General features: G+C 36.6%; 1 protein-coding gene across 1 annotated transcript; it reads left to right on the top strand.

Moving 5' to 3' along the window:
- The first annotated feature begins 13,620 nt into the window (after positions 1-13,620).
- On the top strand, positions 13,621-27,893 carry LOC107774560 (oxysterol-binding protein-related protein 3C). The gene is made up of 10 exons (XM_016594129.2): positions 13,621-14,066; positions 16,261-16,354; positions 17,049-17,165; positions 17,275-17,347; positions 17,436-17,554; positions 17,774-17,895; positions 24,786-24,962; positions 25,503-25,647; positions 26,752-26,930; positions 27,252-27,893. The coding sequence occupies exons 1-10, from the start codon at positions 13,969-13,971 to the stop codon at positions 27,496-27,498; spliced, it is 1,371 nt and encodes a 456-aa protein (XP_016449615.2). The 5' UTR covers positions 13,621-13,968; the 3' UTR covers positions 27,499-27,893.
- The last annotated feature ends 33,055 nt before the right edge of the window (positions 27,894-60,948 follow it).

Genomic DNA, 60,948 nt, shown 5'->3' with positions numbered 1-60,948 from the left:
GGCAGGTTAAACTATATCAGTCGATTCATTGCCCAGCTAACTAGCACGTGTGAGCCCATATTTAAGCTATTAAGGAAGGATGCAGTGATCAAATGGACGGCTGAATGTCAACAAGCTTTTGACAAGATCAAAGAATATCTTTTAAATCCCCCAGTTTTGGTCCCACAAGAGCGAGAGAGACCCCTGTTCTTGTATCTGACAGTCTTGGAAAATTCTTTCGGTTGCGTCCTCGGGCAACATGACATAACCGGAAAGAAGGAACAGGCGATCTACTACTTGAGCAAGAAATTTACCGGCTACGAGGCCAAGTACACTCTGCTGGAAAGAACGTGTTGTGCTTTAACGTGGGTTGCCCAAAAATTGAGACATTATCTTCAAACTCACACTACTTACCTCATAAGCAGGTTGGATCCTTTGAAATATATATTTCAGAAACCAATGCCTACTGGAAGACTGGCCAAGTGGCAAATCTTGCTTACTGAATTTGACATAGTCTATGTCACCCGTACGGCAATGAAAGCCCAGGCATTAGCAGATCATTTGGCCGAAAATCCGGTTGATGAGGAATACCAGCCATTGAGTACTTATTTTCCAGATGAAGAAATAAATACCATAGAAGTGGTCTCGGAAAATGCTCACGTTTGGAAGATGTTTTTTTATGGGGCCGTAAATGCCAAAGGTGTAGGAATAGGGGCAATCTTGATCTCACCTGCTGGTCAACATTATCCGGCTACAGCTAGGCTTCGTTTCTTTTACACGAACAATACAGCTGAATATGAAGCTTGCATCATGGGCATGAATATGGCGATTGATCAAGATGTTGGGGATTTGTTGATTATGGGGGATTCTGATTTGATTATCCGGCAAGCCCAGGGTGAATGGGAAACTCGAGATGTCAAGCTTATTCCTTACCGGCAGCACGTAGAGGATCTCAGCAAGTGGTTCAGATCAGTAGAGTTCAGGTATATCCCGCGATGTCACAATGAATTAGCCGATGCACTTGCCACTTTAGCTTCAATATTACCTTATCCAGGCAACGCCCACATCGATCCCTTGGAAATCCAAATCAGGGAAAGACATGGTTACTACAACGCCATCGAGGCAGGACCAAGTATCCAGCCATGATACCAGGATGTTAAGAGGTTCTTGAAAACACAAGAATACTCTGAACATGCTACTGGAGATCAGAAGAGAACTATTAGGCGGCATGCTAGTGGATTCTTTTTGAGCGGTGAGATATTGTATAAAAGAACCCCTGATCTCAACTTATTAAGATGTGTTGACGCCGAAGAAGCAGGCAGGATCATGCATGAAGTACACGCAGGGGTGTGTGGACCTCATATGAACGGGTACGTTTTGGCAAAGAAAATCTTGCGGGCCGGATATTACTGGATGACCATGGAAAAGGACTGTTTCAGCTTCGTTCGAAAGTGTCATCAGTGTCAGGTGCATGGAGATCTGATTCACGCACCTCCCACAGAACTGCATCCCATGTCTGCACCTTGGCCATTTGTTGCCTGGGGTATGGATGTCATTGGTCCGATTGAGCCCAAAGCTTCAAATGGACACAGATTCATATTGGTCGCTATCGACTACTTCACAAAATGGGTCGAGGCTGTCACTCTCAAATCAGTCACTAAGAAAGCCGTGGTGGATTTCATACATTCAAATCTTATCTGCCGTTTCGGTATTCCTGCAACTATAATCACAGATAATGCAGCAAACCTGAATAGTCATTTGATGGAGGATGTGTGTGAACAATTCAAAATAACGCATAGGAATTCCACTCCGTATCGGCCCAAAGCCAACAGCGCTGTTGAAGCAGCGAACAAAAACATCAAAAAGATTTTGAGGAAGACAACCCAGAGTTCCAGACAATGGCATGAGCAGTTACCTTTTGCCCTGCTGGGATATCACACTACAGTACGCACCTCAGTAGGGGCAACCCCATACTTGTTGGTTTACGGGACCGAGGCTGTAATACCGGCAGAGGTAGAAATCCCTTCTCTCCGGATCATTATTGAAGCTGAAATTGAAGACAATGAGTGGGTCAAAACCCGTTTGGAACAGTTAACGCTGATCGATGAAAAGCGAATGGCTGCGGTTTGTCACGGGCAATTGTACCAACAAAGAATGGCTCATGCTTACAACAAGAAAGTGCGACCCAGGAATTTTGAAGTAGGTCAACTGGTGTTAAGGCGCATTCTTCCACATCACCAGGAAGCGAAAGGAAAATTTGCTCCTAATTGGAAAGGTCCATACATCATCAGGAAGATATTGCCCAGGGGAGCATTATATCTAGGTGATATTGAAGGAAAAGATCCCGACACAACCGTGAATGTAGATGCAGTAAAAAGATACTATGTTTGAACTTGCTCTGACGATGTTTTTGCACATTTGAGAGGACGAAGGCTTTCATTCCCGCTATCCAAACATTCAAATCCTTTGCTAACCCTTTGAACCATTTACCTTTCTTTCATTACCCTCTTTGGAACCCGGAAGTGAAGTTCTAAAAAAAATAAATCTAAAAAAAAAACCAAAATTTCTTGAACTACGTTTGACTTGATTCCGAAAGGATACGTAGGCAACCTCTCTATGGGGTTCAGTCACACCAAAACCAAAATATAATTCTCCCCAAAAAAGTTAAACTGGGGCAGACATTATAATAATTCGGCGATAATCCCGCCTGGACGGTTCCAAAGTTGTAATTCGATCCAAGTTCTTTTGACCCCAAACATGTTACAAGTCCTTCTGATCAATCGGCAAAAGTTTCTTCAAAATCAAAAAGGCGCAGTTGCTCAGATCCGACACAGTCAGGATGAGAGAATCAAAATGAGAGAGTCTTATTGGTGAAAACCTATGGGCACCATAAGGCGATGACGAGCAGAGAAATCAAAATGAGAGAGTCTTGTTAGTGAAAACTCATGACGAGCACTATAAGGCGACGGTGAGAAAAGAAATGAGAGAGGTCGGCTAGCGAAAACTCGCAAAGAGCGCTGTCGGCCGAAAGAGGATTTCACCACAGAAGGTTCTGGCAAGGTTCCCTGGTTTGGAAACATAGATCCGTTTGGTTCGTGAGAAAATGTAGGTTCGTGAGAGTCGGGCATCCAGTCCAAAAAGCAGGTTATGTCAATTTAAAGCCAGCATGTGCCAAGATAAGTCTTTCTTTTCCCAAAAAAGACGCTTTTCTTTTTAAATTCATTTTTTTCTCGTTCTTTGTTTACTTTTCTTTGGATTCCTTTTCGGTTTAACCCTAAGCCCCAAAACATGCTAGAAAGAAAAAGTGGCAGGACCGGTTTCACAGGGCTCTGTTTGGCAAGAGGTGGAGAACATACCCGGCCTCAGTGATGCGTCAGTCCAATCCCGACTGATCATGGCGTTTGATTACCTCAAAATCCCCAAGCAGAGTGAGACAGAAGAAACAGAGCCGTACACGCACAAATCAACGTGAAATCCTGAAATATTGAGTCTTATCAGTTTGAAAGGAGGTTGCCTTGGAAGCCAATCAATGGCAAATTTTCTCAAACAGAAATGAAGCTTGGGACCAAGAAAAACAATGAAGGCCACAAAACCGACCACAATTTCAAACTGACAATTTTTCTTTGTTTAGGAAAATTGAGACAGGTGCGATCCAAAGCAACCGTGCAAAAAGCAGGTGTAGCCCAAAAAAGAAATGAAGTGCACGAGCGTTGAAACAGCTTTGCAGCAAGAAAACGACCAAAAGGAAGTTTACCCAGAATTCTTTCATACATTTTGATAAATAAAAGGGCATAACCCGTGGACCTCCCTAGCATAACCCAGGGACCTCTTTCCCTTTTTCGGCATAACCCGATGATTTCCTTGGCATAACCCAGGAACCTCTTTGAATTTCCCGGCATAACCCGTGGACCTCCCTAGCATAACCCAGGGACCTCTTTCCTTTTTTCGGTATAAGCCGATGATTTCCCTGGCATAACCCGAGGACTCCGTCCCTTTCCCGGCATAACCCGTGGACCTCCCTGGCATAACCCAGGGATCTCTTTCCCTTTTTCGGCATAACCCGATGATTTCCCTGGCATAACCCGAGGACTCTGTCCCTTTCCCGGTATAACCCGTGGACCTCCCTGACATAACCCAGGGACCTCTTTCTTTTTTTCGGCATAACCCGATGATTTCCCTGGCATAACCCAGGAACCTCTTTGAATTTCCCGGCATAACCCGTGGACCTCCCTGGCATAACCCAGGGACCTCTTTCCCTTTTTCGGTATAACCCGATAATTTCCCCGGCATAACCCGAGGACTTTCTCCCTTTTCCGGCATAACCCGATGACTTCCCCGGCATAACCCGAGGACTCTGTCCCTTTCCCGGCATAACCCGTGGACCTCCCTGGCATAACCCAGGGACCTCTTTCCCTTTTTCGGCATAACCCGATGATTTCCCTGGCATAACCCAGGAACCTCTTTGAATTTCCCGGCATAACCCGTGGACCTCCCTGGCATAACCCAGGGACCTCTTTCCCTTTTTCGGTATAACCCGATAATTTCCCCGGCATAACCCGAGGACTTTCTCCCTTTTCCGGCATAACCCGATGACTTCCCCGGCATAACCCGTGGACCTCCCTGGCATAACCTAGGGACCTCTTTCCCTTTTTCGGCATAACCCGATGATTTCCCCGGCATAACCCGATGACTCTTTTCCTTTCCCGGCATAACCCGATGACTTCCTCGGCATAACCCGAGGACTCTCTCCCTTTTCCGGCATAACCCGATAACTTCCCCGGCATAACCCGAGGACTCTTTTCCTTTCCCGGCATAACCCGATGACTTCCCCGGAAAAACCCGTGGACCTCCCTGGCATAACCCAGGAACCTCTTTTCCTTTTCCGGTATAACCCGATGACTTCCCCGGCATAACCCGAGTACTCTTTTCCTTTCCCGGCATAACCCGATGACTTCCTCGGCATAACCCGTGGACCTCCCTAGCATAACCTAGGGACCTCTTTGAATTTTCCGGCATAACCCGTGGACCTCCCTGGCATAACCCAGGGACCACTTTTCCGGCATAACCCGATGACTTCCCCGGCAAAACCAGTGGACCTCCCTGGCATAACCCAGGAACCTCTTTTCCTTTTCCGGTATAATCCGATGACTTCCCCGGCATAACCCGAGTACTCTTTTCCTTTCCCGGCATAACCCGATGACTTCCCCAGCATAACCCGTGGACCTTCCTGGCATAAACTAGGGACCTCTTTGAATTTTCCGGCATAACCCGTGGACCTCCCTGGCATAACCCAGGGACCACTTTTCCGGCATAACCCGATGAATCTTCCCGGCATAACCCGTGGACCCTTTCCAGCATAACCTGGCAATTCTCCCAATTTAGGGCTCCGATCCTTAAGTTGAACAGGTTTCCTATTTAGTCAGCATTAGGGCTCTAATTCCTGAACTGAGCATTTTTTTTTCCTATTAGCCGACATTAGGGCTCCAATCCCTGAGTTGAGCAACCTTCCTTTAGCCAACATTAGGGATCCAATCCCTGAGTTGTGCACTTTTACCTTTTGCGACATTAGGGCTCCAATCCTTGAGTTGCGCTTTGTAGACTAGGGTTTTTTCCAATCCCCTCATCAGTGCTGTAAATTTTCATGACAATTAACTCACGAAATTTTCCTAGTGAAACTGGGGCAGAAATTTTGTTCGTTTGTTTTGTTGTCTCAGCAGGTCTGACCCTGAGGTGCATGGATCGAGACGACCTACAAGGTGAGTCTCAGTCCAGAATAAAGAAAAGAATAAAAGAACAAAAGAAAAAAAAAGAAGATGTTCCCACAAATTGGAACAAACAAAGGGCAGGTCGCTCAAAAATTAGATCAAATTCCCGAGCTCCGCCAATCCCGTTTCATTCAATACTGCAGAATTAAACAAACGCCTACAACTTGCGAGCATCAAGATTCGGATCGAAGTCTACAAACAGAATTAGCTGAGACCCAAGATCAAGTTGCAAAATAATTATAGATAGGAATCTTGTAACTAGCGGTTGACAGGCATAAGTAGTTAGTTCAGTTTCAATTTCCTTTGGTTGTAATAAGGAGGTCAGTAAAGCAGTAGTGGCAACAGCAACAGCAGTAACAGCAAGCATTGCAATCCCATGGTAGTCCCAGCTACCAAAATTTCCCGAACTACATTGACATGATTCCTGTTTAGCCCAGGATATGTAGGAAACCTTTGAAGCAAAGGTTCGGTCAAATATTTTTCAAAAAAAAAAAAGCTTCACACGGGTACTCGGATGGACAAAAATCGCTCGCTTTATCTTTGCACGAAAAACCTTCGTGTCTCCGGACAAAGAGGGGCAGCTGTAAGCACGTGATTTTTGCCCTATATGAGAATTACTCCCAAAAATAAAAAATAAAAAATAAAATGATTTTTTCTTTGGTGTGCAATTTTGTGATATTTTGAATAATTATTTGTATTTGTCTGTGCGTGTTTATTTGCTAAATTAATAAAAATACAAAAATATGTCGCATTTTGCATATAGGATTTAATTCCACAATTGTTAATAATTAGATGTGTTTTACAAAAATTTAAAAAAATTACAAAAATAGGCATCGTTTGCATTTTTAGCATTTAATGTCCAAATATACAATTTTATGCTTAATTATTATTTAATTGTGCGTTAATTGATATTGGGAGTTAATTTGCACTTTTATGACTTAATTTAGTTCTTAATGATAGTTTAAGTATTTTTATAATTTAGTTTTAGAAAATAAAAGAAGAAAAGAGAGCGAAAATATAAAGAAAGTAGGAATTGGGCCTCTTCTTCGATTTCAAGCCACAGGCCCAAAAAATGGTCCAACCTTCCCTATGACCCAGTCCATTTCGAACTGGGTCGACCCAGTCCATAACCCAATACCCCTATTATTGTACGAACAAAATAAAACAAAAAAAAGAGAGTAAGAAAACCCTAAAAATGCCTAAAGCATCCGCCCCCCTATTCTCCTTCTTCTTCCTCAAAACTCCAAAGCACAACCATGGCTGCCCTTGACCCCACTCCCTCTCGTCCAAACACCATCAACAAACAGTTCGTCATGACCAAACGACCCCAAGAACCATAGCTACTGCTGTTCGCGTAGCTGTCTCTGCGTCGTCACTTCATCTTCTTCGTCCTTCGTCAAGCTCGAGCTTGAGCTCGACATCCATGGCTGCCCAGCTCCACCAAGCAGTCCGCCATTGCCTTCGTCGATCGCTCGCTTCCATGGCAGCTGATTCCGCGTCAACTTCTGCTGCTTCATCGTCCAAACCCCACCGGCGCAGCTGCTGCTTCATCGTTCAAACCCCACCGGCGCCGCTGCTTCTCCTGCCTCGTCGTGGCAGCTAGGTATGTCTCCTCCATCGTGTTGCTGCTACCGTTGCTGGTTCGCCGGAGCTGGGTCGTCGTTGTTGCTGCCGGTGCTGCTGCTTCACGTTCCATGCTTCGGCTCTTGCTTCGTCTTCTTCGTTATGTCAAAGTTTCGTTGGTTTCATTTAGAGTTCATTCGATGTTCGTCGTTGGTCATTTACGGTTAGTTGTTCTAAGTTTTATTTTTGTCCATATTTTTATTTGATATTTTCCGAATCCAAACTCGTTAAATGATTCAATTCTTGTCTTGTTCGTTGTTCATTGTTGAAATAATTTTCTAGTGTGTTCATGTGTTTGATTGAATTAATTTTCAGATTTCAAAATAGAAGTTTAATTAGTTGTTTTCATGTTTATTTCATGTTTGTATTATTGTTTAAGTGAATATTTGTTAGTTTAATATTAGTTAGATACAAATTGAAGTTTAATTAATTGTTTCTTCAATTTGTTTAATGTATTTTATGTATTTTCCGGAAATTGTTAATATTGTTAAGTTCAAGTTTAAATTCATAATTGTTTCTTCTTAGGTTTTATTTTGTCATTTGCCTAAAAGAATTTAGTTGTAATAAGGGAAGTATGTTGGTTTTAATCATTTGAATCCGTCATTTTTATTTTTAGATTTAATTCATGTTCATATTATGTTTGTTGATCTTGAATCCGAAATTTGTATAGTTTGATTTTTTTTTTGTTTATCATTTATGATTATCTCTTGAATTTGTCTCATAATCTTGTTTAAGTTTGATATAAGAATTGTTGGTTGTAATGTTGTTATGGTTGATTTTGAGTTCAATATTATTGAATTTAGAAATCTAAATATACTTGTTTGATTGTTGTTGTTGTTTAAATCCGAAAATAGGTTTGTTGTTGCTAAAAATATTGTTCAATCAAATTTTAGTTGTTCTTTGTTGTTCAATTTGTGTTCATGTGATTTGTTGTTGAAATGTTGTTGAAATCATGTTCATGTGGTTTGTTGTTAAAATGTTGAAGAAATCATGTTCATGAAATTTGTTGTTTGAACATTGTTAGAAATTAATCATATTGTCTATATTTTGGTTAAGTTTGATTAATTGATGTGTTATAGCTGATGGGGTAGTTTGGTAATTTGTAGTACGTTCGGGGGTAAAATAGTAATTTGTAATAAGGTCGGAGGGGTAGTTTAGGAATTGTACATTTTATAATTGTTTATTTGAAGCATGGGGAACAAAATGAAATGGGATGGGTTGTGATATGGTTATTTAATATAAAGGGGGGACAAGACAAAAATTAGTGGGGAGAATCTTGTATTTATTTATGTTAGGCATGGGGGACAAAATATAATGGGGTGGTGTGATATATTTATTTAATGTAATGGGGATGAGTGGGAAGATAATGGGTTTGGTAGAGAAAATGGGTTGATTTTAATTGATTAAAAGATTTATGGGTTGGGGGATATATAGAGAGGTCTTGAATCAGATTTAAGAAGAAAAAAAAAATTTAAGAGAGAAAATTCCGAAAAAAAATACTAAGACTTTAGAAAAACAAAAAGAAAAACATTCTGGAAATTCAAAAGAAGAAGAATATACACCTGATATATAGTCCAAATATTCTGAGATACGGATTGAGAAATTAAGGGTTAAACACTAACTAGTCTTTCAAAAATCTGAAAAGTTTCCCTTTGCTTCTGTCCGTTGGTTGTTGTTGTTTCCGGATTTTGTCTTGATTTTAAAATATGTCACTAAGTTTCTCGTCGCTGGTTGTTACTAGTTGCTGGGATTGCTGTTGTTGTATGCTACTGAATTTCTGCTGATCTCTCACTTTTCTTTTGCTTCCAATATCAGGTACACAACTGACACGCTGATTGTTGTAAACTGAAACAGGAAGCATGAATACGAAAAATGAAGAATTGAAGTTCTAAATTTATTTTGAATTATATTCTTAATTTTATTTGTATATATAAATTATTTAGCTTACAAAAATCGGAATCATGTAGCTATTTAATGTATATATAGTGGAACATCCAAAGATAGCTTAACGGATGAACTATCTATATATTGCTTAAAAATAATTAAATGGTGTAGTAACTCCGTCTAAGTTAAAAATCAAACGAATAGACCATTTCGGAACTTGTAAGAAAATTGTTTAGTTAAATAATATTGGTTAATTCCAGCATATAATTGTTTTAGATTAAAATTAGATTGCCAAGTAAATAAATAAATGGTGTAGTAAGTCCGTCTAAGTTAAAAATCAAACGAATAGACCGTTTCGGAACTTGTAAGAAAATTGTTTAGTTAAATAATATTGGTTAATTCCAGCATGTAATTGTTTTAGGATTAAAATTAGATTGCCAAGTTTTTTTTAATTTGACAAACTGAGAACATGACTAGTATAATATAATTAGGTAGTAATACGTGAGCCTGTGCCCGTACTGGCAACGGACTGCCTTGCTTGTATCATTTTTTCAGAATTTACGAATCATATTCGAAACTCAACTATAATAACTCAAGCATGTAAATAAATTAAGACCTTTTCTCTTTCATTTTTGTAGAGACAATTTTAATAGAAAATGTAGGCACTTTAGGATTATCCTAATAAAAATAAATGAGATGAGCCTCGCCAAATAAAACACACAAATTGCGGGGCCCTCGATAAATGTTTAATTAAAATTACTTAGACTTCAGGATGAGCCGTTTAGCAAAATTCCACGGCCTTACCCAGAAATAATAATACGATAATTGCTTCAGGCGTGCATTTTAATAATCTTACCTTCTTAAATTCGGGTGCGCATTTATGTGACCCAAATCCAAATCTCAACGGAGTCGGAATGTATTAACAACCATGGGCGCATTGATTGTGACGTGGTTCGAAATGCATTTTTACAATGTTGCAATTCCATAAAAAATAAATAATAATAAAAGCGGTTTTAAACTTAATGAAAGCGCATAAGTAATAACATGTAATAAATCAGATATCTAGCCATTATAACAATTTAAGCGACCGTGCTAGAACCACGGGATTCGAGGGTGCCTAACACCTTCCCTCGGGTCAACAAAATTCCTTACTTAGAATTTCTAGTTCGTAGACTTCATTTGGAAAGTCGAATGTTTTCCTCGATTTGGGATTCAAGATAAACCGGTGACTTGGGACACCAAAAGCCAAACCTTTCCCAAGTGGCGACTCTGAATTAAATAAATAATCCCATTTCGAATATTGTCACTTAAATTGGAAAAACTCCCTCGCGCATTCAACCCTTCGGGGCGGGCGCGCAAAAAGGAGGTGTGACACCCATATTATCAATTTTGCTTTTCTTATAAATTTAGCATTATTTTTCTGCTTTGATATATTTATGATGGTTATTTCAGTTGTTTGAAGAGGTATATCAAATCTTTTTGTTATTATTGCTAGCAATATCATGCCTCTTGATTTGACATTTTCAAGTAATGCATGACATAAAAATGTTATTTTGATTCTGCCGGAGGCATCTACAAAGGATAATCCCACTATAAGAGCCGGCTCTTTATAATATAGTCTTAAAAGTTTGTTCTTGTTCAAAATTTAGCTTTGATTGTGCTTAAACATACACTTGTACGGTCGTTTGATTCTTAATACTATAATAATATTTTTTACCTTGTGTTTAAATTTTTTTAATCTCTAACACTCTTTTTATGGAATAAATTTATATACCCTAAGATTTTTCTTAACTTGAAAAATAATTTTACCCATATGATAATTTTTTTTAAAAAAAAAGTTGAATTGGAATCTCTTGCTAAATAATTATTTGAAGATTTAATTATTTGGTCTTTAGACAAAAATAATTTATTTTATGTTGATTCAGATTTTTAATATTAGTTCATCTCTTATTTAGAAGATTTAATCTTAATTATTATTTTATCCACCAAACTTCTTTTTTCAAAGAGTAAACTGATATGACATTCCACTTTATGTGTATAGAATCATTAGTGGTATTGACTCTTACCAACCATTTTTCTTTCTATTTCTCACACATTTATATTTTTAAATATTTTCTCAGTTGTTGTTTAATAATTGAGTATATTTTTCAATATTACCCGAAAAATTGATTAAAAGATATATTATTTGAGTAGGAAAATAGTCCAAATATAATATGAGGATATTTTTTCTCAATTTCAATGCTTTATGTAGTCCATTTAATATTACTTTTATTTTCTCTTAGTATTAGATATTATGGAGTGATAATGTACTGTCAATATGGAGGATTCTTATAAAATTAATTTTGTTCAGCCTTCCTACATATTGTATAAAAATTTAATAGACAAAATATATTATTTTTAAAATATTAAATATTAAAAATTCAACATAGCAGGTCTTGTAGTCCAAAAAAATAAGTTATTTTAATTTTTTTTCTATAATTTCTTCTATTTAATATTTTAGGACTATTTTGGTCTATCAATATTGTATTCGTGCCTTTATAATAGTATATGCTCTCCTTTTTTTAAATGAATTTGGACAATATAATACATTCTCAAATGAAATTAGTAATATCACATCATAATATGTTTTCAAATTAAATTAGTAATAGAATTTTTTAAGAAGTATACCCTAAAAGTAATAGAATTACATGACTAAAAATATGTCTTTTATCTCGAAAGTAATCATTCTTATAGGAAAGCTAACCTGTTCATAAAGGTGTTAAATTAACATGCTAAACATGTACTAACATGTTCCAAATAAAGAATGAAGATAACGGAACACCACCATATGCTCATCCAAAAAACTTGTAGGCTCCCATTTCCGTATCTAGCTTGGAATAGGAATTCGTTTTGCTTTTTTCAATAAATAATTTAGTTGAAATATACCCAGTCCTTCTCATCTCGAGTTCCATGACAACATGCATGGACGTTGTCGAAGCCCAAGGGCGAGAAACCTGAGCAAATGTTGTAGAGAAAAAGATTTATATTGTAGACTACAAAGAAGATAGAGAAACTCACACAAAATCTTTTTCTTCTTCGCTATAACACTCATAATTAAAATTATAGTTCAGTTTCGTTTCCTATGAAGCTTGTTTCTTTGTTTACCATTTTGAAAACCAATAGTAACATATTTGAGATTTTGTTAGTGAATCTGATTTTCAAATTTGAAGTAAAAAAAATATGTATTGTGAGCTTTTCATTACTTTATGTCGGGTTCAATAATTTTTTTTCATTGTCTTGAATGAGAAAAATGGTTTAGATGTTTAGATAAAAAGAAGATGCAATCAAGGCCATTAAATTTTCATAGGGAAACATGGCTGCCATCTAGATATGTATTGAAAATTACTGGAGCTTTAGTTATTGGAGCAAATCCGTACCCTAGTATTATATTTCTATACTCTAAATTAATTATACTAATAAGATTCCTAATGATAATCATGTAGGATTCCTAACTTATAGTATTATATCCTAAAGCTAATAGGATTACAAATATCTAGAGTTCTGATTATGTCCTTTTATCGTGGGTTATTATGCTTAATATTATAAGGTTATTTTTGTAAACCGACATTATATTCATGCTTTTATAATAATATAGATATATAAATATAGATAGATGAGTAATCTGATAGGTGATCTACAATGTGTGTTACAAGTAAACTGAGTAAATTATTTATATGCCTCGCGAATTCTTCCGGTTATTCTTGTTTCAGATTCGAATGGGCAACCCCGATCGTGATCCTTTGATTCTTCTAACTTTGGCTTCCATGTTTTGACGTACCGAACTGTCTTTGCTTCATGTCACTGCATTGAGGAGCTTTAAGATCAAATTTTACTAATACACATACGCGATATATATGAAAGGATACTGATTATATTTTAATTGTCATCAATTATATATAATTGTTTATAACGTATAGATTTTGAAATGATTTTGAATCATACGATTGGGGCTTATCATATGGGATTGGTTCATTAAGTGCGGATAGTATCGGTGTCAGACACGTTTTAGAGCATGACACAATCGTTAGATGATTGAAACAGTTGACACGAGCTTGAAAGATATATTGTATGTTAATGAACCTTTAGTATGTAATGAGCCTCGGTGATGATCATCACTCACCATTTATTGGTTTATTTATTTTTATAAATATTATAATGATTATAAGGAATAATTTATAATTCTTGAAACCATAAATTATGAAAAGGGTTATTGAAGAAGCGGTCTTATCTTGTAGTTGTTGGAGTTGCTTACAATCGATTGCGGTGGTGGCAACAGTTGGTGGAGTTGAGGTTGATTTTTTGGTAGCAGTAATGACTCTAGTATCAATAACAGGATAAACAGACTCAAAATAGTAACTGAAACAAACTACACGTTTCACGACGGTGACTTCCACGCACAACTTCCTCAGGCAACAATAGAGAGCGTACAATACACATAAGTTATAGCGCGTTGACAAATACTTATAATAGAAAGTTCAAGAAAAAGAAAGAACATATAACAATACTTGAAAGTTGAAAATTATACAGGCACAAAATCAGCATTCATCGATCAATTTAGGGTTTATAAAAAAATAATTTTTTTAAATAAAATTTTTATACTCATCTAAATTGGAATTTGATTTTGTGAAATTGAATTTGATAATTAATTGAGAGGAATTGAATTTAGGGTTTAGCAGAAATGGGGAGTCCAAAGAAGAATCATAACAAGGGATTTTTTGCAACGATGAGCTCTGGATTGTCCACGTTTGGTAACGCTCTTCACAGATCTGTTAACGGGTATGCTTGTGTAGCACTCCTTTTACGTTCATAAATATTAATGTTTGGTCTTAATAACAATTTTTGTTTAGTTAACAGCTTGTCGTAATTGTATGTTTTTTTTTTTTTTTTGAGAAAATTTTCACATTGTGCGTAATGGCTACAACATGTTAGTTTTTGGGAACTCAAAGAATTGTTCTCATATGGCTTGTTAGAGTTTGTATATTTGTGTAGCCAAGGTGTAACCTAGTAGTCAATGAAGTAGGAGAATAACCATGAAGTTCAAAGCAAACCAAAATTAGGTGAATTCTTCCTATCTGCCTAAGCCTTGAAGGGCAATGTTACCTAATACATGTGCCATGTGTTGGTGGGAGGTAGCAGGTACTCACTGTCATAAAAAGAAGAGTTTATAGATTTTTTTTTTATTTGTCATTTTGTCTATTCTTTGATCTCCCGAGGTTTTTGATGATAGGTTCTCAGCTACACGACAACGTTCTTTGCTTTCTTCTAGTCAGTTGGGAATAACTTTTTTAATTTTAGTTATAATTCCACTTTATTAAATGTATGATGCAACAGTATGCCTTGTGCTTGTTAAGCATCCTATGTTATAGTTGTAGTTGCATATTAGATAGAGAAATTTGAGGATATAATATATTACAGCTCTTCTCCAACCGAGGGTCTTTCGGAAATAGCTTCTCCGTCCTTCTAGGGTAGGGGTAAGGCTGCGTATATCTCACCCTCCCCAGACCCCACCTGTGGAAAAATGCTAGGCTTGTTGTTGTTGTATTATATTACAGCTCTTAGGGGTTGATTAGTTCACAAGCTAGTTATGTAATTATAATGCTGGAATTGTACCGGTATAGCTAATACACGTATAACTTATTCCATGCTGTATCCTGTATAAAGTAATTCATAGATTAAGGTATGAGTTATGCTGGAAATGAAAATGCCCACCAAGCACAAGATAGATAATACCAAATTGTGTACTGGAATTATTGTTCCTATTCTCTCCAACCGAGTGACCCCTTAATGTTTTGTTGCTTTTGCATGCATTATTCTTATCATATATAAACCACTACCTAAGCACGATAACTGTTCTTGAATGGGTTAATAACCTAGTGATTAACTGAGTTCCCACAATCTCTGGGTCGCTCGAGGTTCTTTTTCTCTTTGCCTCTTGAGATCCGTTATCTCTATGATTTGATCCTTCACATATCGGCTCCATACTTCTTTGATCTCCCTTTCTTTCGATGTAAGAAAGTGACACAAGCTTCGCCAGCTTTTTTTGAACTTGATAGTCAAGTTCCCTGCTACTTCCGTAAATACGCCTTGGATAAGCCTAACAACCGTGTACCTAGAAGCACTTGAAACACATTTTTTGCCTAACAGCCGTGTACCTAGAAGCACTTGAAACACATTTTTTTGTTAACACAGATTGCTAGAGTATCTAGCAGATGGGATTGAAAATAACAATAAGCTTGATGTACTAATTGTCATAGCTGCCTTAAAGTTGGGCACTAGTGCCACAGTTCGTCTCAGGAGTTCCGACCTGCACTTCGCTTGGACAGTTTTCCTTTGCTCATCTATTTGTTTAACTGGTTTACAGTATTTTTTAGTATTAGTTTAGTGTTACATGAAGAATTTAGTTTAGATAATGACTCCAGATCGCTTTCAGCATTTGGTATAATTTGTTACTTTCCTTTTCTCACTTATTTAACTATCTAGTGGGCGGTGGTAGCACAGCTTCTTAGGGAAGGATTAGGATGAGACTGCTCCACTTCTGTTTTAAGTGTCCCTGAAATCTCTTTATGATGGGTGATAACATTTTCTTATTCCTATCTTCTACTCCCTCTTTTTCAATTTAGATGACACACTTTCCTTATTAGTCCGTTCCAAAAAGAATGACACATTTCTATAGTTGGATATAATTCAAACTTTATACTCTTCATTTTATCCATTTTACCCTTAATGAGAAGCTTTTATAACCACACAAGTGTCCTGGCCCCACAAAGCTTTTACCCCTTAAACTTTTTAGACCACACGTTTCAAAAGTCTTCTCTTTTTTCTTAAACTCCGTGCCGAGTCAAACTACCGCATCTAATTTGAAACGGAGGGAGTACTATTTTCAAATTTTCCCTATAATTCTGTGGTGAATGATTTTATCTTAACAGGAACCAAACTTGTTTGCTCCATTCACTGCCTTTCCTTCTTCCAGATTGCTTGGATATGAAGGCCTAGAAGTTATAAATCCAGAAGGAGGTAAAGAAGATGGAGAAGAGGAAGCACAAAAAGGTAGATGGAAACAGGAGGTGAGTTATCTCGATGTCTCCTTTTTTCTTTCACATGAATGTGGATTTCTTCCTGATGAAATTTTTTTCTTTTTGCATTTTCCAAATTTTGGATGGGGGTAGTTATAATTCATGAGCTCTCTATCCATCAATATCTCTCCCTCACTGCACAATCACACTCAGAGAGAGAAATTTTAATCTTGCATATTGAGCTGTTTTCTGCCACTTTTTTGGATGGAGCTGGTCATGATGGTATTCTTTTTTTGAGAAAGGCAACAAAAAATTTGAACGGTATTTTATGAAGATGTTTACTTCGATGAACCAAGTTAGTAAACCAAGTTGCAAAGAGACGATCATACCTCATACTATGTGCAAGTATTGCAGTATGAAGTTCTTAAACTTTTCTTTGCAAGTAGTGCACATCAGGTGCTCTTTTAAAAAGATGCCCACATCCTCTTAAAGTATTACATACTCCAATTTTAGCTAGTCATGCAGCAAAGTATAGTCTATAAAATTAAGAAATAAGCGCAGCACCTTTATGTGAGTCAAGAACTCAAAATGCTTGTGTCTTTCAATTTCATACATTTAATGTGGAGGGGCCTTACCCTTTATTATATGTTCACCAAGAAATGATTTAGTAATTTTTTCTGTTTGAGAAGGTAATTGGTATATCTTTAATTTCTCAAGTTGAGTGTGATCCTTTGCTTTCTCAAAGGAACGAGACAGTTACTGGAAGATGATGCAGAAGTATATTGGTTGTGATGTCACATCAATGGTAACACTCCCTGTTCTTATATTTGAGCCCATGACGATGCTTCAAAAAATGGCAGAGGTTTGTGGAAGCTGATTTACATGCTTTTAGTTAATATTACATCGTATACAATGTATTAGGGAAAAATGTACAAACATTTTATCATTCTAGTTTGGAACTGTTGTGGCAGTTAATGGAATATTCCCACCTTTTAGACAAAGCCGATGAATGCGAGGATCCTTACATGCGATTGGTATATGCAAGTTAGTGGAACTGTTTAATTCAATGGATGATTAAATTCTGCATACTCCTTTTCTACTTTTCAATATTAATTGTTGAAATTTAGTGCAGCATCTTGGGCAATATCAGTCTACTATGCTTACCAACGTACATGGAAACCGTTTAACCCAATTCTTGGGGAGACTTATGAAATGGTCAACCATGGTGGCATCACATTTATTTCCGAACAGGTATATGAAGGGTACTTATGCTGTCTTCTTTAGCTCTGTCACGTGTTTGGTTTGTCCTACATCTTACAATAGATATTGCATCGGTTGGCATTTTTTATTAAACAATTGCAAATTAAGCTAAACTAATATGCTAGATCTTATTAAAGCCTAGTATGGATATGCTCAAACTGGTTCATTTGTGTCATTGTTTGATGGAATCTAATGCTTCACGACCTACAGGTCAGCCATCATCCTCCAATGAGTGCTGGGCATGCTGAAAATGAGCATTTCACATATGATGTGACTTCCAAGTTGAAAACCAAATTCTTGGGTAACTCCGTTGATGTATATCCTGTTGGAAGGTTAGTTCATGTGTACCTTTCCTACTTCCTAGATTGCAAAGATTGTAGTATGCTCTTGTTGTTGATCAGCGTCAATGCATGGAGATCTTTGTAATAATTGATGTATGCTTTCTTTGCTTCCATTCTTCCTGGTTTTACTTATCCAAAAATTTTGTTTTATTTTCATTGAGTCCAAATGGTGACGTTTTAACTGCAATTCTTATCAAATCATAATTTTAGGTTTTTGTTTTCTCCTTGCTGCTTTCCTTGCTTTGTACCTGATAGTTGTTAAGAATAAGTTTCTACAATGTCAATGACAAATGTATAAGTTTTGAAGTATTGATGTATACCTGAAATATGGATGTGATGTAGTTATTAGCTAAGTTGCTCGAACTCTTCACTTTTGGTGCCGCACCCGTGTCGACACGACATGGATTGGGGGGGGGGGGTGGTCCGTACTGGATCTGGTCAACCGATTTTGGGCACGTTGACCAAAACCGACGGAGAAATTTGGGGCAGATATAACCATTTCTGAAATAAAAACGAAAGCTAGGGTGAAATTGGAGAAAATGGAATACCTAGTATATAAAAATTTCTATGTCAGTTCTTTTCCTTGTATTTCCTTCTCGGATTCGCCTTTTGATCAATATTTTCTCCTTCTCGAAACACCCTGTAAGTTCTTTACATATAATCTCTCATAATTTAGACATATTTTTATAACTCTATTTTTAGATATCTGAATTATTTTTAGCCGAATCTCCACACCTGTATCCATACTTGGATCCGTATTCCCGAATCTTAAAATTCAGATCATGAAGGATCGAACCTCTAGATCCGCACCCGTCTTGAATACTTGCACCCGAGTCCGAGCAACTTAGGTTTTTAGAATAGGAAGTCCATCTGAATCCCGTATTCTGAGTCGAGGAGAAGTGGATTACTCTGTTTTCTTTACAATCATATGCTCGATCACGAGGGTCCAAATTAGGGTCTTCATCTCGCTGACTAGATATACCAATTTGGAGAAAATCTGCTTCGCTTTGGTTTGTGTAAGGCGGAAATTGAGGCATTACATGTTGTCTGAATTTTTGAGGAAATGACTATTCATCTATTGTAGTTTCATCCAGGCAAGAAAAAGTCTTCGAAACAAAGGCGACCATATCCATTAAGTGAGTGTAACTGCCACAGTTTACAATTTATAGTTCTTTTTATCTGCAGTTATCTTCTAAGTTGTTCGAACTTGGGTGTAGATATCCGATATGGGTACGGATCTGAGCGTTGGATTCGAAAAAATCTAATTTTAAGATTTGGGGGGTGCAGATCCAGGTATGGATACGGGTGCGGGAATTCAGCTAAGAAAATTCAAAATTATAAAAAATAGAGCTATAAAGATATTATTAATTTTGAGGGATATTCTATGAAAAACTTACATGTATATTATAGAATTCAATCTTTCATTCTTCAAGATGGCATTGTTCTTCCATTGTTCTTCCATTCTCCTACGAACACAACAACATAGCAACTAATTATTAAAAGTATATTACAATAGAATAATATAATTAAAAGAATCAAATATAAAGTGGAAGAAAAGAACTAACCTTTTATTCAAGAACAAGAATGACACAACTCTTGAAATAAAGAATGTAACTTGTGTTGTAAATGTAAAAATAAGATCTTAAACAAAGTGAAAGTGTGAAATTAGAAATCTAAAATTTAAGACGTAAAAAAAGACATTTATTTCGACCACAATTTAGCTATTAATAATTAAATTAATAGTTCAATACACCAAGTAGAAGTTCACCCTTTTACCAAAAATAATAGAACATTTGAACTTGACTAACAAAAACCAACAAAGCATAGTCAAGTTATTCAAGTTAACTACTTTAAGCCCTAGCTTTCCTCTGCAACATCTTCAACTCCATCTAAATCTTCCAATTCTTCTCCAAAGATCACTCCTTCCAATTGAGGTTCATCCATTAATAGCTCGATTAAACCATCAATTATCTTATCAATATCAAATTGATCTCCACCTAAAGTAACATTAAATTAAAAAGAATAGATATATTAGAAAGTTTTCATGAAAAGAAAAAAGAGTTATGCAAAATAAATAATCGAGAAAATTATCAAATAAAAAAAAGTATACATATACCCAAATCCCAATACTTGCTCGGTCCACTTGTATATTTTTCCTTCTTGCGAGAGAGCAACCGTAGGTTATAGTGTACAAAAACCAAATCTTCGGCTCTTGAAGTTGCAAATTTGTTTCTCTTGATGTTGTGAATCGAAGAATAAGAGCTCCAATTTCTTTCACAATAAGAGGAAGAAGCTGATTGAGTAAACAACTTGTAAGCTAAGTTTTGCAAGAGGGGCCGAGACACGGTGATTCGCCCACCAAGAAAGAATATCCTCATACATCATAGCCTCAATCATATGAGGCTCACTAAAATAAACCACCCCACTACAAAATGCTCCATACTTCAATGAGACTTGCTTCATTTCATTATCTTTAAAGTATCTCTGAAAGCATTTGACCTTATTCATTGAGATTTCTTGATCTTCAAAGTAGCTTGCCTTCGAATTCTATTTTCACCTTGAAGCCATGATTTGTGATAGTATTTTGGAACCAAAGCGTGTGCCAAACATTGTAAATGAGTGTTACTTTTGTTCCACCTAGCTACAAGAATCTCATGAATTGTTTCAAAAAAGTTTGATTGGCCGGAAATGAGATCCTTCCCCTCGTGCTCACAGATAATTTTCTTAACTTTCTCTATCATTGTATCCCACATATCATAAATGAGTTGCAATTTCGGATTATCAAGATCGGCACTTCTAAGCATATCTACAATAGGTTCCATAACCTTCAAAAAGTAATCAATGCTATCCCATCATTCATCATCCATTATAAGGGATTTTATTTCATATGCTTTAGCTTCAAGTCCCTTATCGTCCCTATGATGCTGTCATTCATCATCCATCACCATCTTCTCTAATGACTGTTTTACTGTTTAAACATGAGTGGTCATAATAATGTGTGAGACAAATCTTGTTTCGGCAACTTTCAGTAAGCACAAATTCAAATGCTTTTGAAAAATTGCAAGTGCCATTTCATGATTCACAACAAAGTTCTTCAAATTACTTACTTGACCAAGTAATTTTAATATCCATTTGCAATTTGTAAAGTGAGTTGATCCTTACGAAGGTTGTCACATACTTTTCAACGATCGATTTAAACAATGAACAACACAGGGAGTCCAAAATATACGAGGAAATGTTTGCTCCATGGTAGAATCGACAAATTTCATGTTACTTGCGTTATTTGTAATAACTTCAACAAAAATATCCGGACCTATATTTTCTATTGTTTCAATAAATAATTTAGCAATATATTCCCCATCCTTTACGACCCCACTAGAATTTATTGAATTTAAAACTATTGGCAGGGAGTCCAAAATATATGAGGAAATGTTTGCTCCATGGTAGAATCGACAAATTTCATGTTACTTGCGTTATTCGTAATAACTTCAACAAAAATATCCGGACCTGCATTTTCTATTGTTTCAATAAATAATTTAGCAATATATTCCCCATCCTTTACGACCCCACTAGAATTTATTGAATTTAAAAATATTGGTCCCCGACTAGATGATGTCATTATATTTATTAAAGGTCGTCTCTTAATGTCGGACCATCCATCCAAACAAATCGACATCCCTTTTTTTCCATGTATCTTTAATTGGTTGCAACTTTCTAGCAATGTTAGTCTTCCCTTGAGCCAAAAGATTTGTTCTCAACCTATTATGGGGGGGGGGGGGTTGGATTTCCATCTAGAAATTATGAATATTTTTTGAAATAGGTAGATCTTGCAAGATTAAACGATAGACCTGATGCGTAAAACATTTGAGCGGCTAATTTATGTATTTCTTTCATAGATACCGAAGGATTTCTCTATAGCTCCACCCTCTGGACCCTTTCTTTTTCTCCGTTGTAGTAAATTAGTCCCCTCCAGAAGAAATACATAACCAACTTTCTTTCTTGCATCGACTTGAAAGAATCCATTCAAGTTGATGCAAGAAAGAAAACTGATTATGTATCTCTTCCGAAGGGGACTGATTTACTACAACGGAGAAAAAGAAAGGGTCCGAGGGTGGAGCTATAGAAAATCCTTCAGCATCTATAAAAGAAATACTAGTGGCTTGAATGTTTTACGCATCAAGTCTATCATTTAATCTTGCCAGATCTCCCTATTTCAAAAATATTCACAATTTCTAGCTGAAAATTCTATTCCCGGTGATATTCCCCCATATAATAAGTTAAGAACAACTCTTTTAGCTCCGGGAAAGACTAACATTGCTAGAAAGTTGCAACCAATTAAAGATACAAGGAAAAAGAAAAGGTTGTCGATTTGTTCTGATGGATGGTCCGACATTAAGAGATGACCTTTAATAAATATAATGGCATCATCTAGTGGGGGGCCAATATTTTTAAGGGGAATATATTGCTAAATTGTTTATTAAAGCAATAGAAAATGTAGGTTCGGATAATGTTGTTCAAGTTATTACGGATAACGCACGTAACATGAAATTTTCTGGTAGAATCTACCGTGGAGCAAACATTTCCTCATGTATTTTGGACTTATTGTGCTGTCCATTATTTAAATCTAGCGTTGAAAAGTATGTGTCAACCTTCGAAAAGATCAACTCAGTTTGCAAATTGCAAATGGATATTAAAGTTACTTGGTCAAAATGAGTAATTTGAAGAACTTTGTTGTGAATCATGACATATCACTTGCAATTTTTCAAAAGCATTTCAATTTGTGTTAATTGAAAATTGCCGAAACAAGATCTGTTTCACACATTATTATGACCATTCGTGTTCAGACAGGGAAATTGTCATTAAAGAAGATGGTGATGGATGATGAATGGAAGCATTATAGGGGGGATGCAGGACTTGAAGCTAAAACACGTAAAATAAAATCCCTTATAATAGATGGTGGAATAACATTGGTTACTTTATGAAGTTTACAAAACCTATAGTAGATATGCTTAGAAGTGCCGATCTTGATAATCCGAAATTGCATCTCATTTATCATATGTGGGATACAATGATTGAAAAAGTTAAGAAAATTATCTTTGAGCACAAGGGGAATGATCTCATTTCCGGCCAATCAAGTTTTTTGATGTAATTCATGAGATTCTTGTAGCTAGGTGAAACAAAAGTAATACCCCTTTGCATTGTTTGGCACTGTCTTTGGTTCCAAAATACTATGACGAATCATGGCATAGGTGAAAATGGAATTCGAAGGCAAGCTAAGATCAAGAAATCTCAATGAATAGAGTCAAATGCTTTCGAAAATACTTTAAGGACAATGAAATGAAGCAATTCTCATTGGAGTATGGAGCATTTTGTAGTGGGGTGATTATTTTAGTGAGTCTCATGTGATTGAGGTTATGATGTATGAAGATCCTCTTTTTCCGTAGGCAAATTATGGTGTCTCGGCTCCACTCTTGCAAAGCTTAGCTTACAAGTTGCTTACTCAACCGGCTTCTTCCTATTGTTGTGAAAGAAATTGGAGCACTTATTCTTTGATTCACAACATTAAGAGAAACAAATATGCAACTGCCAGAGCTGAAGATTTGGTTTTTGTACCCTATAATCTATGGTTGCTCTCTCGCAAGAAAGAAAAATATACAAGTGGACCATGCAAGTATTGGGATTTGGTATGTATACATTTTTTTATTTGATATTTTTCTCAATTATTTATTTTGCATAACTCTTTTTCCTTTTCATGAAAACTTTCTAATATATCTATTCTTTTTAATTTAATGTTACTTTAGGTGGAAATCAATTTGATATTGATAAGACAATTGATGGTTTTAATCGAGCTATCAATGGATGAACCTCAATTGGAAAGAGTGGTCTTTCAAAGAAGTTGTGGAGGAAAGCTAGGGCCTAAGAGTAGTTAACTTGACTATGCTTTGTCGGGTTTTAGTTAGATAAGTTTAAATGTTCTATTGTTTTTGGTTAAAGGGTGATTTCTACTTGATGTATTGAACTATTGATTAGTCATGTAATTCACTAATTATTAATAGCTAAATTGTGGATGAAATGAATGTCTTTTGTTTATTTCTTAAATTTTAGAATTCTAATTTCACACTTTCACTTTGTTTAAGATCTTATTTTTACAATACAAGTTACATTCCTTTTTTCAAGAGTTGTGCCATTCTTGTTCTCGGATAAAAGGTTAATTCTTTCTTTCACTTTATATTTGATTTTTTTAATTATATTTATTCTATTTTTTTTGAAAAAGTTAATTATATTTATTCTATTGTAATATACTTTTAAAATTTAGTTGCTATTTTATTTTATTCGTAGGAGAATGGAAGAACAATGTGCATCTTGAAGAATGAAAGATAGAATTCCACAATATACATGTAAGTTTTTCACATAATATCTCTCAAAATTTATAATATCCATATAGCTCTATTTTTTATAATTTTGAATTTTCTTAGCTGAATCGCCGTACCCGTATCCATACTTGGATCTGCACCCACAAATCTTAAAATTTAGATTTTGCTGAATCCCTCAATCGGATCCGTGCCCGTATCGGATACCCGCACCCTAGTTCGAGCAACTTAGATGGCTACAATGTTTGTATAGAGCTAGAGAATATATCTTTGAATATAATTGAGCTTTGTTCCGTTCATGTAGTTTCTTCATTGATATCTGACCTAGAAAGATTTCTTTTCTGTTCTTTTATATCGATTTGTTGAATTTCAATAGGCTCCAAAGTAGATGTTGATTAAGAATATATTAACTCTGTATTGGAGCTTTTTATTCTCTATTACTGCAATTAACTTATCTACATCTCAATAAATTTGTAACACTAGAAATTCTTGTTCTTTATTCGTATTCAGGACACGTGTGACCCTTAAGAGAGATGGTGTTGTCTTGGATTTGGTTCCCCCTCCCACAAAGGTTAATAATTTAATATTTGGACGAACCTGGGTTGATTCGCCTGGGGAAATGATCATGACAAATCAGACAACCGGGGACAAAGCGGTGCTCTATTTCCAAGCTTGTGGTTGGTTTGGGTATGTTGGCGTCTCCTCTTAACTATATTACCAAATTTTCTTGCGCTTCTTTTTCATATTTATTTCTGTTGGGCCTTTTCTTTTGTTATCACATATATGATGTGATAACAAAAAGACCAGAAAGTTCTACTTTTACTGCTTGATTACATGGTTATGGTATATAAGCCTATCTTAATACCTCATCTGAACTTTGGTTCTTTTCCGTTGCTTAAAACAAGGAAAGTTACCCCTTTTCTTTTTGCCGTCCAGCGACTCTCAAGCCCATATGGTTTTTACTGCTACAAACCTTTGGCTTGAACTTCTATATATTATTTTCTTCTCTGATTTTCATGATTCTTACGGTGCTTCTATATGAACTGGACATAATTTTTGCTATCTTTTCATTTGAAGGCATCACATCTTCCTCGTTAATTTTTGTCACGACTAATAACTGTCGGATGCGGAAATGCGTATAAAATGTTTTGCAGCATGCTTTAATATTCAATCACCAGTATTTCCAACCTACTATTGGTTATCGATAAAGTTGCTTTTTGGGTGCAGGGCTGGACGGTATGAGGTTGATGGGTATGTTTATAATGCTAATGAGGAACCTAAGATACTGATGACTGGAAAATGGAATGAGTCAATGAGTTACCAACCCTGTGACATGGAGGGTGAGCCTCTTCCTGGCACAGAGCTAAAAGAGGTTAATGTCTGGCCAGCTTTTCTCATTGAATGGAATTTTGTTCTATCATATGCCAATGTTAATTTGATAAGTTGCAAAAACAAATACTCCTATGCTCTAATGGACTATAGAAGTTCATGTATGATGGCATCTTAAAGTGTGATATCATATGTTCTTATTTTTTTTCAGGGATGAAATTCCAAAATTTTGTTTTATAAATGGCTGGTAACAAAAAGCTATTCTATGATTTGATGCACTCTTAACTCGATTATACCTTATATCTTTGGGAGATAAGACGTGAGAAGGACCTCTAGTTTAGTCAAAGTCGCCATCAGTCGGTATAAAGAGTTCATTTATGTCAAAAAAAGAAAGAAAAAGAAACGAATAAACTACAAAAGATAATTCAGAAAGAGAAATTTTGCAGGCTTTATTCATTTTTTGCTTAGAACCTTATTTCATTTATTTGTGGATTCATTTGATGGTATGGAAGCTCCATGTAAAGTGGATCTGACTTTTCTTTAATAACCAAGAATTTTCCGAGGCCAGTGGCACATGGTTTGAAACGCAGTAGATAATATGCTCACTGCTCTGTCCTTCTCCACTTAAATATCAGGTTTTTGCTTGTGACAAAATTTGAATTCGTGACGTGTACCTAACCCATACATGACATGTTCTGCTCTTACCACTTAGAGCAAAGCCTGGGGCAAAAGGTAGATCTGGCTTTTAAGTCTGATTCTTAAGTTTGTGATTATATTTCATGCTTGCATATGCATGAGTTAACTGCTAAGGTCATGTTGTTCGAGTACTTAAATCCTATTGATTATTATTTTGTGAGTTAGTTGCTGAGGTCAATATTTTTCAAGTACTTACAGCCTATCGTTTATTATTTTGCACTTAGTATTATTAGTGTGTTTTCTGGTGTCAAGTCCTGCTAAAACTTGTCTAATCGTGAGTAAGGATTTGCAACTATTACCTGCTCCCTCCAACAAGTCCTACTTAATTAGTTTCCTGTAAAGGCATGTGCATATCGCTACACATCAGAAAATCCTCTTGCTTTGTTGCAGTTATGTGGCAATTAAATATTGCTTGACATGGACATGTGGCTAACTATTAACCTGTCAGCAGGTTTGGCGAGTTGCTGCTGCTCCTGAAAATGACAAATTTCAGTACCCCTATTTTGCGCATAAAATAAACAGTTTCGATACTGCTCCCAAGAAGTTGTTAGCATCCGATTCTCGGTTGAGCCCCGATAGAGCTGCACTTGAAGAAGGGGACCTATCCAAAGCTGGTGCTGAAAAGAGCAGGTTTCTCTTTTTCCCTTTCCCTTTGCTATGCTCTTATATTTCTCACATAACATGTATACCGATTTACTCTAGGGTCATAAAAGTGAAGTTAGCGTTCTTGAATGCCCTCAGTTACTCCTTGGATCATGCCTCAAACTATCAAATCTCTCTTAGTATCATCTATGTATAATTTACGAGTATACAAATGTATTGAAAGTTGAGAGATAGAGTTGAGATGATAATTGGTTGATAAGCCTCAATGGTAAACTTAATCCTTTCATTCATTCATTCTGTTTCCTTCTGATTCTAAGATGCTTGCTTTGCCGTTCTGTATCTCTTTAGTTTGGAGGAGAGGCAGAGAGCTGAAAAGAGAAACAGAGAGGCACAAGGACATGAATTCAAACCAAGATGGTTTGATATGACCGATGAAATTGCACCAACACCATGGGGTGACTTGGAAATCTACCAGTACAATGGCAAGTACACCGAGCATTGGACAACGGCTGATGCTTCAGGCAACATTGATATAGAAGATGTTAAATCCGTGGACTTCAATCCATGGCAATATGGAAATTTGGCCGAGGAATAGGGCTGATGCTACATTTTTGCTTGCACAATTGGATGTGCTGGTTGTGGGCTGACCTTTCTGTGTAAAAAGAGAAGCAATTGTTGTTTGTGTAATATGTACATTGTAACACATTTTAGGGGTCGTTTGGTAGGAGGTATTAGAAAAATTATGCAAGCATTAGCTCTGTGCATTACTAATACCTTGTTTGGTACATTTTTAGAACTTGTGTATAACTAATACTTGTAGGGGTCGTATGGTGTGAATACGGCTTATGCCGGGATAAGTAATGCTGGGATTAGTTATGCTGGATTAGTTATAAGTAATGCTGGGATTAGTTATGCTGGATTAGTTATCCTGGGATTATTTTTTATCCACTTTTTGGTATGTTGTATTAAGAATGACAATTGCATAATTTCTTAAAAGAAGGTATAAGTTATCGTGACACTAATTACTCTACCCTCTACAAGGTATAAGTTATTCCAGGTACTAATTTTAATCCCGGGTTAACTTATACCAGGTTTGCTAACCAAACAAAGTATTAAGGTGATATTAATCTTTTATACCAATACTATACCTTCTTATACCTCATACCAAACGACCCCGTATTAGTTATACATCATACTTGGTATTATCCTATGTATAAGTAATGCATAGAAAACCTATTAATGCATGCATTAGTATAGTTAAAGATAAAATTGTCCTTAAAGTCCTTTAAAACTAGAGAATATGGAGCACATTTTTGTAAACAATTATTTTTCTTAATCATTATGCAATGCATTATAATTTTTAATACACCATACCAAACAGTAGATAAGAAATAATATCTGCATAACCAATACTTGCATTACTAACCCATGCATTACTAATCCCTGCATTACTAATACACTTTATTCCGCATTATTCTTATATATCCTACCAAACGACTATAGTCTTGTTTTAGGATTGTCGCTTTTCTCAGTTGTTTTAGTTGAAAATTAGCAACCTCAGTTTATGGGACAATTTTTTTGGGATTTTTAATTATTATATGAATCTATGAGCCCTTTACATTTTCTAAAGGTTTATTTTTGTGATGGGGGATAGCGAATACCTTAATTTTGGACCCTGCTGCATCTATTTGATTCCTAGTGGCTGAGAAAAAAAAAATTGTAGGGAAAAGAAATGTTTTCATTTTTATGAATTTATGATTGGAATTTTAAAAAGACAGAGAATTAATGAGTGACTACTAGTGTTGTTTTTAAGGACTCTGCTGATACCTAACGAAATACTTTTTATGGGGGGCTTTATGGTGTAATATGATTAGAAATGGCGTGGGTAGCCATTTTTTAAAGTGGTATTTACTTTTTATCCAATATTTTTAATATTGATCAAAAGTAGCCACTACTATATTAAAATTGATATGAAAAGACGAAGTTACCCTTTCTTCTATCTCTTTTCCTTCCCAAATCCTCTATCAAAATTTCAAAACCCTTTCTCCTGACCAAAATTTCCCAAACTCGTTACTTCTCTTCTCCATGCAGTAAGTTCTTCCCCAACTTCATTCCACTTTCTAAACCCAAAGGCAGACCACTTCATCGGCGTTGCAGACCATTTCTCCAACTTTATTTCTTTTTCTTTTTCTTTTGGTTGGTTAGGTTCTGTAGTCTTTTATTTTTTTAGTTGTTTCTTTTTGTTATTAGCTTTCTGTTGTGTAATTTGACATCAATCTTAGATGTAAATTGCAATTATTATTTTTTTTTTGTGAAAAGATACAAATAACGTTTGATTTTCTGCTACGTTATGGATCCTGAACTTACAGTTACAAGTTCAAAAGTTAAGGACACTTGGTCCTGAACTTAGAATTACAAGTTCAAAAGATAAGGACAATTGGTCCTAAACTTATAACAAGCTCAAAAGTTAAGGACAATAGGTCCTGAACTTAGGCTAAGAAGCTTAAAAGTTAAGGACAATAGGTCCTGAACTTACATTTACAAGTTCAAAAGTTAAGACAATATGTCCTGAACTTAGACTAACAAACTCAAAAGTTAAGGATACTTAGGGTGTGTTTGGTATAACGGAAAATGTTTTCCGTTTTCTTGGAAAACAAGTAGTAATCTTATTCATTTTCCGGTATTTGGTACGTAAATTAAGGAAAATGACTTCTCAAGAGTATTCATAAATAATTTAGATATAATAAACATGAAGTCATAAACTTTTAAACTAACAACCTTCCGAATCCACAAATTTCATAAACTTTCGAAACTGCGGAATTTCGAACCCGTAAACTTTATAATTTCTAGACCCGTAAACTTCCAAACACATAAACCTCCGAACTCATAACTTTGGAACTTGTAAAATTTTGAACCTTTACACCGATAAATTAAAAAAACTAAAAATAAAAAATATATTTAAAAAATATTTTTTTCGGGGGGTGGGGGTGGGGTGGGGGAACAGGGGCGGGGGGTGGGGGGGCAGAAAAATGGAAAAAGTAGAAATTTGAAATTACGAAAAAAAGTAAATTTTTTTTTGCGGGGGAGGGAATGGAGGGGTAGTAGGGTGGGCGGTAACGGAAAAACTGAAATTTGAAAAAAAAAACCTTTTTTGGAGAAAGGGGGAAGGTTAAGACGGAGTTTTGAAAAATATTTTCCCTTCTCTTGATAAGGAAAATATTTTCCTCCAATTGGAGGAAAATGAGTTGATAAGGAAAATATTTTTCAAAACATTTAAGCCAACCAAATATGGGAAAATTGAAAAACATTTTCCGAAAAATATTTTCCTTCATACCAAACACACCTTAGTCCTGAACTTACAGTTACAAGTTCAAAAGTTAAGGACATGTAGTCCTGAAGTCCTGAACTTAGAGTTACAAGTTCAAAAGTTAAGGACATGTAATCCTGAAGTGCTGAAGTTAAGTTCAAAAGTTAAGGACATGAGCAGAAGGGTATTTTCGTCCGGACAGTTAAAGTTTATTAAAGCAGTGACTAAAGACTAAAAATATTTTAAATAGTAACTTAAAAATAAATATATGTGTTATTAATGGCTAACCGTGCACTTCCCCGTAATATGAGTTTCACTGGGCTACCTTTCATGATTGTGTTAAGTTGGTTAATGTGGTTTACATATCATATTTCACAGTGAATTTCTACATGTAAATAATAATTTTTTTTGACGAAGCGAATTAAGCTTAATCTGCTTGATCCAACGTAGGTCTGCCCCTGGTTGCTGGAATTTAATTTTCTACGTAAAACAAAGTACAACCAAGAACCACATGCATATCTCAGATATATACTTTAAATGTGGCTGACATAATTATTGTATTAATTGCAATATCATTTGGTGAACTAAATTAGGAGGAGACTGAGTTTTGTTCAATGCCACATGAAAGTTGTTTCCTGTTTGTTAGCGGTATTCATTGTTGGTTGCCAATTAGGTTGGTTCATAGTCATACTGCACGACAAGTGATAATAGGCTAAATCTAGGTAATTTGGCGATTGTTTATGCTTCTACTTGACTATATTCCAATATCATAATATGGTTAATTAATGAAAATAGGATCTAATTGTGAATTGTATACATTTCAGGTTGAGGAGCCTATGTGATGCCTTAAAAGTGTGATTGGAACCATTTTGGAGCAAGAAAGACTCCTCGGATCTGAGTACGCTTGAAGACGAGGAAAAGAAACGATGAAACAGAAAACTGGACATGCGCGCCCAGGTGCGCGCCCGCGCTACTTTTAGCGCGTCCAAGACAGAATCCTCAGCCAACTAGCGCGGCCAGATGCGCGTCCAGGTGCCCGGTCGCGCTAGTCCAAATTTCGGGAAGAATTATTTAGGGGCAAAATTGGAAATCTGGAGGAAAACCCACTTAACCTATATAAAGTCAAGCTCGCCCAAGGAAGTTTTGGGGAGTCTAGTGCAAGAAATAGAGAGGCAAGAGGCAAGGAGGAGATTTGACCATCAAGTTCTTCTTTTCTTCTCTTGGTTTTTACTATTTGGGATGAAATTGAACCTATTTGTGATGAACACTAGTATGAGTAGTTAAAACCCATTGTTCTAGGGTCATGGGTGAAACATGAATGTTGTTGTTTGAAGTTTAATTTGACAAAGTCGGTTTATCATCTTGGGTTGTTTATTTAATTCTGCTTTTAGTTATTTTGCTGAGTAGCTAACAGTGAAATACTATCTACGAATCTTTAGTTGAACTCGAAAGTGGGAACTTTAGATTGCATATAGAATTAAATAGAGCAAGTTCTTGAACCCGGGCCTCGGAGAACGGATTAGCAATTGGGATAAACATATACCCAATTGCCTTGCTTGGTTGAAATACAGGAATTGTAAATGCATTCTTGTTAATCTTAATTCCATAGACATATAGGCATTGAGTTAACTTGAATAGGCGAGTAAGGACTCGACAGATTCTTATGAGTAACATTAACCCTGTCAATCAACAATTCAGGTAAATCTATTAGTCATTTTAAGCTAAGAACATAACACGATTGTTAATTAGCCTGTGACCCTGGAATATCCTCTCCTACTGTTTGTTACTCGGAATTGTTATTTGTTTGGTTAATTGCTCTAGTTAGATTATTGTTTGGTAATTAGGTAGTAAAACAATTACATATCTAATTTGTGAAAAAAACCCTCTTGAATAGACAAATTAATTGAGTTTGAATTAGTCAACAGTTAATCATAAGTATTCGTGGGAACGATACTTTACTCACTACTCTATTATTTGACGATCACGTGCACTTGCGTGAGTGTTTTTGGTCGCAACAACAAGTATATTAAATTAACCCCAATTTTGGTAACCCTTTCTTATCTCCCCCCAACCCCGCGAAACAGAAAACAAAAGCGAAAACGAAGTAGATGTTATGATAAATATCACATTATGGTGGATGTCTACTCTTCTTCCATGATCTTCATCTCAAATGCTTAATGACATATTCAATGACATATTTTATATGTTCAATGACATATTTTCTTTACTTTTTATGCCTATATAAAGGCCTTGTAATAGATAGAAAAATACACAATTGAAGAAGAAAATCTCTCCCTTCTCTCTATCTCCATTTCTTGTTCATGTTTTACTAAATTGCTTTATTTCCTTGTTCCATATTGTTACTTTGAGTTATATTTCATAACACGTTATCAGCACGAATTAGTCTCTATTTTTTACCCTAAAATTGAATTTGATTTTCTCATCGAAGTTAAAAAAGTTTGCAGTGCTGCCAATTGCAATAACTAGGTAATATGTTTCAATTTGGGTTGTTAACTCTTTGGTTATATACAGGATTTTGTGTGAAAACTATTACTGATTATATCATGCTTAGCCAAGTTTTTGTAATTCATCCTAACGTTGAAATATTAACTTTGTTCGTATCACAATAATTATACTTTTCATTTATAAGCCTAGTGGTATGAATTATTTGGATTGTTAGATTCCTGTTTTGATCAAAATAAAATTATCTATGCCTAATAGCAACAAGACTGTGAACGTATAAAGAGTATGCAATGCATATTTACTACTCCTTTGTTCTTTGAGTTGTTGATTATTGCCGAGAATTTGGCTAGACTTGTTGTCACCTTGGATGGTGATTTCCCCCCTTTATTTATGATAATTGTTATCAATTAGAAGCAGTCCTCAACTGATATATAAAAGAAAATCATCTTAATGATCAGGACATAAATGAGAATTATTAACTTCTGACAATAAAAGGTATTCATATTAATTTTTTTTTTGAAAATATCATAAATGAGGGCGATGACTATATCTTTTTGTTTTTCTAGAGAGCATAATACTTAGTTTCCACAAAAGTGCATGGTAACTAATAGTACTATTATTCTATTTGATACATTATTTTCCTTAATATTCCCGTCATATCACATTCATCTTGAAGTAGACTTATTGCATCAAAGACCACATGTAAATTTTCAAATATTTTATATGAATGATGCACAAGCTACAATTGGTAAGTTGTTACCTATAATGTCACTTTTCAGGTAATATAAATGTTGAATTTATGTATTAATACTATATATGTGTTGTTACCTATATGGTGTACTTTTGATAAATTTATTCACTAATTGCTTGGTTGAATTGAGTGAAGGAAAGTCATGGCGTTAAATCAAATCCAATAGGTAGGGTATACCCCGAAAACAACAATATTTTTGAGAGAAACTCAATAAATATAATGACAATAATTTTATGATCCATTTAAACTCTAATAGAATTTAGAAGAAATATTCTGCCTACAAACGGTTGTATTTCATATAAATGCTACAAATAATTGATAAAGCTTTATGCTGATTTGAGATTTTACTTATTTAAGAAAGCTAATTTGATTTGCTAAGTTGCAAATTAATTGTGTACAACTTTCTTGGCATGTGATTGGAATTAAGGCTTGAGAATGAATCTCAATATTGTTTAGCCTATTATACCATTGATTGAGGGTAAGACATCGGGATCAAATCCTGATGCACCATAATGATAAGAGTTGGGTTTGAGTCCCAATTCATTATGGCCTAACATGCCTTTATATTGGTAAGACATTGGATTTGATTCCCACTATACCATATTGATTATATAATGAAGACAAGTGGTTGAACAACGAACATGGGCGTTCCAAAGATTAAAATAATAATAATCATCACTATGATTATCAAAGGAGAACAATAAAGGTTCTCAAAATAGTCCTTCAAAATGTGAAAGCAATGTTTACCATCAAATTGGTATGAAAATAATAAAGCAGGTCGCTGATTATGATCCATTCCTTGAAGAGAATGTGACTTGTAATAAGCATTGAGAATGCAAGCCCATTCCTAAAGTTGAATGTGACAATATGTGATAAAAGTAATGAATAAAGACATGCAATTCATGATTATATGAATACCACACAACTCACCTCTAAGGGAGGTTTGAGTGAAATAAAGAGAATAAATAATATTGTGTGGTTACATGAATATGTCATTGGTCGCGTACATGTGATACGCCAAATGTTATTTTGCCATGCCTTATAAAAGTTATTAAAGGCAAAATTAAAGCAATAAATAATTTTGCTTATGATGATTCTGACCATGACAATTTATTATGATATAAGTTTCTCCGTGAAGGAGACATTTACCATATGAATGGTATGATAAAAAATCTTATAGTATAAAAGTTGTTAAGAGTTTCGGAAAAACTAATTTGTTACTACCCGGATGAATACAATTATTCATCACATTGATATTGTAAAGTCTCAAAAGAAACTTTTTGAGTTTCAAATGTATACGTCAAAGTGGTTGCCATATTGCGACATTAAATGAAAGGAAGATTGAATATCTTCTCTATAATCATACCGGGTAAATATGAAAGGTTACTCGATTTTGTTTCTATTTGTACTACACAAATATAAGCATGATGCTTGAATCATATGCCACAAGTAAACTACAGGTTTACTAAAACAAATAATAGTTGGCATAACCGGTTGAACATCCCGGTTCAATTATGATGCGAAAAAATTAATTGAGAATTACATTGGCATATATTGAAGAATAGAAGATTCTTCAAGAATTCTCTTGTGCTACTTATTCTCATGATATACCAGTTAAGGTTGGGATTGTATCCCTTGATTTCTGGAACAAATAAAAGGTGATAAATATATGAGCCCAGTCACCTGCCATGTGGACTGTTTACCATTTTAATAGATTCATCTATTCTATGGTCACATGTGCATTTGTTATCAACTTGCAGTTTGGCTTTTGCAAGATTGTTTGCTCAAATTATTAGAGCACAGTTCCAGAATATAAATTATGATGATTTATCTTAATAATACTGGTTTAAATCCAAGTTGGTTTAGCAGAAATTATATGCCTCCAATTATAGCTAAATCATTGGTTATGAGAACAAAACTCTCAAAAACGAATTTTGTATGAGATGTATTATTACTATACAACAGCACTTGTACGCATCTAGCCAAGTTATGAAAATTTCTCCCTATCACAATCGGTTTAGGGTCAGGAACCAAATAATTTCTATATAGAAATATGGATGTGCTATATGATTTAATTATTCCACCACAATGCACAAAGATGTATTCCCAAAGAAGGTTGGGAAATGTGTTGGTGATCCCGACATTAGGGGGAAAAATGGGCAGCTGAGGAAGTGACACATGAAATGAATTATTATGATCACATATAGATCCTCATATAAGAAAAAATGAACTTAAAGTTCAAGTTCAAGTGATAATTCATTTACAAATTATTGCCAGACGCATTTGCTAACCCAAAGCTAGATGTCATATTTCAGCTGCTAATGCTCCAAATAGAATAAAGTCCATAAGGGACAGAGTCTATGCCACACATGAAGCGTAACAGACCAATCAGTTCCAAAGATAAAACTCCTTGAAGAAAGAGAGGGACAAATATTCAAAATGGTCATAATAAGGAGGCAAGTGCTCTAGAAGAGCACCACGACATAACACTTCATAAGACCTCATGGGAGAGGCTCAGGTACCTAAAAATAATGAGATAAAGAAACCTCAATAAGTTATGTCTTTATTAGGTAATAATGGAACTGACAAAAAGTGATCATCGACGATATTGTTAATATAATGTAGCGCTCAATATTATTAATATTGACGAGGATCTTGAGCTCAAATATGTAATGAAATTTGGACAGATAAATGATTGGCCAAAATAAAATAAAATATACGCAATCAAGATTGATTTCATCTGAAAAATGTGAAGTTGGACGGATAGTCCGAACACCTGAAAGTATAAAGCCAGTGGAGGTATAAATGTGCTCTTGTGCGAAGAAAGACAAGTTGATAGACATAAAGACGACTTGTTTCACAAGAAGATTTGTAAATATCCTGGCATTGATTATATAGAGACATGATCTCTTGTGGTGGATGTAGTCATTTCAGGTTTTAATCTGGCAATACATAAAAAACTTGATATGCGTATAATGGAAATAATTGAAGGGTTTAAATTGTTCTGAAGCATATTATGGTTCCCAAGAAGTTTATTAGATAAAGCTTCAATAATTCTTATACGGATTGAAACAATCAGGGCGCATGTGGTATAATCGCCCGAGAAAATACTTGTTGAAAGAAGGGTACAAGAATAATTCAATTTGTCCTTGTAAAAGGATCCGAATTTGAATTTGTTATAATCGCCGTGTATGTTGATGATTCAAATTTTATTAGAACTCCCGGGGAGCTTCATAAAGCAGTAGACTGTTTAAAGAAAGAATTTGAAATGAAGGATCTTAGAAAGACAAAATTTCATCTTGGTCTACAAATTGAGTATATGAAAGATGAAATTTTTGTCCATCAATCAACATACACTGAAAATATTTTAAAGCGATTCTATATGGATAAAGTACATCCATTGAGTACCCCGATGGTTGTGTGATCACTCGATATAAATAAAGATTCATTCCGATCTCATGAAAATAATGAAGAACTTCTTAATCCTGAAGTACCATATCTTAGTGAAATTGATGCACTAATATATTTTGCTAACACTACAAGGCGTGACATAACTTTTTCAGTTAATGTCTTCGCAAGATATAGCTCTGCTCCTACAAGGAGACATTGGAATGAAATCAAACACATATTGCGTTATCTTAAAAGGACTACCGATGTGGGCTTATTTTATGTCAATGATTGCAATCCCGATCTTGTTGGTTATGCTGATGCGGGGTATTTATCTAACACACACAAGGCTTGATCTCTAATATGCTATGTGTTACATGTGGAGGCATTGCCATATCTTGACAATCGACTAAGCAATCAATCGTGGATACTTCATCTAATCATGCTGAGATAATTGCTATTTATGAAGAAAGTCGAGAATGTGTATGATTGATGTCTACAATACATCTTATTCAAGAAAAATGTGATTTGAAGTGTTACAAACTACCCATAATTTTGTATGAAGACAATACAACATGCATAACTCAATTGAAGGGAGGATTCATAAAAAGAGTCAGGACAAATCGCATTTCACCAAAGTTATTTTCCATACATGATCTTCAAAAGAATGGTGATATCAATGTGCAACAGATTCTTTCAAGTGATAATATGGCTGATTTGTTCACCAAATCTCTACCGACGTCAACCTTCAAGAAACTAGTGTACAAGATTGGGATGTGAATGATCAAGGATGTGAATTGATGCTCTCATCAGGGGGAGTTAATACGCGTTGTACTCTTTTTTCCTTACAAGGTTTTATCCCACTGGATTTTCCTTGCAAGGTTTTTAACGAGGCAACCAAAAGGCGTATTTCTAAACATGTGTACTCTTTTTCCTTCACTAGGATTTTTTTTCCCATAGGTTTTTTTTCCTTGTAAGGTTTTAACGAGGCACATTATTTTTGGACATCCAAGGGGGAGTGTTATGATAAATATCACATTATGGTGGATGTCTACTCTTCTTCCATGATCTTCATCTCAAATGCTTAATGACATATTCAATGACATATTTTGTATGTTCAATGACATATTCCATGACATATTTTCTTCACTTTTTATGCCTATATAAAGGCCTTGTAATAGATAGGAAAACACACACAATTGAAGAAGAAAATCTCTCCCTTCTCTCTATCTCCATTTCTTGTTCATGTTTTACTAATGTTGTTTATTTCCTTGTTCCATATTGTTACTTTGAGTTATATAGCGAAAACGAAGTAGACGAATCATAATGATTTTTATGTATTCTTTCTTTTTGGACACATCATTAGCATGAGCAATACATAAGTTCTCTTTATCCAATAATAATAATAATAATAATAATAATAATAATAATAATAATAATAATAATAATAATAATAATGATAATACATAAGTTCTATTTTTCAGATAACCACAAGTAAACGTGTTCAAATACCTATATAAACAAAAAAAACTAGGTGAATTTTTTTATATGCCTAATTTTAATGGAAAAAAAATACCAAGTACTTATATATACTGACGAAAGGCGGCAGTAATGGTAAAATAATCCAGGTGCGCCAAGCTGGTCCTGTTACACAAATATCACCATTTAACAAGAAAAATTAACATGCTTTCTAGAACCTAAAGAACACAAAATGTAGGTTTTGACTAATAGTTTGCAAAAAATCATTTTCTCGTAAACTAATGCAAACACGCATAAGTTTACTTCTTTTTTCCTTATAAAAATGTAAACACGCAATTTGTTTCCTTTAAGAAGCATCCAAAAATTAAAAGTATGCTCATCTCTAGAAGTCATTATCAAACACATTGAAAGAAGAACGATGCTTAATTATCTACGACTAGTCATTATTTCGATATGCACATGCAATGTTGATCTATTACCTATTTATTATATTCAACCTCCTATATTTGGTTGTTTAATAGAATCTGTCTCCATTGCTGGAAAATATAGGTAAGAGCTACCCTCTATTTGTTTTTTTAACAAATTACTAATATTAATCCATTAAAGAAAGAAATCAGTATTTACGACTGTCGAGATACATTTTGCATAATTAGTTGTACCGATTCTCAGATTTTTTTAATCCAAAGATAGTTTTAGGTATCAAAAATTAAATTTATTTTTAAGGCGGTCACTAGCGATTGGTTCGAATCAAAGCTTAATTGAATGGATCGTAGAATAGGCAAAAAGAATTGTAAATAAAGCAATAAAGATAAATAAACAATAGTAAGAATGATCTTATTGAGTTTCGTTACGAGTTACCATGCTTGCAAACTAAAGAGATGTCGACTGTCCAACTTGGCTAGAATACAATAGCTGCGAATAAAGAGTGAGTTGAGATTAAACTCAATGATCTACAAGTACACGAGCGTGAGTGTATTTATAGTATAATAACCTGTTTGGCAAAACTGAAGAAATCAACTTATTTTGATTTTTTTCTTCCAAAAAGTAATTTGTGTTTGGATCATCAATTTGAAAAGCGTTTTTGATCGATAATTTATGTTTGGGCAGGCTTTTCAAAAAGTATTTTAAGTATCAAATTACGAATAAAGGCGTGAAAAGATTTACTTAATAGTTTTCTTTTGAAAAGATAGAAATATTAAATTAATACTAATCCGGTTCCACCATATTACAATTCATAGTGATGTCACTTAGGACATTCAGATTACCTAGACTTGCTAGCATATTACATGCACTAGTAGATAAGTGCTTAACAAAAACAACACCACTAAGCTTATCTTTTTCCAGTGCATAGTTAACAAAAGTGTGAGGCCTTGCAAAACGGGTAATCTTGTTCAACTTGGACTGATGGGAAGCTTCCCTTGCTAATATGTGTACGACTGCATGTCCTTGACGGAAGGTGCGTCTAATTGCCAGGTGTTTTAGTTGCAATATTAACAACCTGCAGTCATAAATAAGTCGTTAAATACTTCATTACCTTCTTTTATTAATTTAATCACCTCCGTTGAGTCTGTTTCAATCTCTAGTGGTTGTAGTTGCATTTTCAAATCAATTTAGAGGCCTTGTTTTAACGCTAGAAATTCTTCCTGAAGTGGAGATGCCACATATGTGCAGTTTGTAAAGCCCACAATTCAGTCTCCGTTGGTGTTTCTGACGAGGCCACCTAAACAAGATTGAAGGTTTTCCTCCTTGAAGGAACCATCCACATTTAATTTGTAACAACCATTTGGTGGCTTATGCCATTTGACATAAATAGTACAATTCTTGGTGATACTATTGTCAGAGTCAGATAGAAATTTATATTCCAAAATATAATGAAGAACATTTTTTTGTTGCCATAAATAAAGCCATGTTATTGTGACAAAAGTATGTCCTCTTGCATTTAACATTCCAATACAACTATATGTCTTGCAAACAAGAACATGGCTGGAAAGGTCGCATTTGCGACAAAAAGTTTGCAATTGCGAATTGGGCATCGAAATTACGATAGAGATGTTAGCAATTACGACCACGCCAGAAACCAGTAGTTTTTTCCGACACGGAAATGGGCATAACTCTCTCATACAATGTCCAAATTCGTCGATTTTTTTGCTATGGCTCCGTAATTACAATATGGATCTAACGGTTCAATAAAAACTAAATTTGGAGTTTAGTTACTTAATGTGACACTATTTATGCTTGAAGAAACAACAACAAAGCATAAAAAACACGCGCAACACAACCTAAACCTATCCAAAACTCACCCGAGCCCCCGAGGCTCCAAAACAAATACCCACACAAGTCTAAAAACATAACACGAACTTTCCCGAGCCCTTAAACCACATCAAACAATGTCAAAACCATGAATCACACCCCAAATCAAGCTTAATGAACTTCAAACTTCTACATTCGATGGCGAAACCTATCAAATCACGTCCAATTGAACTCAAATTTTGCACACAAGTCACATTCGACATTATAGACCTACTCTAAATTCTGGAATCAAAATTTGATCCTGATATCAAAAAGTCTACTCCCGGTCTAACTTTTCAAAAATCTTCAAATTTCCAACTTTTGCCAAATGACCCCCGAAATGACCTACGGACCTCTAAATCAACTTTCAGATGCGCTCCCAATACCAAAATCACCATACAAAGCTATTCCCAGACTCAAAATCCCAAACGGACATTGATAACATTAAAATGCACTCGAACCCAAATTTAGAAAATCCTTCCAAAATGCCAACTTTCCACAATAGGCGTCGAAACGCTCCCGGGTGTGAGCACGTGATTTTTGCTTTACGAAAAATTACTCCAAAATAAATCAAAATAAATTTCTTTTGCTGTGTAATTTCTGAATTTGCGTGGTGTTAAATATTTGTTTATGTCCGTAAAATGTTTGCTTTGTTATAATTAAACAAAATTAAAATAAAAATACATGTTTCATGTATATCTAGGATTTAAGTATGCATTTAATTAAGTTAATTTAAATAAAATCATAAAAATATGCATTTTGTTCTATTTTCTTTCCACTGTGTGATTAATGTTGTCTATGTGTTAATAGTTGTTAAAAAGGTAATTAATATCTTTGTAATAGTAATTTTGTTTTTATAATTTTAATTAAGATTTTTTTTAATAATGAAATTAGAAAATAATAAAATAAAAAAAATAAGTTATACAAAAATCGGACCTGGATTAAAATCCAGGCCCAAAACATTAATCCCCCCTCACAGCCCAATCCAAAAAGCCAAGTCTGACCCAGTCCCAAGCTAATACCAAACGACGTCGTTTGGTCACCTCTCATCAAGGGCCGTTGGATTAAATTCAACCAACGGCCAAGATCTCATCACCCTAACCCAAGACCCTTACCCGATCCGATACCCGGTTCAACCCGTCCCCCTAACTTAAACCAAACGACACCGTTTGGTTAAGTGAGTAGATCTCAGCCATCCATTCTACCTGATCCAACGGACGATACCAGTCCACCCCACCCCTATATAAATCCCAAACCTTACCCCGGCCCCTAACCAAACACCCCCCCTTCCTACACTGTTCATCATCGTCCCAAACCCCCACTCCTAACCCTAGCCGCCCTAGGATTCCACCGCCTGAAACCCGGCGGCATCAACGCCGCCGGTCACCATCTTGACACCCCATAACCCCCTGAACACCCTCTATACGAATATGTTACCCGCTTGGTTCGAATCTCCCCGAAAGTTCTCGAATCTTCATTTGAAGATTCGAGCCAAGTTCAGATCTAAACCTAACAGTCCCAAACCGACACCATAGCTTCCCCTAGTCACCCTAAGTATGGATCTATCGTTTGTTTGGTTCGAATCAGTTCGAAACTTCTCGAATCTTCTTTTGAAGATTCGGACCAAACAAGAACAAACTCAGATCCATTTCAAACTCACACCAGTTAACCCCCTGGCCTCCCTCGTGCCTAGAACATCTTTGGTTCTTCTCGAATCTGACCAGAAATGGTTAAATCCCAAATCGAGTTTTTTTTAAGAACCCTAAAAATACTAAACTTTTGGATTCTGTTCAGATTAAGTGAAGATTGAGGTTCAATCGACCTTAGTCGAAGTATTTTCAGTGGAAAATACTTCGACTAAGGTCAGTTTGATTTCAAACAAAAATCCGAAATCCAAGTTGAGTTCGAGTCGGAATAAAATTGAAGATTCATAGGTATTTTTTCTATTTATTTTTGTGTATTATACATGTATTTTTGTGTTTGTTTTAGTCCGTGTAATTTTTCCATCTGTTATTATCATACTGTCTCCTACCCGTCTACCTAATTTTAAATGTGAATTGTTTCTGATTGATTATGCTTTAGTTACATTGTGTATAATCGACTCGATTTAGTTCGTCGATTAGTTATATTATGAATTTTCATTCATAATAATACTGATTGAAACAACCTGTTTTCTATCATTATGTACTGTTTGTTGACAGATATTGTAGATACTCGTCAGTTAAATCATCCTGGTTTATATGAATCTGTCATAATAAAGGTTGTATATATGTTATTGTCTGAACATTAAGGTTTCAGGACATTGTCAGTATTGACAATGATCCTGTGTGTGTTTGATTCTAGTTCAGTGTTAGGTCCAGTCTGAATTGTTGTGATAATTTCAGTAATATGTTGTTAGTTCTGAATTCAGTGAAATATTGCTGTAATGTCAAGTTTGGATTCAAGTTTACAAAAGTTGGTCAAATACAATTGTATTAGGAGGTTAATAGGATTGGTTATAGCTGTAAATCAGAAGAATAACTAAGTTTGTACAGATTTTAGAATCTGTTTTGCTGTAGGTTCTGATTTTTCAGTAATAACATCAGGATTTCAGGGGCACTTTTGGGAATGAAACAGTAAAAAACAGGGTGTTAAGGCTAGTGTATTATAATGTAGTGTTAATGGCTATTAGTTAATGATACTAATGGGGAACAAGGGATAATGGGCTGCTGAAAATCAGGGAAAAGTTAGCCTAATGGGATTTAAAGTGGAAAAACAGTTTTGTTAATGGAAATTTTCTGTTTTTAAAAGAAAGAAAGGGTCCATCCAACATGAAGAGGGTGCAACCAGCCCTGTATAAATACAGGAGCTGGACAGACTTTAAGAAAGGAGAATTTTTGAAAAGAGAGAATTTTTAAGAGAGAATTTTTAAGAGATTTTGAGGGCTGAGATTTTAAAGGAAGGAAACAGAAAATAGAACACTCACATACACACTCACACACAGATACAACAGCAGAAACAGAAAATCAGAAACAAACTGAATTTGAAACTGAAGAAAAACTGAAATATGAAATGTTGGTTTTTTTTTTGAATCTGTTCAACTTTATGTGATTCCACTGTTTAGTTAAAATCCGAAGTGTTTCTTAAAAGTACTTTACTGTGCATCTGGGCTCTTCGAATCCTATTCTTGTTCAGATTTTACTGTGTTATCAGTATATTCTACTGAATTTGTTACTGCTGCTACTGCTGAAACTTACTCCTCCTACCTTCATTTTCAGGTACATGTCTTTTAAATTTTATGATTGGAAAGAGATTCAACATGATAGATAAATAGAGTTTGAATTGTAATACTGTCATCTACTCATTTGAGTTCTTTAGTTGAAAATTTCAGCTTTAGTTTCATATTGGTTAACCAGTAGTAAGTTCGACTCGATGGCTACAAGTTAATTGTCTTATTTCGAAATTCATATGAAGCTTTGTAATAATGATATCCATGTCAAATTTCATTAATTTAGTTACCTATGAGTTGTGTAAATAGGAAGTATGGCAGAAAGTTGGTTTATTTACACTTCATGGTATTGTTAGAAAGGTATGGTATAATATAGCATTATCAAAGAAAATATGCTATTAGCTTATCTTGTTAGTTAATTAGTGGTTGTTTAAAGCTAGATGATGATTAGCTGCAATTTGCCATCTTTTGGCATAACATTGGTTGTGTTCATAATTTATAGTTGAAAGATGCGTTAGTATAATCCGTATGTTTAAAAATGTCAAATATAGTAAGTAATATTGTATGCAATATCATTTTATTAAGTCAACAAGACTTGTTCTCTTTCTTAGTAATAAAGGGCTTAGGAACTTATACAATGTGAAAATTAATAGTTAGTAATAATTCACATAGATTGAGAATCAAATTGGTTTGATTATATCTATATCTATCCTAACTCAATCATAGGCATAACTAAGTAGATTAATTTCATCTATTAAGATTCAAACGAGTATATGAGAATAAGTTGAGTTGTATATACACAAATGGCAACACTTTAAATCATTGGTAATTAAAAATTGAATTTGCATCAAGTAATAATGAAAATTCTTGGAAAATATTTCCTTTCCTTTATGAATCATTCATTTTTAGTTTCATATGTAATTTATTCCTTGGCATATATATATATATATATGTCCTATTTGTTTTAAAGATAGTATTAATCATATTTTTATTCTGTCCTTTGAATTTGAATAATTAGAATGAATATAATTTATATTCGGAAATTATAATCAATGGTCAACATTTAATAAATTGTGGATTCTTTTCCAAAAAATTAAAGAGTATCTTAAAACGCGATTTCTCGTGATATAACAAATATTTTTGTGGAAATTCCATAATATCATTACAAATATGTCACGCGATTAGGGATACGTTCGCGTACCCTGATTATATTTTTAAAAGCAAAACATTCGGATTATGCGTACGCGCAATTTCGAACGAATATTTAATAAAAGGATTTTTTTTTTCAAAGACGTTAAATCAATTTCATAAAAAACCGAGATGTACGGTTCATTATTCAGAAAAACAAATATTCTGGATTCGACATAATTTCGAAAAATGATTACTCAATGAATATTATCAAAAGTTATTGTGTACATGTACGCGTGACACAATTCCGCATTTTTTAAATTTATAACACGAATATACGTACGTGTAATTCGATTCAAAGAAGGGTTCTTAACCACAATAAGTAAAAACGGTAGAAAAAATCACGTAATAAGAAGTTTTTTTTAATAAAAATCAAGATAATTAAGCCAATAATAAAACAGTTAAGCGACCGTGCTAGAACCACGGAATTCGGAAATGCCTAACACCTTCTTCCGGATTAACAGAATTCCTTACTCAGGATTTCTGGTTCGCAGAATAATAAACAGAGTCATATTCTCCTCGATTCAGGGATTAAAATTGGTGACTTGGGACGCCTTAAAATTCCCAGGTGGCGACTCTTAAATAATTAAATAAATCCCGTTTCGACTGTCCTTCAATTGGAGAAAACTCCCTTGCACCCTCGCGGGGGCGGAAAAAGGAGGTGCGACAGCTCTGGCGACTCTGCTGGGGACTTGACCTAGAACCACTACGCTTAAGTCCAAAATCATCATACGAACCTGTTGGAACTTTCAAATCCCGATTCATAGGTCGTTTACTCAAAAATCATACTTTAGTGAATTCTCCTAACTTAAAGCTTCCGAAATGAGAATTTTCTCTCTAAATCAACTTCGAACTTCCTGAAACTCAATTCCGACTACACGTACAAGTCATAATACCTGAAGTGAAGCTATTCATGATCTCAAACTGCCGAACGACACGCTAGAGCTCAAAACGACCGGTCGGGTCGTTACATTCTCTCCCACTTAAACATACGTTCGTCCTCGAATGTGGTAAGGACTGCTTTGGAGTTGTCTAAAACTATTGTTTAATACCTCATGCACCTACCCGTGCTACCACAACTCAGTTGAGCATATTAGCTCGAGCCAATCTGAATATTCCCCCGTTTATTTAGCCAAAAAGACTTAGAGCTAAATTCCAACATCCGAAATTCTCTACTAGGCCTGTTCCCAACACACGAACACCGTATCAGTCACTACACACTGTACCAAACACGATCATATATCCTTACTGAATTCATACCATGCACCGTGTAACTCATTTTCCCAATGCAAATCTTTTCCAAGCACAACAGCTAAAGTTTCCACTAACCCGAAGCTCGTAATATATCTCATGATCAATATAAGACTTGCTTCAACTGCCGCAATGCTGCCATGACAGAAAAGATGTATAGAACCCATAACCACCTACCGAATCACAATTCATGGAGTCTCTCCTCTTGATAAGAACCATTATCTAATTCTGGTCTGAATAACGATATTTGCCCTTTAATGTGCCTTATATAAATCTGATTGCATCGATCCCAGGTCCAATAATCTCGTCTCACCCAGTACAAGTCGTTCTGTCAATAAGCCAACACAAACACTATCTAAGATCTCATAATGACGCCAACAATGCACCAACAAGCAACAACTTGAATATGATACATAAGGAAAACAAACTCTGGAACGAACTACTCAACCCACGTAACTGATTAAACCACCGAAAAGATGTTATGAATCTTCCCTGAAAAGTGAGAAGCAAAACACACAATAATAGATATAAGGGACTGTACTCAACATCACACTATTGCAGCATATAACCCAATCCAACCATGATACCCGTGGCGGCATACCACCCGATCCACACATAAAATCTATATAAGGAGATACTTACCAAGCTAGAATGCTCATTACTATAAAATTCCCAAATATCGGCCACAAGCACGCCAAGTGCATAATACCATCCCTAGGGAGACAGATAGTGTCATACGCTACAGAACTCAAGCACAACTAAGGTGCGATATATGATCTGAGTCTCTAGAGCCATCTACTCATATAACACCATCGCTACGTGGAACCTCAACATATATGAAATTTATCAAGCTGTTTCATAACTCACACGACACAATATAGTATTACATGAAATAGCCGACAACAAAACAACATCTAACGTCCGAATACTCCTTCATAAGGAGTGTTATGCTGAAATGAATACATCCGGCCTGATATAGAGCCCATGTTCACATTTAGATCCTTCCACAGACCTCAAGCTGATTCTGATCGTACCACACTAGGCTAGTAACCTTTCAAGGATCCACAATAACCCTTCTTCCCATGACACACAAGAACAGCCGTTGACCTGAAACAAACTTCCACAGTCCACAACCAAATGAACCGAGAGCCCTTAATGCATAAATTCTCACATGAATGATAGTACCACAATCTCCATACTTGGTTCTGATCTTCGATCAATCAAGTGACTACATGTCACACTTGTACAATCTTCCAATGGGACACGCTCCCACGGCCTTCCGAAATAGGTAACAAGTCTGCACATCCATGCCACCAGCAATACAATACTATAAGGTAAATAAAAAATTCTTAAATCAGTATGCAAAGCCTCTTACATCGGACACCGATCTCAGGTGATGCTAAAGATAATACCAGCTTACTCTAAACATTTGAATTCTTTCCTGCTCATTCAAGCTCATAACATTCTTGTCTACACCAAACCGTAACCTTGATCCTCAACATCCAATTTCCATGCCCCTCATTGCACCTAACATGCCAAGAATTCCATCATAACTCCTAAAAATTTCGAAAAAATATAGTTTTAAAATTTTTTTTTTAAATAAAAGAAAAAATTTCGAAAATGATTTTTAGTATAAATTTTGACTTTATTAAAATTAAATTTCAGATACAAAATGAGCAATACACAAAGCCCCTCATCCACAAGTACGGAGGAATTTCTATGTCAGCTTCAAATGTGGTGGTATGATTTAGGCGAAGACGGTCAAAAATGGGTCGTCAAGCATTTGGGAAATCTTACGGACATTATGAAAGTTGAGCCTCGGGATGATCTGATTACGACATTAGTAACGTTCTGGGATCCTGTTCACAATGTTTTTCGTTTCTCTGACTTCGAGCTTACTCCTACATTAGAGGAGATAGCTGGCTATGTTGGTTTTGACGTAAGTTTAAGAAATCAAAGCTTGATATTCACAAAGGCTCCTTCAATACATCGATTCTTCGGTCTTCTGAACATCAGCAGTCAAATAGGAAAAGCAATGTCATCAATGGATGTTGTTCCTTCAATTTTTTGTATTCCAGGTTTGGAAAGTCAGATGGGTTCGAAATTCATGAGAAAGGCCTTACTAATAAGCAAAACAAAGACACTTGGCAGATGCACCGTCGATTTGCTTTCATGGTGGCTTTTCTAGGAGTCATGGTCTTCCCAAATAGAGAGCGAACAATTGATATTCGCACCGCAAAAGTTGTGCAAATCCTCACCACTAAAGAAAATCACACCCTTGTCCCCATCATTCTATCAGATATTTATCGGGCTTTGACTTTATGCAAATCAGGAGCGAAAGTTTTCGAAGGATGCAAAATTTTGTTGCAAATGTGGGTGATTGAACATCTCCAACAACAACCCAAGATCATACAATATGGGTCAAAAAATGATAATTGCATCGAGAGCTATGAGGAAAGAACAAAAAATTATCAAGCTCCAAAAGGGATAGAAGCATGGGTATCTCATCTAAAGGCTTTAACGGCAAATCAAATTGAATGGACTCTGGGATGGCTCCCGATGAGAGAAGTAATACATATGTCAACCTCAAATAGTTATCTACTACTATTGGGATTGAGAAGCATTCAGCCGTATGCACCACTAAGAGTCCTAAGGCAACTAGGGAGATATCAAGTAGTTCTTGATGAGGAAGATTTGAGTATGCAAGTAATCGAATTACACCCAGAAGCCACTATTCCCGAAGCTTTACTTCAGCAAATGTGGAATGGGTGCCGATACTTGAAAAGTGATACTCAAGTCCTAGACACTACCAAGGGTGAGATAAATCCTGGATATGCAAGGTGGTTCGAAAAGTGGTCTCGCGTGGATGATGTACCAGAACCTGAGCTAAAAAGGCCAACAAAAAGACCCCATGTTCAAAACTTCAATGATAAAATCCAAGAGCGGTTGATTTGGGGAGAAAAAGAAAAAGGGTACAAAGCCACTATCCATGCCCTAAAAGAAAATCTAAGAAGCCTCAGTTTGGAGAAAGATTTGCAAGAACAAGAAGCCAAAGGCGAGAAAAAGAGTCTAGCTTGTGAGAATGAAAATCTTCATGCTCGGTTCCAAAAGATGAAAAGAGTCTCTGAAACGCCAAAGAGGAGCTGGAAGGATCAAAAAACCATCGCCAACCTCTTCGAAAAAATGCAAGATTATGATTCCATGCTTACGGAAAACGAAAGGGCATTGAGCAAAGCAAAAGAAAGGATCCAACAATTAAACGAAGAAGACAGATCTAACAAGGAACGCCAAGATAGGCAAACCGAAAAAGACAAGGCTCAATTCAAGAAGGAAAAAGACTATTGGATGCGATCAGAAGACCAGCTTCGTGCACAACTAGAAGAGGCAAGAAGATGCAACAGAGAATATCAACAAGCAGACCTCGAAAGGGAAAGATCGCAAGCAAGATTAGAGCAGGCCAGACTCCGAGCTCTATTAGAATCAACTTTAGATCGTGAAAACCGTGTCAGAGATATAGCCACCACTCGTCAGCAGCAATTACAAGACCAAGACCAACGTCTCCAAGGTTTCAGGGCACAAATCCACGACCTGGCAGTCTTCACATCTCAAAGTTATGTAAACTGCCAAGGAATGGATTATGAAGCGTTTACAGAGCATGCGCCCACTTTTGCTCGTCATCTAGCAATGGAGTTGGAAAGGATGTATCGTACGCTGGGAGGCCATCCAGGTCAAGCCCCACATTGAGCAGATAATCCAATATTAGAGAACAAAAGTGGAAAGTGGGGCATGTTGTGAGATGTTATGAATTGTATCTTTTATTTTGATTTAAGTGTGTGTGTTTTAAGCTATTTTCTTAAAGTTTTCAAATGTAATTCCATCATTGTGTAATAAATAAACGTGATTGACTTTGGTCTGAACTACGCAAGGTCTGATTCATGTTTGACATGATACGTAGGCAATCTCTAAGATTCGACCACCACGATAAAGATATATATAGTAAATAAAAGCGAATGACAATTTTTCAATTTCAAGAAAGCTGGGACGACACAAGCAACCGAGCAAATGCATAATAGAATGGGATTATTTGTCTAGGAGCATTGCATCTCAACGTGTGATTATATATGTGTTAAACTCTCAAAACTAACAAGTTTGTTCATTTTCAGAATTCAGAATTCAACCAGTTAGTTTCTCTAAAGAGTATACTGGCATATTATCACTATCACACAAGATCCAAAGGACCAATACCCGAAAGTATGTCTATCCCAGATGTTGACACAGGTATGGAGATAGAAGAGATGGATGTCGGGAAAATGAAAGAAGAGATGTTTAAGCTCAAGCAGCAAATGGCTGAAATGTACCAAGCTTGGTCTACAGGACAGTTACCCCCTTCTTACCCAAATAACCCTGCTCCATCAATGATCCAAACTCAAGATAATATCACCACTGAATTATCCCCAAGTTTCCCCATTTATCAGCACTACCGAGGCACCACCTCTCAGACACCACAATCTCCACCTCCAAAACCAGTTCCGTACCTTCCTCCACCTATGACTCCTGTTTTTGTAGCACCTCCCCTGCTACATTTCACAAATCTCCTAGTGAGCCTACATTTCAGGCCCAAGACAACCAATATTACCCCCGGAGCCCACCTTCAAAGCCTCCGAAATCAATTCACCTGCTCCTCGGTTTGATCTCCCAACCGAAATTGACAAGCCAACCAAAAAAGCTGAGCAAGAAGAGATGTTCCGGAAGGTCAAGAGTCTAGAACAATCGTTCAGAGACATACGAGGATTAGGTGGGCAAGTCAGTGTAGAATACAAAGATTTATGCTTATTCCCTAATGTACAATTGCCATTTGGCTTCAAGATGCCCAAATTTGACCTATACAGCGGGCACGGCGACCCAGTAGCCCACTTAAGGGGTTTCTGTAGCAAGATGCGAGGAGCTGGGGGAAAGGATGAATTATTGATGGCTTACTTCAGTCAAAGTCTAAGCGGATCAGCTTTGGAGTGGTATACACGCCAGGACCATGGAAGATGGTACACCTGGGATGACCTGGCACAGGCATTCGCATACCATTCCAATACAATCTGGAAATCATCCCAGATCGATTATCTTTGACCAAATTTGAGAAGAAACACAATGAAAGTTTCAGAGAGTATGGTTTTCGGTGGAGAGAACAGGCAGCAAGAGTAGATCCTCCTATGAAGGAGAGCGAAATGGTAGACTACTTCCTCCAAGCCTTGGAACCGACTTACTATGCCCATTTGGTTTCAGCGGTTGGGAAATCATTCAACGAAGTAGTGAAGATGGGAGGTATGGTGGAAGAAGGCCTCAAGACAAATAAAATCATGAGCTATTCAGCAATTAAGGCAACTACTCAAGCTATTCAAGGCGGGGTAGGAGGAATCGGAAGAAAGAAAAGGGAGGAAGCAGCCGTAGTTGATTCAGGAATTTGGCCGGGACCCAGGGGTTCACCGCTTTACTATAATCAGCAACGACCTCGCCAATCAGCTTACCACCATGATTCATCCCAACACTACTATCACCCTTCAGAGCCTCATTTTGCCATTAACCATGCTCAAGCATACAATCAGCCACCTGTTCACACCAATTGGCGTACTCCTGTCACATCAAATACTTACCCACGAGCCTACCCCGGACCAGGTTTCAGGCCTAGGCCAGCATTCAGGGGAGAAAGGGAACAGAAAAAGAAAACTTACACTCCATTGGGAGAGTCTTACACTAGTCTGTTCCACAGGTTGAGACAGCTAGACATGCTGAGACCAATACAATCCAAACTACCCAATCCTCCACCAAAGAATCTGGATTACACCATTAGCTGTGAATATTGCTCCGGTGCACCAGGCCATGATACGGAGAAATGTTGGCATTTGAAAAATGCAATACAAGAACTGATTGATACTAATAAAATTGAGGTTCAAACCCCCGAAGCTCCAAATATCAATAGAAATCCAATGCCAGCTCATCAAGAGGCTAACATAATAGAAATCATACAAGCTGATGGAGAGACAAAGAAACCGTCACAAACTGTCATGATGATCAAGTCTCATGAAACCAAGCCAGATAAGCAGTTAATGGAGGAGAAGCCGGTGTCTAAACAGAACAAAAATGGTGATGAACCGTCTATGATAGTCGACGAGGGGTCATCGAGCAAAGTTGCCGCAAAACAAGAGAGGCCGAAGGTGATAGTACCAGGGGTTGCTAACAAACCCATTGTATTCGTGGAAGGAGCACGTACAGATCGGGTTATTATTGCACCTGTAATCCAGCTGCCAATCATCAACAACAAAACCATCCCATGGAACTATGAACGGGTGACCGTAATGTACAAGGGCAAAGAAATCAAGGAAGAAGTGTGTGAGGTGCAAGGCTTGACTCGTTCGGGAAGATGTTTTACTCCCGAAGAGTTGAGAAAAACTAAAAACAATCCAATATCAACAAAGAAAGCTGTGACGGAAGAAGAGGCGGAGGAGTTTTTAAGAAAAATGAAGCTCCATGATTATTCTGTTGTGGATCAATTAAATAAGACCCCCGCTCAAATTTCATTGTTGTCATTACTGATCCATTCAGAGGAACACCGTCTGGCGTTGATGAAAATCCTGAATGAAGCTCATGTTCCTGAAAAGATCTCTGTAAACCATTTGGGCAAAATAGCCAACAGAATCTTTGAGACAAACAGAATTACATTTGCTGATGATGAATTACCTGTGGAAGGTACCGAGCACAACAAAGCTCTTTACCTCACTGTGAAATGTGAAAACTCCGTAGTAAGCCGGGTATTGGTTGACAATGGGTCCAGTGAAAACATATGCCCTCTCTCCACTTTAAACAAATTAAAAATTAAAGAGGAAAGGATCCAGAAAAATAGTATCTGCGTACGAGGATTTGACGGTGGAAGCAGAGATTCATTTGGCGACATAGTGTTGGAACTAACTATAGGGCCAGTTGAATTCACAATGGAGTTCCAAGTGTTGGACATATCTGTTTCTTACAACTTGTTATTGGGATGACCATGGATCCATGCTGCTAAAGCAGTCCCGTCAACACTACATCAGGCTGTCAAGTTTGAATGGGATCATCAAGAAGTAGTCGTGTATGGAGAAGAAAGTTTAAATGCTCACAGCAGTACCATTGTACCGGTCGAGGGAACAGAAATTGACCAAGGACCATGGGTATACCAAGTGACCAACACGGTGTCAGTAGAGAAAATTCCAGAAGGGAAATACCTTCCGAATCCAAAGATATCTTTTGCATCAGTCATGGTAGCTTACGAAATGTTAAAGAATGGCTTTATACCCGGCAAAGGTCTGGGCTTATCTCTACAAGGAATTGTACAACCAGTATCTCTCCCCGAGAACTGGGGAACATTCGGTTTAGGGTTCATACCCACTGCCAATGACGTGATAAGGGCCAGGAAGCTGAAACACCAAACATGGGTTCTTCCAAAACCAGTCCCACATCTGTCAAAGTCTTTTGTCAAGACCGGCGCTAAAAATCGTCCGATAACAACAAATCCTAAATCCCGGGTCAATCCTGAGGAGGAATTAATTGAAAGGTTCGAGAAATTGTTTAGTGATGTGAATATGTTGGAAAGCGGAGAAGGGTGTAGCAAAGCAGAAGTTCAATTCGTTGGGCCAGAAACAAAGCTCAATAATTGGAAAGCCACTCCTCTCCCAATTCGAAAGGAGTCTTGGTAGTTTATTTTGATTTTCTTTCAATTTGTTTTGGGTTATTTCAAGGTTGTAATCCCAAAGTTTACCTTACAGTTGGTTTGAAGTGTGCAAAACCTTGTTATCTTTCATCATCCAATAAAAAGCAGTTTCCTTTTTTATCATTCCTAATAGTTTCCTTTTCTTTTTCTTCTTTTCTGTACAGTTCCTTTTACGCTGGCTCTAATGATATGGCATGCATGAGGAATCCTCAGCCCAGTCTTAAAAATCAATCTGGTTCCGAAATATTAATTCAAGAAATATATTGTGATTATGAATCAGAATATGATGAAGATGAGGTTTTTGAAGAGATTAGTAAAGAGTTAATTCACTTTGAGGAAAAAATCAAACCTAACTTGAGTGATACAGAGGACGTCAATATAGGGGACACGAGTAATGTCCGGGAAACTAAAATAAGTGTCCATCTGGAACCAAAGATCCGAGAAGAGTTAATTAAAGCACTCATAGAATTCAAAGATGTTTTTGCATGGTCGTATGACGACATGCCGGGCCTGAGCACTGATTTGGTGGTCCACAAATTGCCCACCGATCCAACGGTGCCTCCTGTTAAGCAGAGACTGAGAAAATTCAAGCCTGATATGAGTATGAGAATTAAGGAAGAAATCACCAAACAATTGGAAGCAAAGGTCATTCGAGTTACTCGATATCCTGTTTGGTTGGCTAATGTCGTTCCTGTGCCAAAGAAAAATGGCAAAATTAGAGTATGCGTCGACTATCGCAATCTCAACAAAGCAAGTCCAAAGGATAATTTCCCATTACCCAATATCCATATTTTGATCGACAATTGTGCCAAGCATGATATAGGGTCTTTCGTGGATTGTTATGCCGGGTATCATCAAATTCTAATGGATGAAGAAGATGCAGAAAAGACGACATTCATCACACCATGGGGAACTTATTGCTATCGGGTAATGCCATTTGGTTTAAAGAACGCCGGAGCAACCTATATGAGAGCAATGACCACAGTGTTTCATGACATGATACATAAGGAGATTGAGGTATACGTGGACGATGTGATCATTAAATCAAAGCATCAGGCCGACCACGTTGGAGATTTGAGGAAGTTCTTCTTAAGACTTCGCAGGTACAACCTCAAGCTTAACCCTGCCAAGTGCGCATTTGGAGTTCCATCCGGAAAGTTGCTGGGATTCATAGTCAGTCGACGAGGCATTGAGCTAGATCCGTCAAAGATCAAAGCCATCCAAGAACTGCCACCCCCAAGAAACAAAACTGAAGTAATGAGTTTGTTGGGAAGGTTAAATTATATCAGCAGGTTTATTGCTCAGCTCACAACAACTTGTGAGCCAATTTTCAAATTATTAAAAAAGGATGCTGCAGTCAAATGGACCGATGAGTGTCAAGAAGCGTTCGACAAAATAAAAGGGTACTTGTCAAAACCACCCGTATTGGTCCCGCCAGAGCCAGGAAGACCTTTGATTCTTTACTTGACGGTTTTGGAAAATTCATTTGGTTGTGTATTGGGGCAGCATGACCTCACTGGAAGAAAAGAACAGGCCATCTACTACCTTAGCAAGAAGTTCACAGCTTATGAGATTAAGTATACTCATTTGGAAAAGACATGTTGCGCCCTAACATGGGTAGCTCAAAAATTGAAACACTATTTGTCATCCTATACTACTTACCTCATTTCTCGGTTGGATCCGTTGAAATACATTTTTCAAAAGCCTATGCCAACAGGAAGACTTGCAAAGTGGCAGATATTGCTCACGGAATTCGACATCATCTATGTGACTCGAATTGCAATGAAGGCTCAAGCACTGGCCGATCATTTAGCCGAAAACCCGGTCGATGAGGAATATGAGCCGTTAAAGACTTATTTTCCCGATGAAGAAACAATGCATATCGACGAGGTGGAACAAATTGAAAAACCTGGTTGGAAACTTTTCTTTGATGGGGCCGCTAACATGAAAAGAGTCGGAATAGGAGCTGTAATCATTTCTGAAACAGGGCATCACTATCCTGTTACGGCTCAATTACGATTTTATTGCACCAATAATATGGCTGAATACGAAGCTTGCATTTTGGGGTTAAGGCTAGCTGCAGACATGGGTATCCGAGAAATCTTAATCATGGGAGATTCGGATCTTTTGGTACATCAAATTCAAGGAGAATGGGAGACCCGAGACTTAAAGCTCATCCCGTACCGGCAATGTCTACATGATCTTTGTCAGCGGTTTCAATCAGTGGAATTCCAACATATTCCAAGAATCCATAATGAGGTGGCCGATGCATTGGCTACCCTGGCATCAATGTTGCACCATCCGGATAAAGCTTATGTAGATCCAATACATATTCAAGTCCATGATCAGCACGCTTATTGCAATATGGTTGAAGAATTTTATGGTGAACCATGGTTCCACGACATCAAGGAGTATATCAGAATGGGGATATATCCCGCACAAGCCACAGGAGACCAAAAGAGGACCATTAGGCGATTAGCAAATGGATTCTTCTTAAGCGGAGGAGTTTTGTATAAAAGAACACCAGATCTTGGATTATTAAGATGCATAGATGCCAGACAAGCTACAGTTGTCATGTCTGAAGTACATTCAGGAGTTTGCGGACCCCACATGAGTGGATATGTGTTGGCAAAGAAAATCCTCCGAGCTGGTTACTATTGGCTTACCATGGAGCGAGATTGTATCAGTTTTGTACGCAAGTGTCATCAATGCCAAATACACGGAGATTTGATTCATTCTCCACCATCCGAGTTGCACACAATGTCGGCACCATGGCCTTTCGTTGCTTGGGGCATGGATGTGATTGGACCAATTGAGCCGGCAGCATCCAATGGACACAGATTCATTCTGGTAGCTATTGATTATTTTACCAAATGGGTTGAGGCCAAGACATTCAAATCAGTGACCAAGAAAGCTGTGGTCGATTTTGTCCACTCAAATATCATATGTCGATTCGGAATCCCGAAGGTGATCATCACAGATAACGGTGCTAATCTTAACAGCAACTTAATGAAAGAAGTATGTCAACAGTTTAAGATTACACATCGTAACTCTACCCCATATCGGCCCAAGGCGAATGGAGCAGTAGAAGCAGCCAACAAAAACATAAAGAAGATACTTCGAAAAATGATAGAAGGTTCAAAACAATGGCATGAAAAATTACCATTTGCTTTATTGGGATACCACACTACGGTTCGCACTTCAGTAGGAGCAACTCCTTATTTGTTGGTATACGGCACTGAAGCAGTAATTCCTGCAGAAATTGAGATTCCTTCCCTTCGGATCATCGCCGAAGCAAAGATTGATGATGATGAATGGGTCAAAACCCGTCTAGAACAGTTAAACTTGATTGACGAAAAACGATTGACCGCAGTATGCCATGGCCAATTATATCAAAGAAGAATAGAAAGAGCATACAACAAAAAGGTGCGTCCCCGGAAGTTTGAAGTAGGTCAGCATGTGCTGAAACGCATTCTTCCACATCAGGTCGAAGCAAAAGGCAAATTTGCTCCGAATTGGCAAGGACCATTCATTGTGACCAGAGTATTATCGAATGGTGCACTATGTTTAACAGATATTGAAGGCAAATGCATAGATATGGCGATCAATTCTGACGCGGTAAAAAAGATATTATGCATAACTTTTTGAATGTTTGTATTTAGCACTATTTCGAAGATTGAAATGACAAAGGCAATTTATTCTGCTATCCAAACACTATACCATTTGCTTCCCCTTTGAGCCATACTTGTTTCTTTCCTACCCTCTCTTGGAATCAATAAAAAAAAAAAGATCAAAATCTTCACTATTATGTAGTGAACTACGTTTGACCTGATTCCTCAAAGAAGGATACGTAGGCGCCTCACGGCTCGGTCATAGGGTGCACAACATGCACAATGGGCACGGAAAAGAAACATTAAGAGACCCCAATCAAGAAACTGGGGCAGGAATTGTGTCGGAAATAAGAAATGATTCCAAGAGTTGTAATCTTAAACCCATACCAAAGCTATTTAGCTTTTAATACCTCTTTCATTTCTAACCCTATACCAAAAAGACTTTTCGATCAATCTTAGAAAATGCTGAGGCAAGCAAATAAAGTGGTTCATAACACTCTGGTACAAACAAGGAAAGAAAGTAAAAATGAGAGAGTCTTATAGGTGAAAACCCACACGGGCACCATACGGCGACGAAAGTTGAGAGAAAAGTAAAATGAGAGAGTCTTATAGGTGAAAACCCACACGGGCACCATAAGGCAACGGAAGTTGAGAGAAAAGTAAAATGAGAGAGTCTTATAAGTGAAAACCCACACAGGCACCATAAGGCGAAAACGAAGTGAAGAAGTGAAAAACGAGGAAAATTTATCGATGAAAACTCCTTGAGACAATTGAGAGGAGATTGATTAAAAGACTGGGTTGATTAATCCGAAGTGCATACCCTGATCATTGGTGCCAGTAATTCCAATCAGATAAGTCCTTTATTCCTTTTCCAACAGTCATCCAAAAAAAATTGGATTTTTCTTTTCATTCTATAATTGTCGAAATCAGCGTATTTCGCTAATAATAATCTTACTTTCTACAAGCTTTGAGATAAGTTTTATTCTAAACAAATAAGAAGGGATGTCAAGGTATACTACCAAGATTCAAGGTTACAAAATACAACCACGAAAGGTAGGAGATAAAATATGGGTGTAAGAAAGATAAAATCAAAAGTGGATCAGCAAAGTCAAAAGAGGCACATGATTACAGTTGAAAGGTTTTGAAGGAAAACACACAGAGGGGAATCCTATAGTCAAGGATCAATTACAAAGACAAAAACAGTCTTTTCAATCATTCCAAGGCAATAAATAGAGACGAAGAGAAACATCACCACCTGCAAGAATACCACAGCCAACCACCCTGCTTTAAACTAACGAAGTTTTCTTTGATTTAAAAACAGGGGCAAATACAATATTTGTGTCAGGAAATACCTGGTAAAGAATTAAAGAAGTCAGGCGTCCACCTGGAGAATGAGGATGAGAAAAGAAGAAGTCAGGCGTCCACCTGGAGAATGAGGATGAAGAATTAAAGAAGTCAGGCGTCCACCTGGAGAATGAGGATAAAGAATTGAAAAGTCAGGCGTCCACCTGGAGAATGAGGATGAAAAAATTGAAGAAGTCAGGCGTCCACCTGGAGAATGAGGATGAAGAATTAAAGAAGTCAGGCGTCCACCTGGAGAATGAGGATGAGAAAAGAAGAAGTCAGGCGTCCACCTGGAGAATGAGGATGAAGAATTAAAGAAGTCAGGCGTCCACCTGGAGAATGAGGATAAAGAATCGAAGAAGTCAGGCGTCCACCTGGAGAATGAGGATGAGAAAAGAAGAAGTCAGGCGTCCACCTGGAGAATGAGGATGAAGAATTGAAGAAGTCAGGCGTCCACCTGGAGAATGAGGATGAAGAATTGAAAAGTCAGGCGTCCACCTGGAGAATGAGGATGAGAATTGAAGAAGTCAGGCGTCCACCTGGAGAATGAGGATGAAGAATTAAAGAAGTCAGGCGTCCACCTGGAGAATGAGGATGAGAAAAGAAGAAGTCAGGCGTCCACCTGGAGAATGAGGATGAAGAATTAAAGAAGTCAGGCGTCCACCTGGAGAATGAGGATGAAGAATTAAAGAAGTCAGGCGTCCACCTGGAGAATGAGGATGAGAAAAAGAAGAAGTCAGGCGTCCACCTGGAGAATGAGGATGAAGAAATTAAAAGAAGTCAGGCGTCCACCTGGAGAATGAGGATGAGAAAAGAAGAAGTCAGGCGTCCACCTGGAGAATGAGGATGAAGAATTAAAGAAGTCAGGCGTCCACCTGGAGAATGAGGATGAGAAAAAGAAGAAGTCAGGCGTCCACCTGGAGAATGAGGATGAAGAAATTAGAAGGAGTCAGGCGTCCGCCTGGAGAATGAGGACAAAGAATCGAAGAAATCAGGCGTCCACCTGGAGAATGAGGATGAGAAAAGAAGAAATTAGGCGTCCACCTGGAGAATGAGGATGAAGAAAAGAAGAAGTCAGGCGTCCACCTGGAGAATGAGGACAAAGAAATTGAAGAAGTCAGGAGTCCACCTGGAGAATAAGGATGAAGAAAGAAAGAAGCAGTCAAGGCACCCACCTGAAGAACGAGGGAATGAAATCGAAATGTTGAAATCAAAAGCATGCTCATATGAAAAAGGAGCACACTTAGAATCAATAAAGCAGAGGAGTCCAACAGAATCCGCAGCAAGAAAAAATAAGAGTCCCAAAAGAAAATACGGGACATAATGAAAAAGAATACGGAATAAGCCAAATGCCCAAGAGTCACCAAGATATCAAGACAACAAGAAACGCAAGGGCATGATCTAGATAAGATTTTTACAATTCCTGTACCATAATCTAATTTAGCTTTTTGTATTTCCTTTAAAGTAAGGTGTAATAAGGAGGTCAGCGAGCAGTAAAAACAGCACGAAGCAGCAGTAACATCACAGTCCCATGGTAGTCCCAGCTACCAAAAAATTCCCGAACTACATTGACCTGATTCCTTTATAGCCAAGGATATGTAGGAAACCTTCGAAGCAGAGGTTCGGTCAAATCTTTCAAAAAATGCTTCCCACGGAGTATTCGAACGGGCAAAAATCGCTCGTGTCCGCTCACTTTATCTTTGTACGAAAACTCTTCGAGTTTCCGCACAAAGAGGGGCAGCTGTGAGCACGTGATTTTTGCTTTACGAAAAATTACTCCAAAATAAATCAAAATGAATTTCTTTTGCTGTGTAATTTCTGAATTTGCGTGGTGTTAAATATTTGTTTATGTCCGTAAAATGTTTGCTTTGTTATAATTAAACAAAATAAAAATAAAAATACATGTTTCATGTATATCTAGGATTTAAGTATGCATTTAATTAAGTTAATTTAAATAAAATCATAAAAATATGCATTTTGTTCTATTTTCTTTCCACTGTGTGATTAATGTTGTCTATGTGTTAATAGTTGT

This window comes from Nicotiana tabacum, chromosome 3, assembly GCF_000715075.1.
Source record: "Nicotiana tabacum cultivar K326 chromosome 3, ASM71507v2, whole genome shotgun sequence".
Taxonomy (NCBI): domain Eukaryota; kingdom Viridiplantae; phylum Streptophyta; class Magnoliopsida; order Solanales; family Solanaceae; genus Nicotiana; species Nicotiana tabacum.
This window is presented reverse-complemented; position numbering and strand designations above follow the sequence as displayed.

What these genes read in the sequence shown, in the direction of transcription:
- LOC107774560 (XM_016594129.2), top strand. Translation starts at nt 13,969, where the DNA reads ATGGGGAGTCCAAAGAAGAATCATAACAAGGGATTTTTTGCAACGATG. An exon ending in AAGGTAGATGGAAACAGGAG is followed by an intron (nt 16,355 to 17,048) that starts GTGAGTTATCTC and finishes GCTTTCTCAAAG; the next exon opens with GAACGAGACAGTTACTGGAA. An exon ending in TCACATTTATTTCCGAACAG is followed by an intron (nt 17,555 to 17,773) that starts GTATATGAAGGG and finishes CACGACCTACAG; the next exon opens with GTCAGCCATCATCCTCCAAT.